The following is a 72,089-nucleotide window of genomic DNA, read 5'->3' on the forward strand; positions in this document are numbered from 1 at the left end:
TGTTGAAAAACCACTTTTCGCACTTGTGTTGGTGCAGGAAACCAATTATGCACTTGTATTAGTGTGGAAAAACCACTTTTTGCACTTGTGTTAGTGTTGAAAAACCACTTTTCGCACTTGTGTTAGTGTTGAAAAACCACTTTTCGCACTTGTGTTAGTGTTGAAAAACCACTTTTCGCACTTGTGTTGGTGCAGGAAACCACTTTTGCACTTGTATTAGTGTGGAAAAACCACTTTTCGCACTTGTGTTAGTGTTGAAAAACCACTTTTCGCACTTGTGTTAGTGTTGAAAAACCACTTTTCGCGCTTGTGTTGGTGCAGGAAACCACTTTTGCACTTGTATTAGTGTGGAAAAACCACTTTTCGCACTTGTGTTAGTGTTGAAAAACCACTTTTCGCACTTGTGTTAGTGTTGAAAACCACTTTTCGCACTTGAGTTAGTGTTGAAAAACCACTTTTCGCACTTGTGTTGGTGCAGGAAACCACTTTTGCACTTGTATTAGTGTGGCAAAAACACTTTTTGCACTTGTGATAGTGTTGAAAAACCACTTTTCGCACTTGTGTTAGTGTTGAAAAACCACTTATCGCACTTGTGTTGGTGCAGGAAATCACTTTTCGCACTTGTGTTAGTGTTGAAAAACCACTTTTCGCACTTGTGTTGGTGCAGGAAACCACTTTTGTACTTGTATTAGTGTGGAAAAAACACTTTTTGCACTTGTGATAGTGTTGAAAAACCACTTTTCGCACTTGTATTAGTGTGGAAAAACCACTTTTCGCACTTGTGTTAGTGTTGAAAAACCACTTTTCGCACTTGTGTTAGTGTTGAAAAACCACTTTTCGCACTTGTGTTAGTGTTGAAAAACCACTTTTCGCACTTGTGTTGGTGCAGGAAACCACTTTTGCACTTGTATTAGTGTGGAAAAAACACTTTTCGCACTTGTGTTAGTGTTGAAAAACCACTTTTCGCAATTGTGTTGGTGCCGGAAACCACTTTTGCACTTGTATTAGTGTGGAAAAAACACTTTTTGCACTTGTGATAGTGTTGAAAAACCACTTTTCGCACTTGTGTTAGTGTTGAAAAACCACTTTTCGCACTTGTGTTGGTGCAGGAAACCACTTTGCACTTGTATTAGTGTGGAAAAACCACTTTTCGCACTTGTGTTAGTGTTGAAAAACCACTTTTCGCACTTGTGTTAGTGTTGAAAAACCACTTTTCGCACTTGTGTTGGTGCAGGAAACCACTTTTGCACTTGTGTTAGTGTTGAAAAACCACTTTTCGCATTTGTGTTAGTGTTGAAAAACCACTTTTCACACTTGTGTTGGTGCAGGAAACCACTTTTGCACTTGTATTAGTGTGGAAAAAACACTTTTTGCACTTGTGATAGTGTTGAAAAACCACTTTTCGCACTTGTGTTAGTGTTGAAAAAACACTTTTCACACTTGTGTTAGTGTTGAAAAACCACTTTTCGCACTTGTGTTGGTGCAGGAAACCACTTTTGCACTTGTATTATTGTGGAAAAAACAATTTTTGCACTTGTGATAGTGTTGAAAAACCACTTTTCGCACTTGTGTTAGTGTTGAAAAACCACTTTTCGCACTTGTGTTGGTGCAGGAAACCACTTTTGCACTTGTATTAGTGTGGAAAAAACACTTTTAGCACTTGTGTTAGTGTTGAAAAACCACTTTTCGCACTTGTGTTAGTGTTGAAAAACCACTTTTCGCACTTGTGTTGGTGCAGGAAACCAGTTTTGCACCTGTATTAGTGTGGAAAAAACACTTTTCGCACTTGTGTTAGTGTTGAAAAACCACTTTTCGCACTTGTGTTAGTGTTGAAAAACCACTTTTCGCACTTGTGTTGGTGCAGGAAACCACTTTTGCACTTGTATTAGTGTGGAAAAAACACTTTTTGCACTTATGATAGTGTTGAAAAACCACTTTTCGCACTTGTGTTAGTGTTGAAAAACCACTTTTCACACTTGTGTTGGTGCAGGAAACCACTTTTGCACTTGTATTAGTGTGGAAAAAACACTTTTTGCACTTGTGATAGTGTTGAAAAACCACTTTTCGCACTTGTGTTAGTGTTGAAAAACCACTTTTCACACCTGTGTTGGTGCAGGAAACCACTTTTGCACTTGTATTAGTGTGGAAAAAACAATTTTTGCACTTGTGATAGTGTTGAAAAACCACTTTTCGCACTTGTGTTAGTGTTGAAAAACCACTTTTTGCACTTGTGTTGGTGCAGGAAACCACTTTTGCACTTGTATTAGTGTGGAAAAACCACTTTTCGCACTTGTGTTAGTGTTGAAAAACTACTTTTCGCACTTGTGTTAGTGTTGAAAACCACTTTTCGCACTTGTGTTAGTGTTGAAAAACCACTTTTCGCACTTGTGTTGGTGCAGGAAACCACTTTTGCACTTGTATTAGTGTGGAAAAACCACTTTTCGCACTTGTGTTAGTGTTGAAAAACCACTTTTCGCACTTGTGTTAGTGTTGAAAAACCAATTTTCGCACTTGTGTTGGTGCAGGAAACCACTTTTGCATTTGTATTAGTGTGGAAAAAAACACTTTTTGCACTTGTGATAGTGTTGAAAAACCACTTTTCGCACTTGTGTTAGTGTTGAAAAAACCACTTTTCGCACTTGTGTTGGTGCAGGAAACCACTTTTGCACTTGTATTAGTGTGGAAAAACCACTTTTCGCACTTGTGTTAGTGTTGAAAAACCACTTTTCGCACTTGTGTTAGTGTTGAAAAACCACTTTTCGCACTTGTGTTGGTGCAGGAAACCACTTTTGCACTTGTATTAGTGTGGAAAAACCACTTTTCGCACTTGTGTTAGTGTTGAACAACCACTTTTCGCACTTGTGTTAGTGTTGAAAAACCACTTTTCGCACTTGTGTTGGTGCAGGAAACCACTTTTGCACTTGTATTAGTGTGGAAAAAACACTTTTTGCACTTGTGATAGTGTTGAAAAACCACTTTTCGCACTTGTGTTAGTGTTGAAAAACCACTTTTCGCACTTGTGTTGGTGCAGGAAACCAATTATGCACTTGTATTAGTGTGGAAAAACCACTTTTCGCACTTGTGTTGGTGCAGGAAACCACTTTTGCACTTGTATTAGTGTGGAAAAACCACTTTTCGCACTTGTGTTAGTGTTGAAAAACCACTTTTCGCACTTGTGTTAGTGTTGAAAACCACTTTTCGCACTTGTGTTAGTGTTGAAAAAACCACTTTTCGCACTTGTGTTGGTGCAGGAAACCACTTTTGCACTTGTATTAGTGTGGAAAAAACACTTTTTGCACTTGTGATAGTGTTGAAAAACCACTTTTCGCACTTGTGTTAGTGTTGAAAAACCACTTTTCGCACTTGTGTTAGTGTTGAAAAACCACTTTTCGCACCTGTGTTGGTGCAGGAAACCACTTTTGCACTTGTATTAGTGTGGAAAAAACAATTTTTGCACTTGTGATAGTGTTGAAAAACCACTTTTCGCACTTGTGTTAGTGTTGAAAAACCACTTTTTGCACTTGTGTTGGTGCAGGAAACCACTTTTGCACTTGTATTAGTGTGGAAAAACCACTTTTCGCACTTGTATTAGTGTTGAAAAACTACTTTTCGCACTTGTGTTAGTGTTGAAAAACCACTTTTCGCACTGTGTTAGTGTTGAAAAACCACTTTTCGCACTTGTGTTGGTGCAGGAAACCACTTTTGCACTTGTATTAGTGTGGAAAAACCACTTTTCGCACTTGTGTTAGTGTTGAAAAACCACTTTTCGCACTTGTGTTAGTGTTGAAAAACCAATTTTCGCACTTGTGTTGGTGCAGGAAACCACTTTTGCATTTGTATTAGTGTGGAAAAAACACTTTTTGCACTTGTGATAGTGTTGAAAAACCACTTTTCGCACTTGTGTGAGTGTTGAAAAACCACTTTTCGCACTTGTGTTGGTGCAGGAAACCACTTTTGCACTTGTATTAGTGTGGAAAAACCACTTTTCGCACTTGTGTTAGTGTTGAAAAACCACTTTTCGCACTTGTGTTAGTGTTGAAAAACCACTTTTCGCACTTGTGTTGGTGCAGGAAACCACTTTTGCACTTGTATTAGTGTGGAAAAAACACTTTTTGCACTTGTGATAGTGTTGAAAAACCACTTTTCGCACTTGTGTTAGTGTTGAAAAACCACTTTTCGCACTTGTGTTGGTGCAGGAAACCAATTATGCACTTGTATTAGTGTGGAAAAACCACTTTTTGCACTTGTGTTAGTGTTGAAAAACCCCTTTTCGCACTTGTGTTAGTGTTGAAAAACCACTTTTCGCACTTGTGTTAGTGTTGAAAAACCACTTTTCGCACTTGTGTTGGTGCAGGAAACCACTTTTGCACTTGTATTAGTGTGGAAAAACCACTTTTCGCACTTGTGTTAGTGTTGAAAAACCACTTTTCGCACTTGTGTTAGTGTTGAAAAACCACTTTTCGCACTTGTGTTGGTGCAGGAAACCACTTTCGCACTTGTATTAGTGTGGAAAACCACTTTTCGCACTTGTGTTAGTGTTGAAAAACCACTTTTCGCACTTGTGTTAGTGTTGAAAACCACTTTTCGCACTTGAGTTAGTGTTGAAAAACCACTTTTCGCACTTGTGTTGGTGCAGGAAACCACTTTTGCACTTGTATTAGTGTGGCAAAAACACTTTTTGCACTTGTGATAGTGTTGAAAAACCACTTTTCGCACTTGTGTTAGTGTTGAAAAACCACTTTTCGCACTTGTGTTAGTGTTGAAAAACCACTTTTCGCACCTGTGTTGGTGCAGGAAACCACTTTTGCACTTGTATTCGTGTGGAAAAAACAATTTTTGCACTTGTGATAGTGTTGAAAAACCACTTTTCGCACTTGTGTTAGTGTTGAAAAACCACTTTTTGCACTTGTGTTGGTGCAGGAAACCACTTTTGCACTTGTATTAGTGTGGAAAAACCACTTTTCGCACTTGTATTAGTGTTGAAAAACTACTTTTTGCACTTGTGTTAGTGTTGAAAAACCACTTTTCGCACTTGTGTTAGTGTTGAAAAACCACTTTTCGCACTTGTGTTGGTGCAGGAAACCACTTTTGCACTTGTATTAGTGTGGAAAAACCACTTTTCGCACTTGTGTTAGTGTTGAAAAACCACTTTTCGCACTTGTGTTAGTGTTGAAAAACCAATTTTCGCACTTGTGTTGGTGCAGGAAACCACTTTTGCATTTGTATTAGTGTGGAAAAAACACTTTTTGCACTTGTAATAGTGTTGAAAAACCACTTTTCGCACTTGTGTTAGTGTTGAAAAACCACTTTTCGCACTTGTGTTGGTGCAGGAAACCACTTTTGCACTTGTATAAGTGTGGAAAAACCACTTTTCGCACTTGTGTTAGTGTTGAAAAACCACTTTTCGCACTTGTGTTAGTGTTGAAAAACCACTTTTCGCACTTGTGTTGGTGCAGTAAACCACTTTTGCACTTGTATTAGTGTGGAAAAACCACTTTTCGCACTTGTGTTAGTGTTGAAAAACCACTTTTCGCACTTGTGTTAGTGTTGAAAAACCACTTTTCGCACTTGTGTTGGTGCAGGAAACCACTTTTGCACTTGTATTAGTGTGGAAAAAACACTTTTTGCACTTGTGATAGTGTTGAAAAACCACTTTTCGCACTTGTGTTAGTGTTGAAAAACCACTTTTCGCACTTGTGTTGGTGCAGGAAACCAATTATGCACTTGTATTAGTGTGGAAAAACCACTTTTTGCACTTGTCTTAGTGTTGAAAAACCACTTTTCGCACTTGTGTTAGTGTTGAAAAACCACTTTTCGCACTTGTGTTGGTGCAGGAAACCACTTTTGCACTTGTATTAGTGTGGAAAAAACACTTTTTGCACTTGTGATAGTGTTGAAAAACCACTTTTCGCACTTGTGTTAGTGTTGAAAAACCACTTTTTGCACTTGTGTTGGTGCAGGAAACCACTTTTGCACTTGTATTAGTGTGGAAAAACCACTTTTCGCACTTGTGTTAGTGTTGAAAAACCACTTTTCGCACTTGTGTTAGTGTTGAAAACAACTTTTCGCACTTGTGTTAGTGTTGAAAAACCACTTTTCGCACTTGTGTAGGTGCAGGAAACCACTTTTGCACTTGTATAAGTGTGGAAAAAACACTTTTTGCACTTTTGTTAGTGTTGAAAAACCACTTTTCGCACTTGTGTTGGTGCAGGAAACCTCTTTTGCACTTGTATTAGTGTGGAAAAAACACTTTTTGCACTTGTGATAGTGTTGAAAAACCACTTTTCGCACTTGTGTTAGTGTTGAAAAACCACTTTTCGCACTTGTGTTGGTGCTGGAAACCACTTTTGCACTTGTATTAGTGTGGAAAAACCACTTTTCGCACTTGTGTTAGTGTTGAAAAACCACTTTTCGCACTTGTGTTAGTGTTGAAAAACCACTTTTCGCACTTGTGTTGGTGCAGGAAACCACTTTTGCACTTGTATTACTGTGGAAAAAACACTTTTCGCACTTGTGTTAGTGTTGAAAAACCACTTTTCGCACTTGTGTTGGTGCAGGAAACCACTTTTGCACTTGTATTACTGTGGAAAAAACACTTTTCGCACTTGTGTTAGTGTTGAAAACCCACTTTTCGCACTCGTGTTGGTGTTGAAAAACCACTTTTCGCACTTGTGTTGGTGCAGGAAACCACTTTTGCACTTGTATTAGTGTGGAAAAAACACTTTTTGCACTTGTGATATTGTTGAAAAACCACTTTTCGCACTTGTGTTAGTGTTGAAAAACCACTTTTCGCACTTGTTTTGGTGCAGGAAACCAATTATGCACTTGTATTAGTGTGGAAAAACCACTTTTCGCACTTGTGTTAGTGTTGAAAAACCACTTTTCGCACTTGTGTTAGTGTTGAAAAACCACTTTTCGCACTTGTGTTGGTGAAGGAAACCACTTTTGCACTTGCATTAGTGTGGAAAAAACACTTTTTGCACTTGTATTAGTGTTGAAAAACCACTTTTCGCACTTGTGTTGGTGTTGAAAAACCACTTTTCGCACTTGTGTTGGTGCAGGAAACCACTTTTGCACTTGTATTAGTGTGGAAAAACCACTTTTCGCACTTGTGTTAGTGTTTTGAAAAACCACTTTTCGCACTTGTGTTAGTGTTGAAAACCACTTTTCGCACTTGTGTTAGTGTTGAAAAACCACTTTTCGCACTTGTGTTGGTGCAGGAAACCACTTTTGCACTTGTATTAGTGTGGAAAAAACACTTTTTGCACTTGTGATAGTGTTGAAAAACCACTTTTCGCACTTGTGTTAGTGTTGAAAAACGACTTTTCGCACTTGTGTTAGTGTTGAAAAACCACTTTTCGCACCTGTGTTGGTGCAGGAAACCACTTTTGCACTTGTATTAGTGTGGAAAAAACAATTTTTGCACTTGTGATAGTGTTGAAAAACCACTTTTCGCACTTGTGTTAGTGTTGAAAAACCACTTTTTGCACTTGTGTTGGTGCAGGAAACCACTTTTGCACTTGTATTAGTGTGGAAAAACCACTTTTCGCACTTGTATTAGTGTTGAAAAACTACTTTTCGCACTTGTGTTAGTGTTGAAAAACCACTTTTCGCACTTGTGTTAGTGTTGAAAAACCACTTTTCGCACTTGTGTTGGTGCAGGAAACCACTTTTGCACTTGTATTAGTGTGGAAAAACCACTTTTCGCACTTGTGTTAGTGTTGAAAAACCACTTTTCGCACTTGTGTTAGTGTTGAAAAACCAATTTTCGCACTTGTGTTGGTGCAGGAAACCACTTTTGCATTTGTATTAGTGTGGAAAAAACACTTTTTGCACTTGTGATAGTGTTGAAAAACCACTTTTCGCACTTGTGTTAGTGTTGATAAACCACTTTTCACACTTGTGTTGGTGCAGGAAACCACTTTTGCACTTGTATTAGTGTGGAAAAACCACTTTTCGCACTTGTGTTAGTGTTGAAAAACCACTTTTCGCACTTGTGTTAGTGTTGAAAAACCACTTTTCGCACTTGTGTTGGTGCAGGAAACCATTTTTGCACTTGTATTAGTGTGGAAAAACCACTTTTCGCACTTGTGTTAGTGTTGAAAAACCACTTTTCGCACTTGTGTTAGTGTTGAAAAACCACTTTTCGCACTTGTGTTGGTGCAGGAAACCACTTTTGCACTTGTATTAGTGTGGAAAAAACACTTTTTGCACTTGTGATAGTGTTGAAAAACCACTTTTCGCACTTGTGTTAGTGTTGAAAAACTACTTTTCGCACTTGTGTTGGTGCAGGAAACCAATTATGCACTTGTATTAGTGTGGAAAAACCACTTTTTGCACTTGTGTTAGTGTTGAAAAACCACTTTTCGCACTTGTGTTAGTGTTGAAAAACCACTTTTCGCACTTGTGTTGGTGCAGGAAACCACTTTTGCACTTGTATTAGTGTGGAAAAAACACTTTTTGCACTTGTGATAGTGTTGAAAAACCACTTTTCGCACTTGTGTTAGTGTTGAAAAACCACTTTTCGCACTTGTGTTGGTGCAGGAAACCACTTTTGCACTTGTATTAGTGTGGAAAAACCACTTTTCGCACTTGTGTTAGTGTTGAAAAACCACTTTTCGCACTTGTGTTAGTGTTGAAAACCACTTTTCGCACTTGTGTTAGTGTTGAAAAACCACTTTTCGCACTTGTGTTGGTGCAGGAAACCACTTTTGCACTTGTATAAGTGTGGAAAAAACACTTTTTGCACTTTTGTTAGTGTTGAAAAACCACTTTTCGCACTTGTGTTGGTGCAGGAAACCTCTTTTGCACTTGTATTAGTGTGGAAAAAACACTTTTTGCACTTGTGATAGTGTTGAAAAACCACTTTTCGCACTTGTGTTAGTGTTGAAAAACCACTTTTCGCACTTGTGTTGGTGCTGGAAACCACTTTTGCACTTGTATTAGTGTGGAAAAACCACTTTTCGCACTTGTGTTAGTGTTGAAAAACCACTTTTCGCACTTGTGTTAGTGTTGAAAAACCACTTTTCGCACTTGTGTTGGTGCAGGAAACCACTTTTGCACTTGTATAACTGTGGAAAAAACACTTTTCGCACTTGTGTTAGTGTTGAAAAACCACTTTTCGCACTTGTGTTGGTGCAGGAAACCACTTTTGCACTTGTATTACTGTGCAAAAAACACTTTTCGCACTTGTGTTAGTGTTGAAAAACCACTTTTCGCACTTGTGTTGGTGCCGGAAACCACTTTTGCACTTGTATTAGTGTGGAAAAACCACTTTTCGCACTTGTGATAGTGTTGAAAAACCACTTTTCACACTTGTGTTAGTGTTGATAAACTACTTTTCGCACTTGTGTTGGTGCAGGAAACCACTTTTGCACTTGTATTAGTGTGGAAAAAACACTTTTTGCACTTGTCATAGTGTTGAAAAACCACTTTTCGCACTTGTGTTAGTGTTGAAAAACCACTTTTCGCACTTATGTTGGTGCAGGAAACCACTTTTGCACTTGTATTAGTGTGGAAAACCACTTTTCGCACTTGTGTTAGTGTTGAAAAACCACTTTTCGCACTTGTGTTAGTGTTGAAAAATCACTTTTAGCACTTGTGTTGGTGCAGGAAACCACTTTTGCACTTGTATTAGTGTGGAAAAAACACTTTTTGCACTTGTGATAGTGTTGAAAAACCACTTTTCGCACTTGTGTTAGTGTTGAAAAACCACTTTTCGCAATTGTGTTGGTGCCGGAAACCACTTTTGCACTTGTATTAGTGTGGAAAAAACACTTTTTGCACTTGTGATAGTGTTGATAAACCACTTTTCGCACTTGGGTTAGTGTTGAAAAACCACTTTTCGCACTTGTGTTGGTGCAGGAAACCACTTTGCACTTGTATTAGTGTGGAAAAACCACTTTTCGCACTTGTGTTAGTGTTGAAAAACCACTTTTCGCACTTGTGTTAGTGTTGAAAAACCACTTTTCGCACTTGTGTTGGTGCAGGAAACCACTTTTGCACTTGTATTAGTGTGGAAAAACCACTTTTTGCCCTTGTGTTAGTGTTGAAAAACCACTTTTCGCATTTGTGTTAGTGTTGAAAAACCACTTTTCGCACTTGTGTTGGTGCAGGAAACCACTTTTGCACTTGTATTAGTGTGGAAAAAACACTTTTTGCACTTGTGATAGTGTTGAAAAACCACTTTTCGCACTTGTGTTAGTGTTGAAAAACCACTTTTCACACTTGTGTTAGTGTTGAAAAACCACTTTTCGCACTTGTGTTGGTGCAGGAAACCACTTTTGCACTTGTATTATTGTGGAAAAAACAATTTTTGCACTTGTGATAGTGTTGAAAAACCACTTTTCGCACTTGTGTTAGTGTTGAAAAACCACTTTTCGCACTTGTGTTGGTGCAGGAAACCACTTTTGCACTTGTATTAGTGTGGAAAAAACACTTTTAGCACTTGTGTTAGTGTTGAAAAACCACTTTTCGCACTTGTGTTAGTGTTGAAAAACCACTTTTCGCACTTGTGTTGGTGCAGGAAACCACTTTTGCACCTGTATTAGTGTGGAAAAAACACTTTTCGCACTTGTGTTAGTGTTGAAAAACCACTTTTCGCACTTGTGTTAGTGTTGAAAAACCACTTTTCGCACTTGTGTTGGTGCAGGAAACCACTTTTGTACTTGTATTAGTGTGGAAAAAACACTTTTTGCACTTGTGATAGTGTTGAAAAACCACTTTTCGCACTTGTGTTAGTGTTGAAAAACCACTTATCGCACTTGTGTTGGTGCAGGAAATCACTTTTCGCACTTGTGTTAGTGTTGAAAAACCACTTTTCGCACTTGTGTTGGTGCAGGAAACCACTTTTGTACTTGTATTAGTGTGGAAAAAACACTTTTTGCACTTGTGATAGTGTTGAAAAACCACTTTTCGCACTTGTATTAGTGTGGAAAAACCACTTTTCGCACTTGTGTTAGTGTTGAAAAACCACTTTTCGCACTTGTGTTAGTGTTGAAAAACCACTTTTCGCACTTGTGTTAGTGTTGAAAAACCACTTTTCGCACTTGTGTTGGTGCAGGAAACCACTTTTGCACTTGTATTAGTGTGGAAAAAACACTTTTTGCACTTGTGATAGTGTTGAAAAACCACTTTTCGCACTTGTGTTAGTGTTGAAAAACTACTTTTCGCACTTGTGTTGGTGCAGGAAACCAATTATGCACTTGTATTAGTGTGGAAAAACCACTTTTTGCACTTGTGTTAGTGTTGAAAAACCACTTTTCGCACTTGTGTTAGTGTTGAAAAACCACTTTTCGCACTTGTGTTGGTGCAGGAAACCACTTTTGCACTTGTATTAGTGTGGAAAAAACACTTTTTGCACTTGTGATAGTGTTGAAAAACCACTTTTCGCACTTGTGTTAGTGTTGAAAAACCACTTTTCGCACTTGTGTTGGTGCAGGAAACCACTTTTGCACTTGTATTAGTGTGGAAAAACCACTTTTCGCACTTGTTTTAGTGTTGAAAAACCACTTTTCGCACTTGTGTTAGTGTTGAAAACCACTTTTCGCACTTGTGTTAGTGTTGAAAAACCACTTTTCGCACTTGTGTTGGTGCAGGAAACCACTTTTGCACTTGTATAAGTGTGGAAAAAACACTTTTTGCACTTTTGTTAGTGTGGAAAAACCACTTTTCGCACTTGTGTTGGTGCAGGAAACCTCTTTTGCACTTGTATTAGTGTGGAAAAAACACTTTTTGCACTTGTGATAGTGTTGAAAAACCACTTTTCGCACTTGTGTTAGTGTTGAAAAACCACTTTTCGCACTTGTGTTGGTGCTGGAAACCACTTTTGCACTTGTATTAGTGTGGAAAAACCACTTTTCGCACTTGTGTTAGTGTTGAAAAACCACTTTTCGCACTTGTGTTAGTGTTGAAAAACCACTTTTCGCACTTGTGTTGGTGCAGGAAACCACTTTTGCACTTGTATAACTGTGGAAAAAACACTTTTCGCACTTGTGTTAGTGTTGAAAAACCACTTTTCGCACTTGTGTTGGTGCAGGAAACCACTTTTGCACTTGTATTACTGTGGAAAAAACACTTTTCGCACTTGTGTTAGTGTTGAAAAACCACTTTTCGCACTTGTGTTGGTGCCGGAAACCACTTTTGCACTTGTATTAGTGTGGAAAAACCACTTTTCGCACTTGTGATAGTGTTGAAAAACCACTTTTCACACTTGTGTTAGTGTTGATAAACTACTTTTCGCACTTGTGTTGGTGCAGGAAACCACTTTTGCACTTGTATTAGTGTGGAAAAACCACTTTTTGAACTTGTGTTAGTGTTGAAAAACCACTTTTCGCACTTGTGTTAGTGTTGAAAAACCACTTTTCGCGCTTGTGTTGGTGCAGGAAACTACTTTTGCACTTGTATTAGTGTGGAAAAAACACTTTTTGCACTTGTGATAGTGTTGAAAAACCACTTTTCGCACTTGTGTTAGTGTTGAAAAACCACTTTTCGCACTTATGTTGGTGCAGGAAACCACTTTTGCACTTGTATTAGTGTGGAAAACCACTTTTCGCACTTGTGTTAGTGTTGAAAAACCACTTTTCGCACTTGTGTTAGTGTTGAAAAACCAATTTTCGCACTTGTGTTGGTGCAGGAAACCACTTTTGCATTTGTATTAGTGTGGAAAAAACACTTTTTGCACTTGTGATAGTGTTGAAAAACCACTTTTCGCACTTGTGTTAGTGTTGATAAACCACTTTTCACACTTGTGTTGGTGCAGGAAACCACTTTTGCACTTGTATTAGTGTGGAAAAACCACTTTTCGCACTTGTGTTAGTGTTGAAAAACCACTTTTCGCACTTGTGTTAGTGTTGAAAAACCACTTTTCGCACTTGTGTTGGTGCAGGAAACCATTTTTGCACTTGTATTAGTGTGGAAAAACCACTTTTCGCACTTGTGTTAGTGTTGAAAAACCACTTTTCGCACTTGTGTTAGTGTTGAAAAACCACTTTTCGCACTTGTGTTGGTGCAGGAAACCACTTTTGCACTTGTATTAGTGTGGAAAAAACACTTTTTGCACTTGTGATAGTGTTGAAAAACCACTTTTCGCACTTGTGTTAGTGTTGAAAAACTACTTTTCGCACTTGTGTTGGTGCAGGAAACCAATTATGCACTTGTATTAGTGTGGAAAAACCACTTTTTGCACTTGTGTTAGTGTTGAAAAACCACTTTTCGCACTTGTGTTAGTGTTGAAAAACCACTTTTCGCACTTGTGTTGGTGCAGGAAACCACTTTTGCACTTGTATTAGTGTGGAAAAAACACTTTTTGCACTTGTGATAGTGTTGAAAAACCACTTTTCGCACTTGTGTTAGTGTTGAAAAACCACTTTTCGCACTTGTGTTGGTGCAGGAAACCACTTTTGCACTTGTATTAGTGTGGAAAAACCACTTTTCGCACTTGTGTTAGTGTTGAAAAACCACTTTTCGCACTTGTGTTAGTGTTGAAAACCACTTTTCGCACTTGTGTTAGTGTTGAAAAACCACTTTTCGCACTTGTGTTGGTGCAGGAAACCACTTTTGCACTTGTATAAGTGTGGAAAAAACACTTTTTGCACTTTTGTTAGTGTTGAAAAACCACTTTTCGCACTTGTGTTGGTGCAGGAAACCTCTTTTGCACTTGTATTAGTGTGGAAAAAACACTTTTTGCACTTGTGATAGTGTTGAAAAACCACTTTTCGCACTTGTGTTAGTGTTGAAAAACCACTTTTCGCACTTGTGTTGGTGCTGGAAACCACTTTTGCACTTGTATTAGTGTGGAAAAACCACTTTTCGCACTTGTGTTAGTGTTGAAAAACCACTTTTCGCACTTGTGTTAGTGTTGAAAAACCACTTTTCGCACTTGTGTTGGTGCAGGAAACCACTTTTGCACTTGTATAACTGTGGAAAAAACACTTTTCGCACTTGTGTTAGTGTTGAAAAACCACTTTTCGCACTTGTGTTGGTGCAGGAAACCACTTTTGCACTTGTATTACTGTGCAAAAAACACTTTTCGCACTTGTGTTAGTGTTGAAAAACCACTTTTCGCACTTGTGTTGGTGCCGGAAACCACTTTTGCACTTGTATTAGTGTGGAAAAACCACTTTTCGCACTTGTGATAGTGTTGAAAAACCACTTTTCACACTTGTGTTAGTGTTGATAAACTACTTTTCGCACTTGTGTTGGTGCAGGAAACCACTTTTGCACTTGTATTAGTGTGGAAAAACCACTTTTTGAACTTGTGTTAGTGTTGAAAAACCACTTTTCGCACTTGTGTTAGTGTTGAAAAACCACTTTTCGCGCTTGTGTTGGTGCAGGAAACTACTTTTGCACTTGTATTAGTGTGGAAAAAACACTTTTTGCACTTGTCATAGTGTTGAAAAACCACTTTTCGCACTTGTGTTAGTGTTGAAAAACCACTTTTCGCACTTATGTTGGTGCAGGAAACCACTTTTGCACTTGTATTAGTGTGGAAAACCACTTTTCGCACTTGTGTTAGTGTTGAAAAACCACTTTTCGCACTTGTGTTAGTGTTGAAAAATCACTTTTAGCACTTGTGTTGGTGCAGGAAACCACTTTTGCACTTGTATTAGTGTGGAAAAAACACTTTTTGCACTTGTGATAGTGTTGAAAAACCACTTTTCGCACTTGTGTTAGTGTTGAAAAACCACTTTTCGCAATTGTGTTGGTGCCGGAAACCACTTTTGCACTTGTATTAGTGTGGAAAAAACACTTTTTGCACTTGTGATAGTGTTGATAAACCACTTTTCGCACTTGGGTTAGTGTTGAAAAACCACTTTTCGCACTTGTGTTGGTGCAGGAAACCACTTTGCACTTGTATTAGTGTGGAAAAACCACTTTTCGCACTTGTGTTAGTGTTGAAAAACCACTTTTCGCACTTGTGTTAGTGTTGAAAAACCACTTTTCGCACTTGTGTTGGTGCAGGAAACCACTTTTGCACTTGTATTAGTGTGGAAAAACCACTTTTTGCCCTTGTGTTAGTGTTGAAAAACCACTTTTCGCATTTGTGTTAGTGTTGAAAAACCACTTTTCGCACTTGTGTTGGTGCAGGAAACCACTTTTGCACTTGTATTAGTGTGGAAAAAACACTTTTTGCACTTGTGATAGTGTTGAAAAACCACTTTTCGCACTTGTGTTAGTGTTGAAAAACCACTTTTCACACTTGTGTTAGTGTTGAAAAACCACTTTTCGCACTTGTGTTGGTGCAGGAAACCACTTTTGCACTTGTATTATTGTGGAAAAAACAATTTTTGCACTTGTGATAGTGTTGAAAAACCACTTTTCGCACTTGTGTTAGTGTTGAAAAACCACTTTTCGCACTTGTGTTGGTGCAGGAAACCACTTTTGCACTTGTATTAGTGTGGAAAAAACACTTTTAGCACTTGTGTTAGTGTTGAAAAACCACTTTTCGCACTTGTGTTAGTGTTGAAAAACCACTTTTCGCACTTGTGTTGGTGCAGGAAACCACTTTTGCACCTGTATTAGTGTGGAAAAAACACTTTTCGCACTTGTGTTAGTGTTGAAAAACCACTTTTCGCACTTGTGTTAGTGTTGAAAAACCACTTTTCGCACTTGTGTTGGTGCAGGAAACCACTTTTGTACTTGTATTAGTGTGGAAAAAACACTTTTTGCACTTGTGATAGTGTTGAAAAACCACTTTTCGCACTTGTGTTAGTGTTGAAAAACCACTTATCGCACTTGTGTTGGTGCAGGAAATCACTTTTCGCACTTGTGTTAGTGTTGAAAAACCACTTTTCGCACTTGTGTTGGTGCAGGAAACCACTTTTGTACTTGTATTAGTGTGGAAAAAACACTTTTTGCACTTGTGATAGTGTTGAAAAACCACTTTTCGCACTTGTATTAGTGTGGAAAAACCACTTTTCGCACTTGTGTTAGTGTTGAAAAACCACTTTTCGCACTTGTGTTAGTGTTGAAAAACCACTTTTCGCACTTGTGTTAGTGTTGAAAAACCACTTTTCGCACTTGTGTTGGTGCAGGAAACCACTTTTGCACTTGTATTAGTGTGGAAAAAACACTTTTTGCACTTGTGATAGTGTTGAAAAACCACTTTTCGCACTTGTGTTAGTGTTGAAAAACTACTTTTCGCACTTGTGTTGGTGCAGGAAACCAATTATGCACTTGTATTAGTGTGGAAAAACCACTTTTTGCACTTGTGTTAGTGTTGAAAAACCACTTTTCGCACTTGTGTTAGTGTTGAAAAACCACTTTTCGCACTTGTGTTGGTGCAGGAAACCACTTTTGCACTTGTATTAGTGTGGAAAAAACACTTTTTGCACTTGTGATAGTGTTGAAAAACCACTTTTCGCACTTGTGTTAGTGTTGAAAAACCACTTTTCGCACTTGTGTTGGTGCAGGAAACCACTTTTGCACTTGTATTAGTGTGGAAAAACCACTTTTCGCACTTGTTTTAGTGTTGAAAAACCACTTTTCGCACTTGTGTTAGTGTTGAAAACCACTTTTCGCACTTGTGTTAGTGTTGAAAAACCACTTTTCGCACTTGTGTTGGTGCAGGAAACCACTTTTGCACTTGTATAAGTGTGGAAAAAACACTTTTTGCACTTTTGTTAGTGTGGAAAAACCACTTTTCGCACTTGTGTTGGTGCAGGAAACCTCTTTTGCACTTGTATTAGTGTGGAAAAAACACTTTTTGCACTTGTGATAGTGTTGAAAAACCACTTTTCGCACTTGTGTTAGTGTTGAAAAACCACTTTTCGCACTTGTGTTGGTGCTGGAAACCACTTTTGCACTTGTATTAGTGTGGAAAAACCACTTTTCGCACTTGTGTTAGTGTTGAAAAACCACTTTTCGCACTTGTGTTAGTGTTGAAAAACCACTTTTCGCACTTGTGTTGGTGCAGGAAACCACTTTTGCACTTGTATAACTGTGGAAAAAACACTTTTCGCACTTGTGTTAGTGTTGAAAAACCACTTTTCGCACTTGTGTTGGTGCAGGAAACCACTTTTGCACTTGTATTACTGTGGAAAAAACACTTTTCGCACTTGTGTTAGTGTTGAAAAACCACTTTTCGCACTTGTGTTGGTGCCGGAAACCACTTTTGCACTTGTATTAGTGTGGAAAAACCACTTTTCGCACTTGTGATAGTGTTGAAAAACCACTTTTCACACTTGTGTTAGTGTTGATAAACTACTTTTCGCACTTGTGTTGGTGCAGGAAACCACTTTTGCACTTGTATTAGTGTGGAAAAACCACTTTTTGAACTTGTGTTAGTGTTGAAAAACCACTTTTCGCACTTGTGTTAGTGTTGAAAAACCACTTTTCGCGCTTGTGTTGGTGCAGGAAACTACTTTTGCACTTGTATTAGTGTGGAAAAAACACTTTTTGCACTTGTGATAGTGTTGAAAAACCACTTTTCGCACTTGTGTTAGTGTTGAAAAACCACTTTTCGCACTTATGTTGGTGCAGGAAACCACTTTTGCACTTGTATTAGTGTGGAAAACCACTTTTCGCACTTGTGTTAGTGTTGAAAAACCACTTTTCGCACTTGTGTTAGTGTTGAAAAATCACTTTTAGCACTTGTGTTGGTGCAGGAAACCACTTTTGCACTTGTATTAGTGTGGAAAAAACACTTTTTGCACTTGTGATAGTGTTGAAAAACCACTTTTCGCACTTGTGTTAGTGTTGAAAAACCACTTTTCGCACTTGTGTTGGTGCAGGAAACCACTTTTGCATTTGTATTACTGTGGAAAAAACACTTTTCGCACTTGTGTTAGTGTTGAAAAACCACTTTTCGCACTTGTGTTGGTGCCGGAAACCACTTTTGCACTTGTATTAGTGTGGAAAAACCACTTTTCGCACTTGTGATAGTGTTGAAAAACCACTTTTCACACTTGTGTTAGTGTTGATAAACTACTTTTCGCACTTGTGTTGGTGCAGGAAACCACTTTTGCACTTGTATTAGTGTGGAAAAACCACTTTTTGCCCTTGTGTTAGTGTTGAAAAACCACTTTTCGCACTTGTGTTAGTGTTGAAAAACCACTTTTCGCAATTGTGTTGGTGCCGGAAACCACTTTTGCACTTGTATTAGAGTGGAAAAAACACTTTTTGCACTTGTGATAGTGTTGAAAAACCACTTTTCGCACTTGGGTTAGTGTTGAAAAACCACTTTTTGCACTTGTGTTGGTTGGTGCAGGAAACCACTTTGCACTTGTATTAGTGTGGAAAAACCACTTTTCGCACTTGTGTTAGTGTTGAAAAACCACTTTTCGCACTTGTGTTAGTGTTGAAAAACCACTTTTCGCACTTGTGTTGGTGCAGGAAACCACTTTTGCACTTGTATTAGTGTGGAAAAACCACTTTTTGCCCTTGTGTTAGTGTTGAAAAACCACTTTTCGCATTTGTGTTAGTGTTGAAAAACCACTTTTCGCACTTGTGTTGGTGCAGGAAACCACTTTTGCACTTGTATTAGTGTGGAAAAAACACTTTTTGCACTTGTGATAGTGTTGAAAAACCACTTTTCGCACTTGTGTTAGTGTTGAAAAACCACTTTTCACACTTGTGTTAGTGTTGAAAAACCACTTTTCGCACTTGTGTTGGTGCAGGAAACCACTTTTGCACTTGTATTATTGTGGAAAAAACAATTTTTGCACTTGTGATAGTGTTGAAAAACCACTTTTCGCACTTGTGTTAGTGTTGAAAAACCACTTTTCGCACTTGTGTTGGTGCAGGAAACCACTTTTGCACTTGTATTAGTGTGGAAAAAACACTTTTAGCACTTGTGTTAGTGTTGAAAAACCACTTTTCGCACTTGTGTTAGTGTTGAAAAACCACTTTTCGCACTTGTGTTGGTGCAGGAAACCACTTTTGCACCTGTATTAGTGTGGAAAAAACACTTTTCGCACTTGTGTTAGTGTTGAAAAACCACTTTTCGCACTTGTGTTAGTGTTGAAAAACCACTTTTCGCACTTGTGTTGGTGCAGGAAACCACTTTTGTACTTGTATTAGTGTGGAAAAAACACTTTTTGCACTTGTGATAGTGTTGAAAAACCACTTTTCCACTTGTGTTAGTGTTGAAAAACCACTTATCGCACTTGTGTTGGTGCAGGAAATCACTTTTCGCACTTGTGTTAGTGTTGAAAAACCACTTTTCGCACTTGTGTTGGTGCAGGAAACCACTTTTGTACTTGTATTAGTGTGGAAAAAACACTTTTTGCACTTGTGATAGTGTTGAAAAACCACTTTTCGCACTTGTATTAGTGTGGAAAAACCACTTTTCGCACTTGTGTTAGTGTTGAAAAACCACTTTTCGCACTTGTGTTAGTGTTGAAAAACCACTTTTCGCACTTGTGTTAGTGTTGAAAAACCACTTTTCGCACTTGTGTTGGTGCAGGAAACCACTTTTGAACTTGTATTAGTGTGGAAAAAACACTTTTCGCACTTGTGTTAGTGTTGAAATACCACTTTTCGCACTTGTGTTAGTGTTGAAAAACACTTTTCGCACTTGTGTTGGTGCAGGAAACCACTTTTGCACTTGTATTAGTGTGGGAAAAACACTTTTTGCACTTGTGATAGTGTTGAAAAACCACTTTTCGCACTTGTGTTAGTGTTGAAAAACCACTTTTTGCACTTGTGTTGGTGCAGGAAACCACTTTTGCACTTGTATTAGTTTGGAAAAACCACTTTTCGCTCTTGTGTTAGTGTTGAAAAACCACTTTTCGCACTTGTGTTAGTGTTGAAAAACCACTTTTCGCACTTGTGTTGGTGCAGGAAACCACTTTTGCACTTGTATTAGTGTGGAAAAAACACTTTTCGCACTTGTGTTAGTGTTGAAAAACCACTTTTCACACTTGTGTTGGTGCAGGAAACCACTTTTGCACTTGTATTAGTGTGGAAAAAACACTTTTTGCACTTGTGATAGTGTTGAAAAACCACTTTTCGCACTTGTGTTAGTGTTGAAAAACCACTTTTCGCACTTGTGTTAGTGTTGAAAAACCACTTTTCGCACCTGTGTTGGTGCAGGAAACCACTTTTGCACTTGTATTAGTGTGGAAAAAACAATTTTTGCACTTGTGATAGTGTTGAAAAGCCACTTTTCGCACTTGTGTTAGTGTTGAAAAACCACTTTTTGCACTTGTGTTGGTGCAGGAAACCACTTTTGCACTTGTATTACTGTGGAAAAACCACTTTTCGCACTTGTGTTAGTGTTGAAAAACTACTTTTCGCACTTGTGTTAGTGTTGAAAAACCACTTTTCGCACTTGTGTTAGTGTTGAAAAACCACTTTTCGCACTTGTGTTAGTGTTGAAAAACCACTTTTCGCACTTGTGTTAGTGTTGAAAAACCAATTTTCGCACTTGTGTTGGTGCAGGAAACCACTTTTGCATTTGTATTAGTGTGGAAAAAACACTTTTTGCACTTGTGATAGTGTTGAAAAACCACTTTTCGCACTTGTGTTAGTGTTGAAAAACCACTTTTCGCACTTGTGTCGGTGCAGGAAACCACTTTTGCGCTTGTATTAGTGTGGAAAAACCACTTTTCGCACTTGTGTTAGTGTTGAAAAACCACTTTTCGCACTTGTGTTAGTGTTGAAAAACCACTTTTCGCACTTGTGTTGGTGCAGGAAACCACTTTTGCACTTGTATTAGTGTGGAAAAACCACTTTTTGCACTTGTGATAGTGTTGAAAAACCACTTTTCGCACTTGTGTGTGTTGAAAAACCACTTTTCGCACTTGTGTTGGTGCAGGAAACCACTTTTGCACTTGTATTAGTGTGGAAAAACCAGTTTTCGCACTTGTGTTAGTGATGAAAAACCACTTTTCGCACTTGTGTTAGTGTTGAAAAACCACTTTTCGCACTTGTGTTGGTGCAGGAAACCACTTTTGCACTTGTATTAGTGTGGAAAAAACACTTTTTGCACTTGTGATAGTGTTGAAAAACCACTTTTCGCACTTGTGTTAGTGTTGAAAAACCACTTTTCGCACTTGTGTTGGTGCAGGAAACTAATTATGCACTTGTATTAGTGTGGAAAAACCACTTTTCGCACTTGTGTTAGTGTTGAAAAACCACTTTTCGCACTTGTGTTAGTGTTGAAACACCACTTTTCGCACTTGTGTTGGTGCAGGAAACCACTTTTGCACTTGTATTAGTGTGGAAAAAACACTTTTTGCACTTGTGATAGTGTTGAAAAACCACTTTTCGCAATTGTGTTAGTGTTGAAAAACCACTTTTCGCACTTGTGTTGGTGCAGGAAACCACTTTTGCACTTGTATTAGTGTGGAAAAACCACTTTTCGCACTTGTGTTAGTGTGGAAAAACCACTTTTTGCACTTGTGATAGTGTTGAAAAACCACTTTTCGCACTTGTGTGTGTTGAAAAACCACTTTTCGCACTTGTGTTGGTGCAGGAAACCACTTTTGCACTTGTATTAGTGTGGAAAAACCAGTTTTCGCACTTGTGTTAGTGATGAAAAACCACTTTTCGCACTTGTGTTAGTGTTGAAAAACCACTTTTCGCACTTGTGTTGGTGCAGGAAACCACTTTTGCACTTGTATTAGTGTGGAAAAAACACTTTTTGCACTTGTGATAGTGTTGAAAAACCACTTTTCGCACTTGTGTTAGTGTTGAAAAACCACTTTTCGCACTTGTGTTGGTGCAGGAAACTAATTATGCACTTGTATTAGTGTGGAAAAACCACTTTTCGCACTTGTGTTAGTGTTGAAAAACCACTTTTCGCACTTGTGTTAGTGTTGAAACACCACTTTTCGCACTTGTGTTGGTGCAGGAAACCACTTTTGCACTTGTATTAGTGTGGAAAAAACACTTTTTGCACTTGTGATAGTGTTGAAAAACCACTTTTCGCAATTGTGTTAGTGTTGAAAAACCACTTTTCGCACTTGTGTTGGTGCAGGAAACCACTTTTGCACTTGTATTAGTGTGGAAAAACCACTTTTCGCACTTGTGTTAGTGTTGAAAAACCACTTTTCGCACTTGTGTTAGTGTTGAAAACCACTTTTCGCACATGTGTTAGTGTTGAAAAACCACTTTTCGCACTTGTGTTGGTGCAGGAAACCACTTTTGCACTTGTATAAGTGTGGAAAAAACACTTTTCGCACTTTTGTTAGTGTTGAAAAACCACTTTTCGCACTTGTGTTGATGCAGGAAACCTCTTTTGCACTTGTATTAGTGTGGAAAAAACACTTTTTGCACTTGTGATAGTGTTGAAAAACCACTTTTCGCACTTGTGTTAGTGTTGAAAAACCACTTTTCGCACTTGTGTTGGTGCAGGAAACCACTTTTGCACTTGTATTAGTGTGGAAAAACCACTTTTCGCACTTGTGTTAGTGTTGAAAAACCACTTTTCGCATTTGTGTTAGTGTTGAAAAACCACTTTTCGCACTTGTGTTGGTGCAGGAAACCACTTTTGCACTTGTATTACTGTGGCAAAAACACTTTTTGCACTTGTGATAGTGTTGAAAAACCACTTTTTGCACTTGTGTTAGTGTTGAAAAACCACTTTTCGCACTTGTGTTAGTGTTGAAAAACCACTTTTCGCACTTGTGTTGGTGCAGAAAACCACTTTTGCACTTGTATTAGTGTGGAAAAACCACTTTTCGCACTTGTGTTAGTGTTGAAAAACCACTTTTCGCATTTGCGTTAGTGTTGAAAAACCACTTTTCGCACTTGTGTTGGTGCAGGAAACCACTTTTGCATTTGTATTAGTGTGGAAAAACCACTTTTCGCACTTGTGTTAGTGTTGAAAAACCACTTTTCGCACTTGTGTTAGTGTTGAAAAACCACTTTTCGCGCTTGTGTTGGTGCAGGAAACTACTTTTGCACTTGTATTAGTGTGGAAAAAACACTTTTTGCACTTGTGATAGTGTTGAAAAACCACTTTTCGCACTTGTGTTAGTGTTGAAAAACCACTTTTCGCACTTATGTTGGTGCAGGAAACCACTTTTGCACTTGTATTAGTGTGGAAAAACCACTTTTCGCACTTGTGTTAGTGTTGAAAAACCACTTTTCGCACTTGTGTTAGTGTTGAAAAATCACTTTTAGCACTTGTGTTGGTGCAGGAAACCACTTTTGCACTTGTATTAGTGTGGAAAAAACACTTTTTGCACTTGTGATAGTGTTCAAAAACCACTTTTCGCACTTGTGTTAGTGTTGAAAAACCACTTTTCGCAATTGTGTTGGTGCCGGAAACCACTTTTGCACTTGTATTAGTGTGGAAAAAACACTTTTTGCACTTGTGATAGTGTTGAAAAACCACTTTTCGCACTTGGGTTAGTGTTGAAAAACCACTTTTCGCACTTGTGTTGGTGCAGGAAACCACTTTGCACTTGTATTAGTGTGGAAAAACCACTTTTCGCACTTGTGTTAGTGTTGAAAAACCACTTTTCGCACTTGTGTTAGTGTTGAAAAACCACTTTTCGCACTTGTGTTGGTGCAGGAAACCACTTTTGCACTTGTATTAGTGTGGAAAAACCACTTTTTGCCCTTGTGTTAGTGTTGAAAAAACACTTTTCGCATTTGTGTTAGTGTTGAAAAACCACTTTTCGCACTTGTGTTGGTGCAGGAAACCACTTTTGCACTTGTATTAGTGTGGAAAAAACACTTTTCGCACTTGTATTAGTGTTGAAAAACCACTTTTCGCACTTGTGTTAGTGTTGAAAAACCACTTTTCGCACTTGTGTTAGTGTTGAAAAACCACTTTTCACACTTGTGTTAGTGTTGAAAAACCACTTTTCGCACTTGTGTTGGTGCAGGAAACCACTTTTGCACTTGTATTATTGTGGAAAAAACAATTTTTGCACTTGTGATAGTGTTGAAAAACCACTTTTCGCACGTGTGTTAGTGTTGAAAAACCACTTTTCGCACTTGTGTTGGTGCAGGAAACCACTTTTGCACTTGTATTAGTGTGGAAAAAACACTTTTAGCACTTGTGTTAGTGTTGAAAAACCACTTTTCGCACTTGTGTTAGTGTTGAAAAACCACTTTTCGCACTTGTGTTGGTGCAGGAAACCACTTTTGCACCTGTATTAGTGTGGAAAAAACACTTTTCGCACTTGTGTTAGTGTTGAAAAACCACTTTTCGCACTTGTGTTAGTGTTGAAAAACCACTTTTCGCACTTGTGTTGGTGCAGGAAACCACTTTTGTACTTGTATTAGTGTGGAAAAAACACTTTTTGCACTTGTGATAGTGTTGAAAAACCACATTTCGCACTTGTGTTAGTGTTGAAAAACCACTTATCGCACTTGTGTTGGTGCAGGAAATCACTTTTCGCACTTGTGTTAGTGTTGAAAAACCACTTTTCGCACTTGTGATAGTGTTGAAAAACCACTTTTCGCACTTGTATTAGTGTGGAAAAACCACTTTTCGCACTTGTGTTAGTGTTGAAAAACCACTTTTCGCACTTGTGTTAGTGTTGAAAAACCACTTTTCGCACTTGTGTTAGTGTTGAAAAACCACTTTTCGCACTTGTGTTGGTGCAGGAAACCACTTTTGCACTTGTATTAGTGTGGAAAAACCACTTTTCGCACTTGTGTTAGTGTTGAAAAACCACTTTTCGCACTTGTGTTAGTGTTGAAAAACCACTTTTCGCACTTGTGTTGGTGCAGGAAACCACTTTTGCACTTGTATTAGTGTGGAAAAAACACTTTTTGCACTTGTGATAGTGTTGAAAAACCACTTTTCACACTTGTGTTGGTGCAGGAAACCACTTTTGCACTTGTATTAGTGTGGAAAAAACACTTTTTGCACTTGTGATAGTGTTGAAAAACCACTTTTCGCACTTGTGTTAGTGTTGAAAAACCACTTTTCGCACTTGTGTTAGTGTTGAAAAACCACTTTTCGCACCTGTGTTGGTGCAGGAAACCACTTTTGCACTTGTATTAGTGTGGAAAAAACAATTTTTGCACTTGTGATAGTGTTGAAAAACCACTTTTCGCACTTGTGTTAGTGTTGAAAAACCACTTTTTGCACTTGTGTTGGTGCAGGAAACCACTTTTGCACTTGTATTAGTGTGGAAAAACCACTTTTTGCACTTGTGTTAGTGTTGAAAAACTACTTTTCGCACTTGTGTTAGTGTTGAAAAACCACTTTTCGCACTTGTGTTAGTGTTGAAAAACCACTTTTCGCACTTGTGTTAGTGTTGAAAAACCACTTTTCGCACTTGTGTTAGTGTTGAAAAACCAATTTTCGCACTTGTGATAGTGCAGGAAACCACTTTTGCATTTGTATTAGTGTGGAAAAAACACTTTTTGCACTTGTGATAGTGTTGAAAAACCACTTTTCGCACTTGTGTTAGTGTTGAAAAACCACTTTTCGCACTTGTGTTGGTGCAGGAAACCACTTTTGCACTTGTATTAGTGTGGAAAAACCACTTTTCGCACTTGTGTTAGTGTTGAAAAACCACTTTTCGCACTTGTGTTAGTGTTGAAAAACCACTTTTCGCACTTGTGTTAGTGTTGAAAAACCACTTTTCTCACTTGTGTTGGTGCAGGAAACCACTTTTGCACTTGTATCAGTGTGGAAAAAACACTTTTTGCACTTGTGATAGTGTTGAAAAACCACTTTTCGCACTTGTGTTAGTGTTGAAAAACCACTTTTCGCACTTGTGTTGGTGCAGGAAACTAATTATGCACTTGTATTAGTGTGGAAAAACCACTTTTCGCACTTGTGTTAGTGTTGAAAAACCACTTTTCGCACCTGTGTTAGTGTTGAAACACCACTTTTCGCACTTGTGTTGGTGCAGGAAACCACTTTTGCACTTGTATTAGTGTGGAAAAAACACTTTTTGCACTTGTGATAGTGTTGAAAAACCACTTTTCGCAATTGTGTTAGTGTTGAAAAACCACTTTTCGCACTTGTGTTGGTGCAGGAAACCACTTTTGCACTTGTATTAGTGTGGAAAAACCACTTTTCGCACTTGTGTTAGTGTTGAAAAACCACTTTTCGCACTTGTGTTAGTGTTGAAAACCACTTTTCGCACATGTGTTAGTGTTGAAAAACCACTTTTCGCACTTGTGTTGGTGCAGGAAACCACTTTTGCACTTGTATAAGTGTGGAAAAAACACTTTTCGCACTTTTGTTAGTGTTGAAAAACCACTTTTCGCACTTGTGTTGATGCAGGAAACCTCTTTTGCACTTGTATTAGTGTGGAAAAAACACTTTTTGCACTTGTGATAGTGTTGAAAAACCACTTTTCGCACTTGTGTTAGTGTTGAAAAACCACTTTTCGCACTTGTGTTGGTGCAGGAAACCACTTTTGCACTTGTATTAGTGTGGAAAAACCACTTTTCGCACTTGTGTTAGTGTTGAAAAACCACTTTTCGCATTTGTGTTCGTGTTGAAAAACCACTTTTCGCACTTGTGTTGGTGCAGGAAACCACTTTTGCACTTGTATTACTGTGGCAAAAACACTTTTTGCACTTGTGATAGTGTTGAAAAACCACTTTTTGCACTTGTGTTAGTGTTGAAAAACCACTTTTCGCACTTGTGTTAGTGTTGAAAAACCACTTTTCGCACTTGTGTTGGTGCAGAAAACCACTTTTGCACTTGTATTAGTGTGGAAAAACCACTTTTCGCACTTGTGTTAGTGTTGAAAAACCACTTTTCGCATTTGTGTTAGTGTTGAAAAACCACTTTTCGCACTTGTGTTGGTGCAGGAAACCACTTTTGCATTTGTATTAGTGTGGAAAAACCACTTTTCGCACTTGTGTTAGTGTTGAAAAACCACTTTTCGCACCTGTGTTGGTGCAGGAAACCACTTTTGCACTTGTATTAGTGTGGAAAAAACAATTTTTGCACTTGTGATAGTGTTGAAAAGCCACTTTTCGCACTTGTGTTAGTGTTGAAAAACCACTTTTTGCACTTGTGTTGGTGCAGGAAACCACTTTTGCACTTGTATTACTGTGGAAAAACCACTTTTCGCACTTGTGTTAGTGTTGAAAAACTACTTTTCGCACTTGTGTTAGTGTTGAAAAACCACTTTTCGCACTTGTGTTAGTGTTGAAAAACCACTTTTCGCACTTGTGTTAGTGTTGAAAAACCACTTTTCGCACTTGTGTTAGTGTTGAAAAAACAATTTTCGCACTTGTGTTGGTGCAGGAAACCACTTTTGCATTTGTATTAGTGTGGAAAAAACACTTTTTGCACTTGTGATAGTGTTGAAAAACCACTTTTCGCACTTGTGTTAGTGTTGAAAAACCACTTTTCGCACTTGTGTCGGTGCAGGAAACCACTTTTGCGCTTGTATTAGTGTGGAAAAACCACTTTTCGCACTTGTGTTAGTGTTGAAAAACCACTTTTCGCACTTGTGTTAGTGTTGAAAAACCACTTTTCGCACTTGTGTTGGTGCAGGAAACCACTTTTGCACTTGTATTAGTGTGGAAAAACCACTTTTTGCACTTGTGATAGTGTTGAAAAACCACTTTTCGCACTTGTGTGTGTTGAAAAACCACTTTTCGCACTTGTGTTGGTGCAGGAAACCACTTTTGCACTTGTATTAGTGTGGAAAAACCAGTTTTCGCACTTGTGTTAGTGATGAAAAACCACTTTTCGCACTTGTGTTAGTGTTGAAAAACCACTTTTCGCACTTGTGTTGGTGCAGGAAACCACTTTTGCACTTGTATTAGTGTGGAAAAAACACTTTTTGCACTTGTGATAGTGTTGAAAAACCACTTTTCGCACTTGTGTTAGTGTTGAAAAACCACTTTTCGCACTTGTGTTGGTGCAGGAAACTAATTATGCACTTGTATTAGTGTGGAAAAACCACTTTTCGCACTTGTGTTAGTGTTGAAAAACCACTTTTCGCACCTGTGTTAGTGTTGAAACACCACTTTTCGCACTTGTGTTGGTGCAGGAAACCACTTTTGCACTTGTATTAGTGTGGAAAAAACACTTTTTGCACTTGTGATAGTGTTGAAAAACCACTTTTCGCAATTGTGTTAGTGTTGAAAAACCACTTTTCGCACTTGTGTTGGTGCAGGAAACCACTTTTGCACTTGTATTAGTGTGGAAAAACCACTTTTCGCACTTGTGTTAGTGTTGAAAAACCACTTTTCGCACTTGTGTTAGTGTTGAAAACCACTTTTCGCACATGTGTTAGTGTTGAAAAACCACTTTTCGCACTTGTGTTGGTGCAGGAAACCACTTTTGCACTTGTATAAGTGTGGAAAAAACACTTTTCGCACTTTTGTTAGTGTTGAAAAACCACTTTTCGCACTTGTGTTGATGCAGGAAACCTCTTTTGCACTTGTATTAGTGTGGAAAAAACACTTTTTGCACTTGTGATAGTGTTGAAAAACCACTTTTCGCACTTGTGTTAGTGTTGAAAAACCACTTTTCGCACTTGTGTTGGTGCAGGAAACCACTTTTGCACTTGTATTAGTGTGGAAAAACCACTTTTCGCACTTGTGTTAGTGTTGAAAAACCACTTTTCGCATTTGTGTTAGTGTTGAAAAACCACTTTTCGCACTTGTGTTGGTGCAGGAAACCACTTTTGCACTTGTATTACTGTGGCAAAAACACTTTTTGCACTTGTGATAGTGTTGAAAAACCACTTTTTGCACTTGTGTTAGTGTTGAAAAACCACTTTTCGCACTTGTGTTAGTGTTGAAAAACCACTTTTCGCACTTGTGTTGGTGCAGAAAACCACTTTTGCACTTGTATTAGTGTGGAAAAACCACTTTTCGCACTTGTGTTAGTGTTGAAAAACCACTTTTCGCATTTGCGTTAGTGTTGAAAAACCACTTTTCGCACTTGTGTTGGTGCAGGAAACCACTTTTGCATTTGTATTAGTGTGGAAAAACCACTTTTCGCACTTGTGTTAGTGTTGAAAAACCACTTTTCGCACTTGTGTTAGTGTTGAAAAACCACTTTTCGCGCTTGTGTTGGTGCAGGAAACTACTTTTGCACTTGTATTAGTGTGGAAAAAACACTTTTTGCACTTGTGATAGTGTTGAAAAACCACTTTTCGCACTTGTGTTAGTGTTGAAAAACCACTTTTCGCACTTATGTTGGTGCAGGAAACCACTTTTGCACTTGTATTAGTGTGGAAAAACCACTTTTCGCACTTGTGTTAGTGTTGAAAAACCACTTTTCGCACTTGTGTTAGTGTTGAAAAATCACTTTTAGCACTTGTGTTGGTGCAGGAAACCACTTTTGCACTTGTATTAGTGTGGAAAAAACACTTTTTGCACTTGTGATAGTGTTCAAAAACCACTTTTCGCACTTGTGTTAGTGTTGAAAAACCACTTTTCGCAATTGTGTTGGTGCCGGAAACCACTTTTGCACTTGTATTAGTGTGGAAAAAACACTTTTTGCACTTGTGATAGTGTTGAAAAACCACTTTTCGCACTTGGGTTAGTGTTGAAAAACCACTTTTCGCACTTGTGTTGGTGCAGGAAACCACTTTGCACTTGTATTAGTGTGGAAAAACCACTTTTCGCACTTGTGTTAGTGTTGAAAAACCACTTTTCGCACTTGTGTTAGTGTTGAAAAACCACTTTTCGCACTTGTGTTGGTGCAGGAAACCACTTTTGCACTTGTATTAGTGTGGAAAAACCACTTTTTGCCCTTGTGTTAGTGTTGAAAAAACACTTTTCGCATTTGTGTTAGTGTTGAAAAACCACTTTTCGCACTTGTGTTGGTGCAGGAAACCACTTTTGCACTTGTATTAGTGTGGAAAAAACACTTTTCGCACTTGTATTAGTGTTGAAAAACCACTTTTCGCACTTGTGTTAGTGTTGAAAAACCACTTTTCGCACTTGTGTTAGTGTTGAAAAACCACTTTTCACACTTGTGTTAGTGTTGAAAAACCACTTTTCGCACTTGTGTTGGTGCAGGAAACCACTTTTGCACTTGTATTATTGTGGAAAAAACAATTTTTGCACTTGTGATAGTGTTGAAAAACCACTTTTCGCACGTGTGTTAGTGTTGAAAAACCACTTTTCGCACTTGTGTTGGTGCAGGAAACCACTTTTGCACTTGTATTAGTGTGGAAAAAACACTTTTAGCACTTGTGTTAGTGTTGAAAAACCACTTTTCGCACTTGTGTTAGTGTTGAAAAACCACTTTTCGCACTTGTGTTGGTGCAGGAAACCACTTTTGCACCTGTATTAGTGTGGAAAAAACACTTTTCGCACTTGTGTTAGTGTTGAAAAACCACTTTTCGCACTTGTGTTAGTGTTGAAAAACCACTTTTCGCACTTGTGTTGGTGCAGGAAACCACTTTTGTACTTGTATTAGTGTGGAAAAAACACTTTTTGCACTTGTGATAGTGTTGAAAAACCACATTTCGCACTTGTGTTAGTGTTGAAAAACCACTTATCGCACTTGTGTTGGTGCAGGAAATCACTTTTCGCACTTGTGTTAGTGTTGAAAAACCACTTTTCGCACTTGTGATAGTGTTGAAAAACCACTTTTCGCACTTGTATTGGTGTGGAAAAACCACTTTTCGCACTTGTGTTAGTGTTGAAAAACCACTTTTCGCACTTGTGTTAGTGTTGAAAAACCACTTTTCGCACTTGTGTTAGTGTTGAAAAACCACTTTTCGCACTTGTGTTGGTGCAGGAAACCACTTTTGCACTTGTATTAGTGTGGAAAAACCACTTTTCGCACTTGTGTTAGTGTTGAAAAACCACTTTTCGCACTTGTGTTAGTGTTGAAAAACCACTTTTCGCACTTGTGTTGGTGCAGGAAACCACTTTTGCACTTGTATTAGTGTGGAAAAAACACTTTTTGCACTTGTGATAGTGTTGAAAAACCACTTTTCACACTTGTGTTGGTGCAGGAAACCACTTTTGCACTTGTATTAGTGTGGAAAAAACACTTTTTGCACTTGTGATAGTGTTGAAAAACCACTTTTCGCACTTGTGTTAGTGTTGAAAAACCACTTTTCGCACTTGTGTTAGTGTTGAAAAACCACTTTTCGCACCTGTGTTGGTGCAGGAAACCACTTTTGCACTTGTATTAGTGTGGAAAAAACAATTTTTGCACTTGTGATAGTGTTGAAAAACCACTTTTCGCACTTGTGTTAGTGTTGAAAAACCACTTTTTGCACTTGTGTTGGTGCAGGAAACCACTTTTGCACTTGTATTAGTGTGGAAAAACCACTTTTTGCACTTGTGTTAGTGTTGAAAAACTACTTTTCGCACTTGTGTTAGTGTTGAAAAACCACTTTTCGCACTTGTGTTAGTGTTGAAAAACCACTTTTCGCACTTGTGTTAGTGTTGAAAAACCACTTTTCGCACTTGTGTTAGTGTTGAAAAACCAATTTTCGCACTTGTGATAGTGCAGGAAACCACTTTTGCATTTGTATTAGTGTGGAAAAAACACTTTTTGCACTTGTGATAGTGTTGAAAAACCACTTTTCGCACTTGTGTTAGTGTTGAAAAACCACTTTTCGCACTTGTGTTGGTGCAGGAAACCACTTTTGCACTTGTATTAGTGTGGAAAAACCACTTTTCGCACTTGTGTTAGTGTTGAAAAACCACTTTTCGCACTTGTGTTAGTGTTGAAAAACCACTTTTCGCACTTGTGTTAGTGTTGAAAAACCACTTTTCGCACTTGTGTTGGTGCAGGAAACCACTTTTGCACTTGTATCAGTGTGGAAAAAACACTTTTTGCACTTGTGATAGTGTTGAAAAACCACTTTTCGCACTTGTGTTAGTGTTGAAAAACCACTTTTCGCACTTGTGTTAGTGTTGAAAAACCACTTTTCGCACTTGTGTTAGTGTTGAAAAACCACTTTTCGCACTTGTGTTGGTGCAGGAAACCACTTTTGCACTTGTATTAGTGTGGAAAAACCACTTTTCGCACTTGTGTTAGTGTTGAAAAACCACTTTTCGCACTTGTGTTAGTGTTGAAAAACCACTTTTCGCACTTGTGTTGGTGCAGGAAACCACTTTTGCACTTGTATTAGTGTGGAAAAAACACTTTTTGCACTTGTGATAGTGTTGAAAAACCACTTTTCACACTTGTGTTGGTGCAGGAAACCACTTTTGCACTTGTATTAGTGTGGAAAAAACACTTTTTGCACTTGTGATAGTGTTGAAAAACCACTTTTCGCACTTGTGTTAGTGTTGAAAAACCACTTTTCGCACTTGTGTTAGTGTTGAAAAACCACTTTTCGCACCTGTGTTGGTGCAGGAAACCACTTTTGCACTTGTATTAGTGTGGAAAAAACAATTTTTGCACTTGTGATAGTGTTGAAAAACCACTTTTCGCACTTGTGTTAGTGTTGAAAAACCACTTTTTGCACTTGTGTTGGTGCAGGAAACCACTTTTGCACTTGTATTAGTGTGGAAAAACCACTTTTTGCACTTGTGTTAGTGTTGAAAAACTACTTTTCGCACTTGTGTTAGTGTTGAAAAACCACTTTTCGCACTTGTGTTAGTGTTGAAAAACCACTTTTCGCACTTGTGTTAGTGTTGAAAAACCACTTTTCGCACTTGTGTTAGTGTTGAAAAACCAATTTTCGCACTTGTGATAGTGCAGGAAACCACTTTTGCATTTGTATTAGTGTGGAAAAAACACTTTTTGCACTTGTGATAGTGTTGAAAAACCACTTTTCGCACTTGTGTTAGTGTTGAAAAACCACTTTTCGCACTTGTGTTGGTGCAGGAAACCACTTTTGCACTTGTATTAGTGTGGAAAAACCACTTTTCGCACTTGTGTTAGTGTTGAAAAACCACTTTTCGCACTTGTGTTAGTGTTGAAAAACCACTTTTCGCACTTGTGTTAGTGTTGAAAAACCACTTTTCGCACTTGTGTTGGTGCAGGAAACCACTTTTGCACTTGTATCAGTGTGGAAAAAACACTTTTTGCACTTGTGATAGTGTTGAAAAACCACTTTTCGCACTTGTGTTAGTGTTGAAAAACCACTTTTCGCACTTGTGTTGGTGCAGGAAACTAATTATGCACTTGTATTAGTGTGGAAAAACCACTTTTCGCACTTGTGTTAGTGTTGAAAAACCACTTTTCGCACCTGTGTTAGTGTTGAAACACCACTTTTCGCACTTGTGTTGGTGCAGGAAACCACTTTTGCACTTGTATTAGTGTGGAAAAAACACTTTTTGCACTTGTGATAGTGTTGAAAAACCACTTTTCGCAATTGTGTTAGTGTTGAAAAACCACTTTTCGCACTTGTGTTGGTGCAGGAAACCACTTCTGCACTTGTATTAGTGTGGAAAAACCACTTTTCGCACTTGTGTTAGTGTTGAAAAACCACTTTTCGCACTTGTGTTAGTGTTGAAAACCACTTTTCGCACATGTGTTAGTGTTGAAAAACCACTTTTCGCACTTGTGTTGGTGCAGGAAACCACTTTTGCACTTGTATAAGTGTGGAAAAAACACTTTTCGCACTTTTGTTAGTGTTGAAAAACCACTTTTCGCACTTGTGTTGATGCAGGAAACCTCTTTTGCACTTGTATTAGTGTGGAAAAAACACTTTTTGCACTTGTGATAGTGTTGAAAAACCACTTTTCGCACTTGTGTTAGTGTTGAAAAACCACTTTTCGCACTTGTGTTGGTGCAGGAAACCACTTTTGCACTTGTATTAGTGTGGAAAAACCACTTTTCGCACTTGTGTTAGTGTTGAAAAACCACTTTTCGCATTTGTGTTCGTGTTGAAAAACCACTTTTCGCACTTGTGTTGGTGCAGGAAACCACTTTTGCACTTGTATTACTGTGGCAAAAACACTTTTTGCACTTGTGATAGTGTTGAAAAACCACTTTTTGCACTTGTGTTAGTGTTGAAAAACCACTTTTCGCACTTGTGTTAGTGTTGAAAAACCACTTTTCGCACTTGTGTTGGTGCAGAAAACCACTTTTGCACTTGTATTAGTGTGGAAAAACCACTTTTCGCACTTGTGTTAGTGTTGAAAAACCACTTTTCGCATTTGTGTTAGTGTTGAAAAACCACTTTTCGCACTTGTGTTGGTGCAGGAAACCACTTTTGCATTTGTATTAGTGTGGAAAAACCACTTTTCGCACTTGTGTTAGTGTTGAAAAACCACTTTTCGCACTTGTGTTAGTGTTGAAAAACCACTTTTCGCGCTTGTGTTGGTGCAGGAAACTACTTTTGCACTTGTATTAGTGTGGAAAAAACACTTTTTGCACTTGTGATAGTGTTGAAAAACCACTTTTCGCACTTGTGTTAGTGTTGAAAAACCACTTTTCGCACTTATGTTGGTGCAGGAAACCACTTTTGCACTTGTATTAGTGTGGAAAAACCACTTTTCGCACTTGTGTTAGTGTTGAAAAACCACTTTTCGCACTTGTGTTAGTGTTGAAAAATCACTTTTAGCACTTGTGTTGGTGCAGGAAACCACTTTTGCACTTGTATTAGTGTGGAAAAAACACTTTTTGCACTTGTGATAGTGTTCAAAAACCACTTTTCGCACTTGTGTTAGTGTTGAAAAACCACTTTTCGCAATTGTGTTGGTGCCGGAAACCACTTTTGCACTTGTATTAGTGTGGAAAAAACACTTTTTGCACTTGTGATAGTGTTGAAAAACCACTTTTCGCACTTGGGTTAGTGTTGAAAAACCACTTTTCGCACTTGTGTTGGTGCAGGAAACCACTTTGCACTTGTATTAGTGTGGAAAAACCACTTTTCGCACTTGTGTTAGTGTTGAAAAACCACTTTTCGCACTTGTGTTAGTGTTGAAAAACCACTTTTCGCACTTGTGTTGGTGCAGGAAACCACTTTTGCACTTGTATTAGTGTGGAAAAACCACTTTTTGCCCTTGTGTTAGTGTTGAAAAAACACTTTTCGCATTTGTGTTAGTGTTGAAAAACCACTTTTTGCACTTGTGTTGGTGCAGGAAACCACTTTTGCACTTGTATTAGTGTGGAAAAAACACTTTTCGCACTTGTGTTAGTGTTGAAAAACCACTTTTCGCACTTGTGTTAGTGTTGAAAAACCACTTTTCGCACTTGTGTTAGTGTTGAAAAACCACTTTTCACACTTGTGTTAGTGTTGAAAAACCACTTTTCGCACTTGTGTTGGTGCAGGAAACCACTTTTGCACTTGTATTATTGTGGAAAAAACAATTTTTGCACTTGTGATAGTGTTGAAAAACCACTTTTCGCACTTGTGTTAGTGTTGAAAAACCACTTTTCGCACTTGTGTTGGTGCAGGAAACCACTTTTGCACTTGTATTAGTGTGGAAAAAACACTTTTAGCACTTGTGTTAGTGTTGAAAAACCACTTTTCGCACTTGTGTTAGTGTTGAAAAACCACTTTTCGCACTTGTGTTGGTGCAGGAAACCACTTTTGCACCTGTATTAGTGTGGAAAAAACACTTTTCGCACTTGTGTTAGTGTTGAAAAACCACTTTTCGCACTTGTGTTAGTGTTGAAAAACCACTTTTCGCACTTGTGTTGGTGCAGGAAATCACTTTTCGCACTTGTGTTAGTGTTGAAAAACCACTTTTCGCACTTGTGATAGTGTTGAAAAACCACTTTTCGCACTTGTATTAGTGTGGAAAAACCACTTTTCGCACTTGTGTTAGTGTTGAAAAACCACTTTTCGCACTTGTGTTAGTGTTGAAAAACCACTTTTCGCACTTGTGTTAGTGTTAAAAAACCACTTTTCGCACTTGTGTTGGTGCAGGAAACCACTTTTCGCACTTGTGTTAGTGTTGAAAAACCACTTTTCGCACTTGTGATAGTGTTGAAAAACCACTTTTCGCACTTGTATTAGTGTGGAAAAACCACTTTTCGCACTTGTGTTAGTGTTGAAAAACCACTTTTCGCACTTGTGTTAGTGTTGAAAAACCACTTTTCGCACTTGTGTTAGTGTTAAAAAACCACTTTTCGCACTTGTGTTGGTGCAGGAAACCACTTTTGCACTTGTATTAGTGTGGAAAAACCACTTTTCGCACTTGTGTTAGTGTTGAAAAACCACTTTTCGCACTTGTGTTAGTGTTGAAAAACCACTTTTCGCACTTGTGTTGGTGCAGGAAACCACTTTTGCACTTGTATTAGTGTGGAAAAAACACTTTTTGCACTTGTGATAGTGTTGAAAAACCACTTTTCACACTTGTGATGGTGCAGGAAACCACTTTTGCACTTGTATTAGTGTGGAAAAAACACTTTTTGCACTTGTGATAGTGTTGAAAAACCACTTTTCGCACTTGTGTTAGTGTTGAAAAACCACTTTTCGCACTTGTGTTAGTGTTGAAAAACCACTTTTCGCACCTGTGTTGGTGCAGGAAACCACTTTTGCACTTGTATTAGTGTGGAAAAAACAATTTTTGCACTTGTGATAGTGTTGAAAAACCACTTTTCGCACTTGTGTTAGTGTTGAAAAACCACTTTTTGCACTTGTGTTGGTGCAGGAAACCACTTTTGCACTTGTATTAGTGTGGAAAAACCACTTTTTGCACTTGTGTTAGTGTTGAAAAACTACTTTTCGCACTTGTGTTAGTGTTGAAAAACCACTTTTCGCACTTGTGTTAGTGTTGAAAAACCACTTTTCGCACTTGTGTTAGTGTTGAAAAACCACTTTTCGCACTTGTGTTAGTGTTGAAAAACCAATTTTCGCACTTGTGTTGGTGCAGGAAACCACTTTTGCATTTGTATTAGTGTGGAAAAAACACTTTTTGCACTTGTGATAGTGTTGAAAAACCACTTTTCGCACTTGTGTTAGTGTTGAAAAACCACTTTTCGCACTTGTGTTGGTGCAGGAAACCACTTTTGCACTTGTATTAGTGTGGAAAAACCACTTTTCGCACTTGTGTTAGTGTTGAAAAACCACTTTTCGCACTTGTGTTAGTGTTGAAAAACCACTTTTCGCACTTGTGTTGGTGCAGGAAACCACTTTTGCACTTGTATTAGTGTGGAAAAACCACTTTTTGCACTTGTGATAGTGTTGAAAAACCACTTTTCGCACTTGTGTGTGTTGAAAAACCACTTTTCGCACTTGTGTTGGTGCAGGAAACCACTTTTGCACTTGTATTAGTGTGGAAAAACCACTTTTTGCACTTGTGATAGTGTTGAAAAACCACTTTTCGCACTTGTGTGTGTTGAAAAACCACTTTTCGCACTTGTGTTGGTGCAGGAAACCACTTTTGCACTTGTATTAGTGTGGAAAAACCACTTTTCGCACTTGTGTTAGTGTTGAAAAACCACTTTTCGCACTTGTGTTAGTGTTGAAAAACCACTTTTCGCACTTGTGTTGGTGCAGGAAACCACTTTTGCACTTGTATTAGTGTGGAAAAAACAATTTTTGCACTTGTGATAATGTTGAAAAACCACTTTTCGCACTTGTGTTAGTGTTGAAAAACCACTTTTCGCACTTGTGTTGGTGCAGGAAACCAATTATGCACTTGTATTAGTGTGGAGAAACCACTTTTCGCACTTGTGTTAGTGTTGAAAAACCACTTTTCGCACTTGTGTTGGTGCAGGAAACCACTTTTGCACTTGTATTAGTGTGGAAAAAACACTTTTTGCACTTGTGATAGTGTTGAAAAACCACTTTTCGCAATTGTGTTAGTGTTGAAAAACCACTTTTCGCACTTGTGTTGGTGCAGGAAACCACTTTTGCACTTGTATTAGTGTGGAAAAACCACTTTTCGCACTTGTGTTAGTGTTGAAAAACCACTTTTCGCACTTGTGTTAGTGTTGAAAACCACTTTTCGCACTTGTGTTAGTGTTGAAAAACCACTTTTCGCACTTGTGTTGGTGCAGGAAACCACTTTTGCACTTGTATAAGTGTGGAAAAAACACTTTTCGCACTTTTGTTAGTGTTGAAAAACCACTTTTCGCACTTGTGTTGGTGCAGGAAACCTCTTTTGCACTTGTATTAGTGTGGAAAAAACACTTTTTGCACTTGTGATAGTGTTGAAAAACCACTTTTCGCACTTGTGTTAGTGTTGAAAAACCACTTTTCGCACTTGTGTTGGTGCAGGAAACCACTTTTGCACTTGTATTAGTGTGGAAAAACCACTTTTCGCACTTGTGTTAGTGTTGAAAAACCACTTTTCGCATTTGTGTTAGTGTTTAAAAACCACTTTTCGCACTTGTGTTGGTGCAGGAAACCACTTTTGCACTTGTATTACTGTGGAAAAAACACTTTTTGCACTTGTGATAGTGTTGAAAAACCACTTTTTGCACTTGTGTTAGTGTTGAAAAACCACTTTTCGCACTTGTGTTAGTGTTGAAAAACCACTTTTCGCACTTGTGTTGGTGCAGGAAACCACTTTTGCACTTGTATTAGTGTGGAAAAACCACTTTTCGCACTTGTGTTAGTGTTGAAAAACCACTTTTCGCATTTGTGTTAGTGTTGAAAAACCACTTTTTGCACTTGTGTTGGTGCAGGAAACCACTTTTGCACTTGTATTAGTGTGGAAAAACCACTTTTCGCACTTGTGTTAGTGTTGAAAAACCACTTTTCGCACTTGTGTTAGTGTTGAAAAATCACTTTTCGCGCTTGTGTTGGTGCAGGAAACTACTTTTGCACTTGTATTAGTGTGGAAAAAACACTTTTTGCACTTGTGATAGTGTTGAAAAACCACTTTTCGCACTTGTGTTAGTGTTGAAAAACCACTTTTCGCACTTGTGTTGGTGCAGGAAACCACTTTTGCACTTGTATTAGTGTGGAAAAGCCACTTTTCGCACTTGTGTTAGTGTTGAAAGACCACTTTTCGCACTTGTGTTAGTGTTGAAAAATCACTTTTAGCACTTGTGTTGGTGCAGGAAACCACTTTTGCACTTGTATTAGTGTGGAAAAAACACTTTTTGCACTTGTGATAGTGTTGAAAAACCACTTTTCGCACTTGTGTTAGTGTTGAAAAACCACTTTTCGCACTTGTGTTGGTGCAGGAAACCACTTTTGCACTTGTATTAGTGGGGAAAAACCACTTTTCGCACTTGTGTTAGTGTTGAAAAACCACTTTTCGCACTTGTGTTGGTGCAGGAAACCACTTTTGCACTTGTATTAGTGTGGAAAAACCACTTTTTGCCCCTGTGTTAGTGTTGAAAAACCACTTTTCGCACTTGTGTTAGTGTTGAAAAACCACTTTTCGCACTTGTGTTGGTGCAGGAAACCACTTTTGCACTTGTATTAGTGTGGAAAAAACACTTTTTGCACTTGTGATAGTGTTGAAAAACCACTTTTCGCACTTGTGTTAGTGTTGAAAAACCACTTTTCACACTTGTGTTAGTGTTGAAAAACCACTTTTCGCACTTGTGTTGGTGCAGGAAACCACTTTTGCACTTGTATTATTGTGGAAAAAACAATTTTTGCACTTGTGATAATGTTGAAAAACCACTTTTCGCACTTGTGTTAGTGTTGAAAAAACACTTTTCGCACTTGTGTTGGTGCAGGAAACCACTTTTGCACTTGTATTAGTGTGGAAAAACCACTTTTCGCACTTGTGTTAGTGTTGAAAAACTACTTTTCGCACTTGTGTTAGTGTTGAAAAACCACTTTTCGCACTTGTGTTAGTGTTGAAAAACCACTTTTCGCACTTGTGTTAGTGCAGGAAACCACTTTTGCACTTGTATTAGTGTGGAAAAAACACTTTTAGCACTTGTGTTAGTGTTGAAAAACCACTTTTCGCACTTGTGTTGGTGCAGGAAACCACTTTTGCACCTGTATTCGTGTGGAAAAAACACTTTTCGCACTTGTGTTAGTGTTGAAAAACCACTTTTCGCACTTGTGTTAGTGTTGAAAAACCACTTTTCGCACTTGTGTTGGTGCAGGAAACCACTTTTGCACTTGTATTAGTGTGGAAAAAACACTTTTTGCACTTGTGATAGTGTTGAAAAACCACTTTTCGCACTTGTGTTAGTGTTGTAAAACCACTTTTCGCACTTGTGTTGGTGCAGGAAACCACTTTTGCACTTGTATTAGTGTGCAAAAACACTTTTTGCACTTGTGATAGTGTTGAAAAACCACTTTTCGCACTTGTGTTAGTGTTACAAAACCACTTTTCACACCTGTGTTTGCGTTGAAAACCACTTTTCACAATTATGTTGGTGTTGTAAAACCAATTTCTGCACCTGCGCTCGTGAACAAAACAACTCTTCGCCCTCATGTTGGTGTTGAAAAACACTTTTCGCACTTGTGTTAGTGCTGCCAAACCACTTTCTGCACATGTTCTGGCATTCAAAACTACTTATCACACTTGTGTTGTTGTTGCAAAACTACTTTTTGCACTTGTGTTAGTGTTCCCAAACCACGTATCGCACTTGTGTTAGTGTTGCAAAACCACTTATCGCACTTGTGTTAGTGTGTGCAAAACTAATTTTCGCACTTGTGTTAGCGTTGAAAACCACTTTTCACACGTGTTAGTGTTGAAAACCACTTTCCGCACCTGCGCTCGTGTTGCAAACAACTTATTGCACTTGTGTTGGTGTTGCAAAACCACTTTTCGCACTTGTGTTAGTGTTGCAAAACCACTTTTGGCACTTGTGTTGACGTTGAAAACCACTTATCGCATGTGTGTTGGTGTTGAAAACCACTTTCTGCACCTGCGCTCATGTTGCAAAACAACTTATCGCACTTGTGTTATTGTTGGAAAACCACTTTTCGCACTTGTGTTAGTGTTGAAAAACCACTTTTCGCACTTGTGTTGGTGCAGGAAACCACTTTTCGCACTTGTATTAGTGTGGAAAAACCACTTTTCGCACTCGTGTTAGTGTTGCAAAACAACTCTTCGCCCTCATTTTGGTGTTGAAAAACACTTTTTGCACTTGTGCTCGTGTTAAAAACAACTTATCGCCTTTGTGTTAGTGTTGGAAAACCACTTTTCGCATGTGTGTTGGTGTTGAAAACCACTTTCTGCACCTGAACTCATGTTGCAAAACAACTTATCGCACTTGTGTTGGTGTTGCCAAACCACTTTCCGCAATTGTGCTTGCATTGAAAACCAATTTCCGCACCTGCCCACGTGTTGCAAAACAACTCTTCGCCCTCATTTTGGTGTTGAAAAACACTTTTTGCACTTGCGCTCGTGTTAAAAACAACTTATCGCCTTTGTGTTAGTGTTGGAAAACCACTTTTCGCACTTGTGTTGGTGTTGAAAAACACTTTTCGCACTTGTGTTGGTGTTGGAAACCACTTATCGCACTTGTGTTTGTGCTGCAAAACCACTTTCTGCACTTGTATTAGTGTTGAAAAACCATTTTCCGCACTCGTGCTAGTGTTGATAACCACTTTTCCCACTGGTGTTAGTGTTGCCAAACCACTTTCCGCACTTGTGCTGGCGTTGAAAACCACTTTTCGCACTTCTGCTCATGTTGAAAACCACTTTTTGCGCTCCTGTTACTGTTCAAAGCCACTTTTCGCACTTGTGTTAGTGTTGCAAAACCACTTTTCGCACTTGTGTTGGTGCAGGAAATCACTTTTGCACTTGTATTAGTGTGGAAAAACCACTTTTCGCTCTTGTGTTAGTGTTGAAAAACCACTTTTCGCACTTGTGTTAGTGTTGAAAAACCACTTTTCGCACTTGTGTTGGTGCAGGAAACCACTTTTGCACTTGTATTAGTGTGGAAAAAACACTTTTTGCACTTGTGATAGTGTTGAAAAACCACTTTTCGCACTTGTGTTAGTGTTGAAAAACCACTTTTCGCGCTTGTGTAGGTGCAGGAAACCACTTTTGCACTTGTATTCGTGTGGAAAAAACACTTTTTGCACTTGTGATAGTGTTGAAAAACCACTTTTCGCACTTGTGTTGGTGCAGGAAAACCTCTTTTACACTTGTATTAGTGTGGAAAAAACACTTTTTGCACTTGTGATAGTGTTGAAAAACCACATTTCGCACTTGTGTTAGTGTTGAAAAACCACTTTTCGCACTTGTGTTGGTGCAGGAAACCACTTTTGCACTTGTATTAGTGTGGAAAAACCACTTTTTGCACTTGTGTTAGTGTTGAAAAACTACTTTTCGCACTTGTGTTAGTGTTGAAAAACCACTTTTCGCACTTGTGTTAGTGTTGAAAAACCACTTTTCGCACTTGTGTTAGTGTTGAAAAACCACTTTTCGCACTTGTGTTAGTGTTGAAAAACCAATTTTCGCACTTGTGTTGGTGCAGGAAACCACTTTTGCATTTGTATTAGTGTGGAAAAAACACTTTTTGCACTTGTGATAGTGTTGAAAAACCACTTTTCGCACTTGTGTTAGTGTTGAAAAACCACTTTTCGCACTTGTGTTGGTGCAGGAAACCACTTTTGCACTTGTATTAGTGTGGAAAAACCACTTTTCGCACTTGTGTTAGTGTTGAAAAACCACTTTTCGCACTTGTGTTAGTGTTGAAAAACCACTTTTCGCACTTGTGTTGGTGCAGGAAACCACTTTTGCACTTGTATTAGTGTGGAAAAACCACTTTTTGCACTTGTGATAGTGTTGAAAAACCACTTTTCGCACTTGTGTGTGTTGAAAAACCACTTTTCGCACTTGTGTTGGTGCAGGAAACCACTTTTGCACTTGTATTAGTGTGGAAAAACCACTTTTTGCACTTGTGATAGTGTTGAAAAACCACTTTTCGCACTTGTGTGTGTTGAAAAACCACTTTTCGCACTTGTGTTGGTGCAGGAAACCACTTTTGCACTTGTATTAGTGTGGAAAAACCACTTTTCGCACTTGTGTTAGTGTTGAAAAACCACTTTTCGCACTTGTGTTAGTGTTGAAAAACCACTTTTCGCACTTGTGTTGGTGCAGGAAACCACTTTTGCACTTGTATTAGTGTGGAAAAAACAATTTTTGCACTTGTGATAATGTTGAAAAACCACTTTTCGCACTTGTGTTAGTGTTGAAAAACCACTTTTCGCACTTGTGTTGGTGCAGGAAACCAATTATGCACTTGTATTAGTGTGGAGAAACCACTTTTCGCACTTGTGTTAGTGTTGAAAAACCACTTTTCGCACTTGTGTTGGTGCAGGAAACCACTTTTGCACTTGTATTAGTGTGGAAAAAACACTTTTTGCACTTGTGATAGTGTTGAAAAACCACTTTTCGCAATTGTGTTAGTGTTGAAAAACCACTTTTCGCACTTGTGTTGGTGCAGGAAACCACTTTTGCACTTGTATTAGTGTGGAAAAACCACTTTTCGCACTTGTGTTAGTGTTGAAAAACCACTTTTCGCACTTGTGTTAGTGTTGAAAACCACTTTTCGCACTTGTGTTAGTGTTGAAAAACCACTTTTCGCACTTGTGTTGGTGCAGGAAACCACTTTTGCACATGTATAAGTGTGGAAAAAACACTTTTCGCACTTTTGTTAGTGTTGAAAAACCACTTTTCGCACTTGTGTTGGTGCAGGAAACCTCTTTTGCACTTGTATTAGTGTGGAAAAAACACTTTTTGCACTTGTGATAGTGTTGAAAAACCACTTTTCGCACTTGTGTTAGTGTTGAAAAACCACTTTTCGCACTTGTGTTGGTGCAGGAAACCACTTTTGCACTTGTATTAGTGTGGAAAAACCACTTTTCGCACTTGTGTTAGTGTTGAAAAACCACTTTTCGCATTTGTGTTAGTGTTTAAAAACCACTTTTCGCACTTGTGTTGGTGCAGGAAACCACTTTTGCACTTGTATTACTGTGGAAAAAAACACTTTTTGCACTTGTGATAGTGTTGAAAAACCACTTTTTGCACTTGTGTTAGTGTTGAAAAACCACTTTTCGCACTTGTGTTAGTGTTGAAAAACCACTTTTCGCACTTGTGTTGGTGCAGGAAACCACTTTTGCACTTGTATTAGTGTGGAAAAACCACTTTTCGCACTTGTGTTAGTGTTGAAAAACCACTTTTCGCATTTGTGTTAGTGTTGAAAAACCACTTTTTGCACTTGTGTTGGTGCAGGAAACCACTTTTGCACTTGTATTAGTGTGGAAAAACCACTTTTCGCACTTGTGTTAGTGTTGAAAAACCACTTTTCGCACTTGTGTTAGTGTTGAAAAATCACTTTTCGCGCTTGTGTTGGTGCAGGAAACTACTTTTGCACTTGTAATAGTGTGGAAAAAACACTTTTTGCACTTGTGATAGTGTTGAAAAACCACTTTTCGCACTTGTGTTAGTGTTGAAAAACCACTTTTCGCACTTGTGTTGGTGCAGGAAACCACTTTTGCACTTGTATTAGTGTGGAAAAGCCACTTTTCGCACTTGTGTTAGTGTTGAAAGACCACTTTTCGCACTTGTGTTAGTGTTGAAAAATCACTTTTAGCACTTGTGTTGGTGCAGGAAACCACTTTTGCACTTGTATTAGTGTGGAAAAAACACTTTTTGCACTTGTGATAGTGTTGAAAAACCACTTTTCGCACTTGTGTTAGTGTTGAAAAACCACTTTTCGCACTTGTGTTGGTGCAGGAAACCACTTTTGCACTTGTATTAGTGGGGAAAAACCACTTTTCGCACTTGTGTTAGTGTTGAAAAACCACTTTTCGCACTTGTGTTGGTGCAGGAAACCACTTTTGCACTTGTATTAGTGTGGAAAAACCACTTTTTGCCCCTGTGTTAGTGTTGAAAAACCACTTTTCGCACTTGTGTTAGTGTTGAAAAACCACTTTTCGCACTTGTGTTGGTGCAGGAAACCACTTTTGCACTTGTATTAGTGTGGAAAAAACACTTTTTGCACTTGTGATAGTGTTGAAAAACCACTTTTCGCACTTGTGTTAGTGTTGAAAAACCACTTTTCACACTTGTGTTAGTGTTGAAAAACCACTTTTCGCACTTGTGTTGGTGCAGGAAACCACTTTTGCACTTGTATTATTGTGGAAAAAACAATTTTTGCACTTGTGATAATGTTGAAAAACCACTTTTCGCACTTGTGTTAGTGTTGAAAAAACACTTTTCGCACTTGTGTTGGTGCAGGAAACCACTTTTGCACTTGTATTAGTGTGGAAAAACCACTTTTCGCACTTGTGTTAGTGTTGAAAAACTACTTTTCGCACTTGTGTTAGTGTTGAAAAACCACTTTTCGCACTTGTGTTAGTGTTGAAAAACCACTTTTCGCACTTGTGTTAGTGCAGGAAACCACTTTTGCACTTGTATTAGTGTGGAAAAAACACTTTTAGCACTTGTGTTAGTGTTGAAAAACCACTTTTCGCACTTGTGTTGGTGCAGGAAACCACTTTTGCACCTGTATTCGTGTGGAAAAAACACTTTTCGCACTTGTGTTAGTGTTGAAAAACCACTTTTCGCACTTGTGTTAGTGTTGAAAAACCACTTTTCGCACTTGTGTTGGTGCAGGAAACCACTTTTGCACTTGTATTAGTGTGGAAAAAACACTTTTTGCACTTGTGATAGTGTTGAAAAACCACTTTTCGCACTTGTGTTAGTGTTGTAAAACCACTTTTCGCACTTGTGTTGGTGCAGGAAACCACTTTTGCACTTGTATTAGTGTGCAAAAACACTTTTTGCACTTGTGATAGTGTTGAAAAACCACTTTTCGCACTTGTGTTAGTGTTACAAAACCACTTTTCACACCTGTGTTTGCGTTGAAAACCACTTTTCACAATTATGTTGGTGTTGTAAAACCAATTTCTGCACCTGCGCTCGTGAACAAAACAACTCTTCGCCCTCATGTTGGTGTTGAAAAACACTTTTCGCACTTGTGTTAGTGCTGCCAAACCACTTTCTGCACATGTTCTGGCATTCAAAACTACTTATCACACTTGTGTTGTTGTTGCAAAACTACTTTTTGCACTTGTGTTAGTGTTCCCAAACCACGTATCGCACTTGTGTTAGTGTTGCAAAACCACTTATCGCACTTGTGTTAGTGTGTGCAAAACTAATTTTCGCACTTGTGTTAGCGTTGAAAACCACTTTTCACACGTGTTAGTGTTGAAAACCACTTTCCGCACCTGCGCTCGTGTTGCAAACAACTTATTGCACTTGTGTTGGTGTTGCAAAACCACTTTTCGCACTTGTGTTAGTGTTGCAAAACCACTTTTGGCACTTGTGTTGACGTTGAAAACCACTTATCGCATGTGTGTTGGTGTTGAAAACCACTTTCTGCACCTGCGCTCATGTTGCAAAACAACTTATCGCACTTGTGTTATTGTTGGAAAACCACTTTTCGCACTTGTGTTAGTGTTGAAAAACCACTTTTCGCACTTGTGTTGGTGCAGGAAACCACTTTTCGCACTTGTATTAGTGTGGAAAAACCACTTTTCGCACTCGTGTTAGTGTTGCAAAACAACTCTTCGCCCTCATTTTGGTGTTGAAAAACACTTTTTGCACTTGTGCTCGTGTTAAAAACAACTTATCGCCTTTGTGTTAGTGTTGGAAAACCACTTTTCGCATGTGTGTTGGTGTTGAAAACCACTTTCTGCACCTGAACTCATGTTGCAAAACAACTTATCGCACTTGTGTTGGTGTTGCCAAACCACTTTCCGCAATTGTGCTTGCATTGAAAACCAATTTCCGCACCTGCCCACGTGTTGCAAAACAACTCTTCGCCCTCATTTTGGTGTTGAAAAACACTTTTTGCACTTGCGCTCGTGTTAAAAACAACTTATCGCCTTTGTGTTAGTGTTGGAAAACCACTTTTCGCACTTGTGTTGGTGTTGAAAAACACTTTTCGCACTTGTGTTGGTGTTGGAAACCACTTATCGCACTTGTGTTTGTGCTGCAAAACCACTTTCTGCACTTGTATTAGTGTTGAAAAACCATTTTCCGCACTCGTGCTAGTGTTGATAACCACTTTTCCCACTGGTGTTAGTGTTGCCAAACCACTTTCCGCACTTGTGCTGGCGTTGAAAACCACTTTTCGCACTTCTGCTCATGTTGAAAACCACTTTTTGCGCTCCTGTTACTGTTCAAAGCCACTTTTCGCACTTGTGTTAGTGTTGCAAAACCACTTTTCGCACTTGTGTTGGTGCAGGAAATCACTTTTGCACTTGTATTAGTGTGGAAAAACCACTTTTCGCTCTTGTGTTAGTGTTGAAAAACCACTTTTCGCACTTGTGTTAGTGTTGAAAAACCACTTTTCGCACTTGTGTTGGTGCAGGAAACCACTTTTGCACTTGTATTAGTGTGGAAAAAACACTTTTTGCACTTGTGATAGTGTTGAAAAACCACTTTTCGCACTTGTGTTAGTGTTGAAAAACCACTTTTCGCGCTTGTGTAGGTGCAGGAAACCACTTTTGCACTTGTATTCGTGTGGAAAAAACACTTTTTGCACTTGTGATAGTGTTGAAAAACCACTTTTCGCACTTGTGTTGGTGCAGGAAAACCTCTTTTACACTTGTATTAGTGTGGAAAAAACACTTTTTGCACTTGTGATAGTGTTGAAAAACCACATTTCGCACTTGTGTTAGTGTTGAAAAACCACTTTTCGCACTTGTGTTGGTGCAGGAAACCACTTTTGCACTTGTATTAGTGTGGAAAAACCACTTTTCGCACTTGTGTTAGTGTTGAAAAACTACTTTTCGCACTTGTGTTAGTGTTGAAAAACCACTTTTCGCACTTGTGTTAGTGTTGAAAAACCACTTTTCGCACTTGTGTTGGTGCAGGAAACCACTTTTGCACTTGTAGTAGTGTGGAAAAAACACTTTTAGCACTTGTGTTAGTGTTGAAAAACCACTTTTTGCACTTGTGTTAGTGTTGAAAAACCACTTTTCGCACTTGTGTTGGTGCAGGAAACCACTTTTGCACCTGTATTAGTGTGGAAAAAACACTTTTCGCACTTGTGTTAGTGTTGAAAAACCACTTTTCGCACTTGTGTTAGTGTTGAAAAACCACTTTTCGCACTTGTGTTGGTGCAGGAAACCACTTTTGCACTTGTATTAGTGTGGAAAAAACACTTTTTGCACTTGTGATAGTGTTGAAAAACCACTTTTCGCACTTGTGTTAGTGTTGAAAAACCACTTATCGCACTTGTGTTGGTGCAGGAAATCACTTTTGCACTTGTATTAGTGTGGAAAACCCACTTTTCGCACTTGTGTTAGTGTTGAAAAACCACTTTTCGCACTTGTGTTAGTGTTGAAAAACCACTTTTCGCACTTGTGTTAGTGTTTAAATACCACTTTTCGCACTTGTGTTGGTACAGAAAACCACTTTTGCACTTAATTAGTGTGGAAAAAACACTTTTTGCACTTGTGATAGTGTTGAAAAACCACTTTTCGCACTTGTGTTAGTGTTGAAAAACCACTTTTCGCACTTGTGTTGGTGCAGGAAACCACTTTTGCACCTGTATTCGTGTGGAAAAAACACTTTTCGCACTTGTGTTAGTGTTGAAAAACCACTTTTCGCACTTGTGTTAGTGTTGAAAAACCACTTTTCGCACTTGTGTTGGTGCAGGAAACCACTTTTGCACTTGTATTAGTGTGGAAAAAACACTTTTTGCACTTGTGATAGTGTTGAAAAACCACTTTTCGCACTTGTGTTAGTGTTGAAAAACCACTTATCGAACTTGTGTTGGTGCAGGAAATCACTTTTGCACTTGTATTAGTGTGGAAAAACCACTTTTCGCACTTGTGTTAGTGTTGAAAAACCACTTTTCGCACTTGTGTTAGTGTTGAAAAACCACTTTTCGCACTTGTGTTAGTGTTGAAAAACCACTTTCGCACTTGTGTTGGTGCAGGAAACCACTTTTGCACTTGTATTAGTGTGGAAAAAACACTTTTCGCACTTGTGTTAGTGTTGAAAAACCACTTTTCGCACTTGTGTTAGTGTTGTAAAACCACTTTTCGCACTTGTGTTGGTGCAGGAAACCACTTTTGCACTTGTATTAGTGTGCAAAAACACTTTTTGCACTTGTGATAGTGTTGAAAAACCACTTTTCGCACTTGTGTTAGTGTTGAAAAACCACTTTTCGCACTTGTGTTGGTGCAGGAAACCACTTTTGCACTTGTATTAGTGTGGAAAAACCACTTTTCGCTCTTGTGTTAGTGTTGAAAAACCACTTTTCGCACTTGTGTTAGTGTTGAAAAACCACTTTTCGCACTTGTGTTGGTGCAGGAAACCACTTTTGCACTTGTATTAGTGTGGAAAAAACACTTTTTGCACTTGTGATAGTGTTGAAAAACCACTTTTCGCACTTGTGTTAGTGTTGAAAAACCACTTTTCGCGCTTGTGTAGGTGCAGGAAACCACTTTTGCACTTGTATTCGTGTGGAAAAAACACTTTTTGCACTTGTGATAGTGTTGAAAAACCACTTTTCGCACTTGTGTTGGTGCAGGAAAACCTCTTTTACACTTGTATTAGTGTGGAAAAAACACTTTTTGCACTTGTGATAGTGTTGAAAAACCACATTTCGCACTTGTGTTAGTGTTGAAAAACCACTTTTCGCACTTGTGTTGGTGCAGGAAACCACTTTTGCACTTGTATTAGTGTGGAAAAACCACTTTTCGCACTTGTGTTAGTGTTGAAAAACTACTTTTCGCACGTGTGTTAGTGTTGAAAAACCACTTTTCGCACTTGTGTTAGTGTTGAAAAACCACTTTTCGCACTTGTGTTGGTGCAGGAAACCACTTTTGCACTTGTAGTAGTGTGGAAAAAACACTTTTAGCACTTGTGTTAGTGTTGAAAAACCACTTTTTGCACTTGTGTTAGTGTTGAAAAACCACTTTTCGCACTTGTGTTGGTGCAGGAAACCACTTTTGCACCTGTATTAGTGTGGAAAAAACACTTTTCGCACTTGTGTTAGTGTTGAAAAACCACTTTTCGCACTTGTGTTAGTGTTGAAAAACCACTTTTCGCACTTGTGTTGGTGCAGGAAACCACTTTTGCACTTGTATTAGTGTGGAAAAAACACTTTTTGCACTTGTGATAGTGTTGAAAAACCACTTTTCGCACTTGTGTTAGTGTTGAAAAACCACTTATCGCACTTGTGTTGGTGCAGGAAATCACTTTTGCACTTGTATTAGTGTGGAAAACCCACTTTTCGCACTTGTGTTAGTGTTGAAAAACCACTTTTCGCACTTGTGTTAGTGTTGAAAAACCACTTTTCGCACTTGTGTTAGTGTTTAAATACCACTTTTCGCACTTGTGTTGGTGCAGAAAACCACTTTTGCACTTAATTAGTGTGGAAAAAACACTTTTTGCACTTGTGATAGTGTTGAAAAACCACTTTTCGCACTTGTGTTAGTGTTGAAAAACCACTTTTCGCACTTGTGTTGGTGCAGGAAACCACTTTTGCACCTGTATTCGTGTGGAAAAAACACTTTTCGCACTTGTGTTAGTGTTGAAAAACCACTTTTCGCACTTGTGTTAGTGTTGAAAAACCACTTTTCGCACTTGTGTTGGTGCAGGAAACCACTTTTGCACTTGTATTAGTGTGGAAAAAACACTTTTTGCACTTGTGATAGTGTTGAAAAACCACTTTTCGCACTTGTGTTAGTGTTGAAAAACCACTTATCGAACTTGTGTTGGTGCAGGAAATCACTTTTGCACTTGTATTAGTGTGGAAAAACCACTTTTCGCACTTGTGTTAGTGTTGAAAAACCACTTTTCGCACTTGTGTTAGTGTTGAAAAACCACTTTTCGCACTTGTGTTAGTGTTGAAAAACCACTTTCGCACTTGTGTTGGTGCAGGAAACCACTTTTGCACTTGTATTAGTGTGGAAAAAACACTTTTCGCACTTGTGTTAGTGTTGAAAAACCACTTTTCGCACTTGTGTTAGTGTTGTAAAACCACTTTTCGCACTTGTGTTGGTGCAGGAAACCACTTTTGCACTTGTATTAGTGTGCAAAAACACTTTTTGCACTTGTGATAGTGTAGAAAAACCACTTTTCGCACTTGTGTTAGTGTTGAAAAACCACTTTTCGCACTTGTGTTGGTGCAGGAAACCACTTTTGCACTTGTATTAGTGTGGAAAAACCACTTTTCGCTCTTGTGTTAGTGTTGAAAAACCACTTTTCGCACTTGTGTTGGTGCAGGAAACCACTTTTGCACTTGTATTAGTGTGGAAAAAACACTTTTTGCACTTATGATAGTGTTGAAAAACCACTTTTCGCACTTGTGTTAGTGTTGAAAAACCACTTTTCGCACTTGTGTTGGTGCAGGAAGCCACTTTTGCACCTGTATTAGTGTGGAAAAAACGCTTTTGGCACTTGTGTTAGTGTTGAAAAACCACTTTTCGCACTTGTGTTAGTGTTGAAAAACCACTTTTCGCACTTGTGTTGGTGCAGGAAACCACTTTTGCACTTGTATTAGTGTGGAAAAAACACTTTTTGCACTTGTGATAGTGTTGAAAAACCACTTTTCGCACTTGTGTTAGTGTTGAAAAACCACTTTTCGCACTTGTGTTAGTGTTGAAAACCACTTTTCGCACTTGTGTTAGTGTTGAAAAACCACTTTTCGCACTTGTGTTGGTGCAGGAAACCACTTTTGCACTTGTATAAGTGTGGAAAAAACACTTTTCGCACTTTTGTTAGTGTTGAAAAACCACTTTTCGCACTTGTGTTGGTGCAGGAAACCTCTTTTGCACTTGTATTAGTGTGGAAAAAACACTTTTTGCACTTGTGATAGTGTTGAAAAACCACTTTTCGCACTTGTGTTAGTGTTGAAAAACACTTTTCGCACTTGTGTTGGTGCAGGAAACCACTTTTGCACTTGTATTAGTGTGGAAAAACCACTTTTCGCACTTGTGTTAGTGTTGAAAAACCACTTTTCGCATTTGTGTTAGTGTTGAAAAACCACTTTTCGCACTTGTGTTGGTGCAGGAAACCACTTTTGCACTTGTATTACTGTGGAAAAAACACTTTTTGCACTTGTGATAGTGTTGAAAAACCACTTTTTGCACTTGTGTTAGTGTTGAAATACCACTTTTCGCACTTGTGTTAGTGTTGAAAAACCACTTTTCGCACTTGTGTTGGTGCAGGAAACCACTTTTGCACTTGTATTAGTGTGGAAAAACCACTTTTCGCACTTGTGTTAGTGTTGAAAAACCACTTTTCGCATTTGTGTTAGTGTTGAAAAACCACTTTTTGCACTTGTGTTGGTGCAGGAAACCACTTTTGCACTTGTATTAGTGTGGAAAAACCACTTTTCGCACTTGTGTTAGTGTTGAAAAACCACTTTTCGCACTTGTGTTAGTGTTGAAAAACCACTTTTCGCGCTTGTGTTGGTGCAGGAAACTACTTTTGCACTTGTATTAGTGTGGAAAAAACACTTTTTGCACTTGTGATAGTGTTGAAAAACCACTTTTCGCACTTGTGTTAGTGTTGAAAAACCACTTTTCGCACTTGTGTTGGTGCAGGAAACCACTTTTGCACTTGTATTAGTGTGGAAAAGCCACTTTTCGCACTTGTGTTAGTGTTGAAAGACCACTTTTCGCACTTGTGTTAGTGTTGAAAAATCACTTTTAGCACTTGTGTTGGTGCAGGAAACCACTTTTGCACTTGTATTAGTGTGGAAAAAACACTTTTTGCACTTGTGATAGTGTTGAAAAACCACTTTTCGCACTTGTGTTAGTGTTGAAAAACCACTTTTCGCACTTGTGTTGGTGCAGGAAACCACTTTTGCACTTGTATTAGTGGGGAAAAACCACTTTTCGCACTTGTGTTAGTGTTGAAAAACCACTTTTCGCACTTGTGTTGGTGCAGGAAACCACTTTTGCACTTGTATTAGTGTGGAAAAACCACTTTTTGCCCCTGTGTTAGTGTTGAAAAACCACTTTTCGCACTTGTGTTAGTGTTGAAAAACCACTTTTCGCACTTGTGTTGGTGCAGGAAACCACTTTTGCACTTGTATTAGTGTGGAAAAAACACTTTTTGCACTTGTGATAGTGTTGAAAAACCACTTTTCGCACTTGTGTTAGTGTTGAAAAACCACTTTTCACACTTGTGTTAGTGTTGAAAAACCACTTTTCGCACTTGTGTTGGTGCAGGAAACCACTTTTGCACTTGTATTATTGTGGAAAAAACAATTTTTGCACTTGTGATAATGTTGAAAAACCACTTTTCGCACTTGTGTTAGTGTTGAAAAAACACTTTTCGCACGTGTGTTGGTGCAGGAAACCACTTTTGCACTTGTATTAGTGTGGAAAAACCACTTTTCGCACTTGTGTTAGTGTTGAAAAACTACTTTTCGCACTTGTGTTAGTGTTGAAAAACCACTTTTCGCACTTGTGTTAGTGTTGAAAAACCACTTTTCGCACTTGTGTTAGTGCAGGAAACCACTTTTGCACTTGTATTAGTGTGGAAAAAACACTTTTAGCACTTGTGTTAGTGTTGAAAAACCACTTTTCGCACTTGTGTTAGTGTTGAAAAACCACTTTTCGCACTTGTGTTGGTGCAGGAAACCACTTTTGCACCTGTATTCGTGTGGAAAAAACACTTTTCGCACTTGTGTTAGTGTTGAAAAACCACTTTTCGCACTTGTGTTAGTGTTGAAAAACCACTTTTCGCACTTGTGTTGCTGCAGGAAACCACTTTTGCACTTGTATTAGTGTGGAAAAAACACTTTTTGCACTTGTGATAGTGTTGAAAAACCACTTTTCGCACTTGTGTTAGTGTTGAAAAACCACTTATCGCACTTGTGTTGGTGCAGGAAATCACTTTTGCACTTGTATTAGTGTGGAAAAACCACTTTTCGCACTTGTGTTAGTGTTGAAAAACCACTTTTCGCACTTGTGTTAGTGTTGAAAAACCACTTTTTGCACTTGTGTTAGTGTTGAAAAACCACTTTCGCACTTGTGTTGGTGCAGGAAACCACTTTTGCACTTGTATTAGTGTGGAAAAAACACTTTTCGCACTTGTGTTAGTGTTGAAAAACCACTTTTCACACTTGTGTTAGTGTTGTAAAACCACTTTTCGCACTTGTGTTGGTGCAGGAAACCACTTTTGCACTTGTATTAGTGTGCAAAAACACTTTTTGCACTTGTGATAGTGTTGAAAAACCACTTTTCGCACTTGTGTTAGTGTTACAAAACCACTTTTCACACCTGTGTTTGCGTTGAAAACCACTTTTCACAATTATGTTGGTGTTGTAAAACCAATTTCTGCACCTGCGCTCGTGAACAAAACAACTCTTCGCCCTCATGTTGGTGTTGAAAAACACTTTTCGCACTTGTGTTAGTGCTGCCAAACCACTTTCTGCACATGTTCTGGCATTCAAAACTACTTATCACACTTGTGTTGTTGTTGCAAAACTACTTTTTGCACTTGTGTTAGTGTTCCCAAACCACGTATCGCACTTGTGTTAGTGTTGCAAAACCACTTATCGCACTTGTGTTAGTGTGTGCAAAACTAATTTTCGCACTTGTGTTAGCGTTGAAAACCACTTTTCACACGTGTTAGTGTTGAAAACCACTTTCCGCACCTGCGCTCGTGTTGCAAACAACTTATTGCACTTGTGTTGGTGTTGCAAAACCACTTTTCGCACTTGTGTTAGTGTTGCAAAACCACTTTTGGCACTTGTGTTGACGTTGAAAACCACTTATCGGATGTGTGTTGGTGTTGAAAACCACTTTCTGCACCTGCGCTCATGTTGCAAAACAACTTATCGCACTTGTGTTATTGTTGGGAAACCACTTTTCGCACTTGTGTTAGTGTTGAAAAACCACTTTTCGCACTTGTGTTGGTGCAGGAAACCACTTTTGCACTTGTATTAGTGTGGAAAAACCACTTTTCGCACTCGTGTTAGTGTTGCAAAACAACTCTTCGCCCTCATTTTGGTGTTGAAAAACACTTTTTGCACTTGTGCTCGTGTTAAAAACAACTTATCGCCTTTGTGTTAGTGTTGGAAAACCACTTTTCGCATGTGTGTTGGTGTTGAAAACCACTTTCTGCACCTGAACTCATGTTGCAAAACAACTTATCGCACTTGTGTTGGTGTTGCCAAACCACTTTCCGCAATTGTGCTTGCATTGAAAACCAATTTCCGCACCTGCCCACGTGTTGCAAAACAACTCTTCGCCCTCATTTTGGTGTTGAAAAACACTTTTTGCACTTGCGCTCGTGTTAAAAACAACTTATCGCCTTTGTGTTAGTGTTGGAAAACCACTTTTCGCACTTGTGTTAGTGTTGAAAAACCACTTTTCGCACGTGTGTTGGTGCAGGAAACCACTTTTGCACTTGTATTAGTGTGGAAAAACCACTTTTCGCACTCGTGTTAGTGTTGCAAAACAACTCTTCGCCCTCATTTTGGTGTTGAAAAACACTTTTTGCACTTGTGCTCGTGTTAAAAACAACTTATCGCCTTTGTGTTAGTGTTGGAAAACCACTTTTCGCATGTGTGTTGGTGTTGAAAACCACTTTCTGCACCTGAACTCATGTTGCAAAACAACTTATCGCACTTGTGTTGGTGTTGCCAAACCACTTTCCGCAATTGTGCTTGCATTGAAAACCAATTTCCGCACCTGCCCACGTGTTGCAAAACAACTCTTCGCCCTCATTTTGGTGTTGAAAAACACTTTTTGCACTTGCGCTCGTGTTAAAAACAACTTATCGCCTTTGTGTTAGTGTTGGAAAACCACTTTTCGCACTTGTGTTAGTGTTGAAAAAACACTTTTCGCACGTGTGTTGGTGCAGGAAACCACTTTTGCACTTGTATTAGTGTGGAAAAACCACTTTTCGCACTTGTGTTAGTGTTGAAAAACTACTTTTCGCACTTGTGTTAGTGTTGAAAAACCACTTTTCGCACTTGTGTTAGTGTTGAAAAACCACTTTTCGCACTTGTGTTAGTGCAGGAAACCACTTTTGCACTTGTATTAGTGTGGAAAAAACACTTTTAGCACTTGTGTTAGTGTTGAAAAACCACTTTTCGCACTTGTGTTAGTGTTGAAAAACCACTTTTCGCACTTGTGTTGGTGCAGGAAACCACTTTTGCACCTGTATTCGTGTGGAAAAAACACTTTTCGCACTTGTGTTAGTGTTGAAAAACCACTTTTCGCACTTGTGTTAGTGTTGAAAAACCACTTTTCGCACTTGTGTTGCTGCAGGAAACCACTTTTGCACTTGTATTAGTGTGGAAAAAACACTTTTTGCACTTGTGATAGTGTTGAAAAACCACTTTTCGCACTTGTGTTAGTGTTGAAAAACCACTTATCGCACTTGTGTTGGTGCAGGAAATCACTTTTGCACTTGTATTAGTGTGGAAAAACCACTTTTCGCACTTGTGTTAGTGTTGAAAAACCACTTTTCGCACTTGTGTTAGTGTTGAAAAACCACTTTTTGCACTTGTGTTAGTGTTGAAAAACCACTTTCGCACTTGTGTTGGTGCAGGAAACCACTTTTGCACTTGTATTAGTGTGGAAAAAACACTTTTCGCACTTGTGTTAGTGTTGAAAAACCACTTTTCGCACTTGTGTTAGTGTTGTAAAACCACTTTTCGCACTTGTGTTGGTGCAGGAAACCACTTTTGCACTTGTATTAGTGTGCAAAAACACTTTTTGCACTTGTGATAGTGTTGAAAAACCACTTTTCGCACTTGTGTTAGTGTTACAAAACCACTTTTCACACCTGTGTTTGCGTTGAAAACCACTTTTCACAATTATGTTGGTGTTGTAAAACCAATTTCTGCACCTGCGCTCGTGAACAAAACAACTCTTCGCCCTCATGTTGGTGTTGAAAAACACTTTTCGCACTTGTGTTAGTGCTGCCAAACCACTTTCTGCACATGTTCTGGCATTCAAAACTACTTATCACACTTGTGTTGTTGTTGCAAAACTACTTTTTGCACTTGTGTTAGTGTTCCCAAACCACGTATCGCACTTGTGTTAGTGTTGCAAAACCACTTATCGCACTTGTGTTAGTGTGTGCAAAACTAATTTTCGCACTTGTGTTAGCGTTGAAAACCACTTTTCACACGTGTTAGTGTTGAAAACCACTTTCCGCACCTGCGCTCGTGTTGCAAACAACTTATTGCACTTGTGTTGGTGTTGCAAAACCACTTTTCGCACTTGTGTTAGTGTTGCAAAACCACTTTTGGCACTTGTGTTGACGTTGAAAACCACTTATCGGATGTGTGTTGGTGTTGAAAACCACTTTCTGCACCTGCGCTCATGTTGCAAAACAACTTATCGCACTTGTGTTATTGTTGGGAAACCACTTTTCGCACTTGTGTTAGTGTTGAAAAACCACTTTTCGCACTTGTGTTGGTGCAGGAAACCACTTTTGCACTTGTATTAGTGTGGAAAAACCACTTTTCGCACTCGTGTTAGTGTTGCAAAACAACTCTTCGCCCTCATTTTGGTGTTGAAAAACACTTTTTGCACTTGTGCTCGTGTTAAAAACAACTTATCGCCTTTGTGTTAGTGTTGGAAAACCACTTTTCGCATGTGTGTTGGTGTTGAAAACCACTTTCTGCACCTGAACTCATGTTGCAAAACAACTTATCGCACTTGTGTTGGTGTTGCCAAACCACTTTCCGCAATTGTGCTTGCATTGAAAACCAATTTCCGCACCTGCCCACGTGTTGCAAAACAACTCTTCGCCCTCATTTTGGTGTTGAAAAACACTTTTTGCACTTGCGCTCGTGTTAAAAACAACTTATCGCCTTTGTGTTAGTGTTGGAAAACCACTTTTCGCACTTGTGTTGGTGTTGAAAAACACTTTTCGCACTTGTGTTGGTGTTGAAAACCACTTATCGCAATAGTGTTTGTGCTGCAAAACCACTTTCTGCACTTGTATTAGTGTTGAAAAACCATTTTCCGCACTCGTGCTAGTGTTGATAACCACTTTTCCCACTGGTGTTAGTGTTGCCAAACCACTTTCCGCACTTGTGCTGGCGTTGAAAACCACTTTTCGCACTTCTGCTCATGTTGAAAACCACTTTTTGCGCTCCTGTTACTGTTCAAAGCCACTTTTCGCACTTGTGTTAGTGTTGCAAAACCACTTTTCGCACTTGTGTTGGTGCAGGAAATCACTTTTGCACTTGTATTAGTGTGGAAAAACCACTTTTCGCTCTTGTGTTAGTGTTGAAAAACCACTTTTCGCACTTGTGTTAGTGTTGAAAAACCACTTTTCGCACTTGTGTTGGTGCAGGAAACCACTTTTGCACTTGTATTAGTGTGGAAAAAACACTTTTTGCACTTGTGATAGTGTTGAAAAACCACTTTTCGCACTTGTGTTAGTGTTGAAAAACCACTTTTCGCGCTTGTGTAGGTGCAGGAAACCACTTTTGCACTTGTATTCGTGTGGAAAAAACACTTTTTGCACTTGTGATAGTGTTGAAAAACCACTTTTCGCACTTGTGTTGGTGCAGGAAAACCTCTTTTACACTTGTATTAGTATGGAAAAAACACTTTTTGCACTTGTGATAGTGTTGAAAAACCACATTTCGCACTTGTGTTAGTGTTGAAAAACCACTTTTCGCACTTGTGTTGGTGCAGGAAACCACTTTTGCACTTGCATTAGTGTGGAAAAACCACTTTTCGCACTTGTGTTAGTGTTGAAAAACTACTTTTCGCACTTGTGTTAGTGTTGAAAAACCACTTTTCGCACTTGTGTTAGTGTTGAAAAACCACTTTTCGCACTTGTGTTGGTGCAGGAAACCACTTTTGCACTTGTAGTAGTGTGGAAAAAACACTTTTAGCACTTGTGTTAGTGTTGAAAAACCACTTTTTGCACTTGTGTTAGTGTTGAAAAACCACTTTTCGCACTTGTGTTGGTGCAGGAAACCACTTTTGCACCTGTATTAGTGTGGAAAAAACACTTTTCGCACTTGTGTTAGTGTTGAAAAACCACTTTTCGCACTTGTGTTAGTGTTGAAAAACCACTTTTCGCACTTGTGTTGGTGCAGGAAACCACTTTTGCACTTGTATTAGTGTGGAAAAAACACTTTTTGCACTTGTGATAGTGTTGAAAAACCACTTTTCGCACTTGTGTTAGTGTTGAAAAACCACTTATCGCACTTGTGTTGGTGCAGGAAATCACTTTTGCACTTGTATTAGTGTGGAAAACCCACTTTTCGCACTTGTGTTAGTGTTGAAAAACCACTTTTCGCACTTGTGTTAGTGTTGAAAAACCACTTTTCGCACTTGTGTTAGTGTTTAAATACCACTTTTCGCACTTGTGTTGGTGCAGAAAACCACTTTTGCACTTAATTAGTGTGGAAAAAACACTTTTTGCACTTGTGATAGTGTTGAAAAACCACTTTTCGCACTTGTGTTAGTGTTGAAAAACCACTTTTCGCACTTGTGTTGGTGCAGGAAACCACTTTTGCACCTGTATTCGTGTGGAAAAAACACTTTTCGCACTTGTGTTAGTGTTGAAAAACCACTTTTCGCACTTGTGTTAGTGTTGAAAAACCACTTTTCGCACTTGTGTTGGTGCAGGAAACCACTTTTGCACTTGTATTAGTGTGGAAAAAACACTTTTTGCACTTGTGATAGTGTTGAAAAACCACTTTTCGCACTTGTGTTAGTGTTGAAAAACCACTTATCGCACTTGTGTTGGTGCAGGAAATCACTTTTGCACTTGTATTAGTGTGGAAAAACCACTTTTCGCACTTGTGTTAGTGTTGAAAAACCACTTTTCGCACTTGTGTTAGTGTTGAAAAACCACTTTTCGCACTTGTGTTAGTGTTGAAAAACCACTTTCGCACTTGTGTTGGTGCAGGAAACCACTTTTGCACTTGTATTAGTGTGGAAAAAACACTTTTCGCACTTGTGTTAGTGTTGAAAAACCACTTTTTGCACTTGTGTTAGTGTTGTAAAACCACTTTTCGCACTTGTGTTGGTGCAGGAAACCACTTTTGCACTTGTATTAGTGTGCAAAAAGTGTTTTTGCACTTGTGATAGTGTTGAAAAACCACTTTTCGCACTTGTGTTAGTGTTGAAAAACCACTTTTCGCACTTGTGTTGGTGCAGGAAACCACTTTTGCACTTGTATTAGTGTGGAAAAACCACTTTTCGCTCTTGTGTTAGTGTTGAAAAACCACTTTTCGCACTTGTGTTGGTGCAGGAAACCACTTTTGCACTTGTATTAGTGTGGAAAAAACACTTTTTGCACTTATGATAGTGTTGAAAAACCACTTTTCGCACTTGTGTTAGTGTTGAAAAACCACTTTTCGCACTTGTGTTGGTGCAGGAAGCCACTTTTGCACCTGTATTAGTGTGGAAAAAACGCTTTTGGCACTTGTGTTAGTGTTGAAAAACCACTTTTCGCACTTGTGTTAGTGTTGAAAAACCACTTTTCGCACTTGTGTTGGTGCAGGAAACCACTTTTGCACTTGTATTAGTGTGGAAAAAACACTTTTTGCACTTGTGATAGTGTTGAAAAACCACTTTTCGCACTTGTGTTAGTGTTGAAAAACCACTTATCGCACTTGTGTTGGTGCAGGAAATCACTTTTGCACTTGTATTAGTGTGGAAAAACCACTTTTCGCACTTGTGTTAGTGTTGAAAAACCACTTTTCGCACTTGTGTTAGTGTTGAAAAACCACTTTTCGCACTTGTGTTAGTGTTGAAAAACCACTTTTCGCACTTGTGTTGGTGCAGGAAAACCACTTTTGCACTTGTATTAGTGTGGAAAAAACACTTTTCGCACTTGTGTTAGTGTTGAAAAACCACTTTTCGCACTTGTGTTAGTGTTGAAAAACCACTTTTCGCACTTGTGTTGGTGCAGGAAACCACTTTTGCACTTGTATTATTGTGCAAAAACACTTTTTACACTTGTGATAGTGTTGAAAAACCACTTTTCGCACTTGTGTTAGTGTTGAAAAACCACTTTTCGCACTTGTCTTGGTGCAGGAAACCACTTTTGCACTTGTATTAGTGTGGAAAAAACACTTTTTGCACTTGTGATAGTGTTGAAAAACCACTTTTCGCACTTGTGTTAGTGTTGAAAAACCACTTTTCGCGCTTGTGTAGGTGCAGGAAACCACTTTTGCACTTGTATTCGTGTGGAAAAAACACTTTTTGCACTTGTGATAGTGTTGAAAAACCACTTTTCGCACTTGTGTTGGTGCAGGAAAACCTCTTTTACACTTGTATTAGTGTGGAAAAAACACTTTTTGCACTTGTGATAGTGTTGAAAAACCACATTTCGCACTTGTGTTAGTGTTGAAAAACCACTTTTCGCACTTGTGTTGGTGCAGGAAACCACTTTTGCACTTGTATTAGTGTGGAAAAACCACTTTTCGCACTTGTGTTAGTGTTGAAAAACTACTTTTCGCACTTGTGTTAGTGTTGAAAAACCACTTTTCGCACTTGTGTTAGTGTTGAAAAACCACTTTTCGCACTTGTGTTGGTGCAGGAAACCACTTTTGCACTTGTAGTAGTGTGGAAAAAACACTTTTAGCACTTGTGTTAGTGTTGAAAAACCACTTTTTGCACTTGTGTTAGTGTTGAAAAACCACTTTTCGCACTTGTGTTGGTGCAGGAAACCACTTTTGCACCTGTATTAGTGTGGAAAAAACACTTTTCGCACTTGTGTTAGTGTTGAAAAACCACTTTTCGCACTTGTGTTAGTGTTGAAAAACCACTTTTCGCACTTGTGTTGGTGCAGGAAACCACTTTTGCACTTGTATTAGTGTGGAAAAAACACTTTTTGCACTTGTGATAGTGTTGAAAAACCACTTTTCGCACTTGTGTTAGTGTTGAAAAACCACTTATCGCACTTGTGTTGGTGCAGGAAATCACTTTTGCACTTGTATTAGTGTGGAAAACCCACTTTTCGCACTTGTGTTAGTGTTGAAAAACCACTTTTCGCACTTGTGTTAGTGTTGAAAAACCACTTTTCGCACTTGTGTTAGTGTTTAAATACCACTTTTCGCACTTGTGTTGGTGCAGAAAACCACTTTTGCACTTAATTAGTGTGGAAAAAACACTTTTTGCACTTGTGATAATGTTGAAAAACCACTTTTCGCACTTGTGTTAGTGTTGAAAAACCACTTTTCGCACTTGTGTTGGTGCAGGAAACCAATTATGCACTTGTATTAGTGTGGAGGAACCACTTTTCGCACTTGTGTTAGTGTTGAAAAACCACTTTTCGCACTTGTGTTGGTGCAGGAAACCACTTTTGCACTTGTATTAGTGTGGAAAAAACACTTTTTGCACTTGTGATAGTGTTGAAAAACCACTTTTCGCAATTGTGTTAGTGTTGAAAAACCACTTTTCGCACTTGTGTTGGTGCAGGAAACCACTTTTGCACTTGTATTAGTGTGGAAAAACCACTTTTCGCACTTGTGTTAGTGTTGAAAAACCACTTTTCGCACTTGTGTTAGTGTTGAAAACCACTTTTGGCACTTGTGTTAGTGTTGAAAAACCACTTTTCGCACTTGTGTTGGTGCAGGAAACCACTTTTGCACTTGTATAAGTGTGGAAAAAACACTTTTCGCACTTTTGTTAGTGTTGAAAAACCACTTTTCGCACTTGTGTTGGTGCAGGAAACCTCTTTTGCACTTGTATTAGTGTGGAAAAAACACTTTTTACACTTGTGATAGTGTTGAAAAACCACTTTTCGCACTTGTGTTAGTGTTGAAAAACCACTTTTCGCACTTGTGTTGGTGCAGGAAACCACTTTTGCACTTGTATTAGTGTGGAAAAACCACTTTTCGCACTTGTGTTAGTGTTGAAAAACCACTTTTCGCATTTGTGTTAGTGTTGAAAAACCACTTTTCGCACTTGTGTTGGTGCAGGAAACCACTTTTGCACTTGTATGACTGTGGAAAAAACACTTTTTGCACTTGTGATAGTGTTGAAAAACCACTTTTTGCACTTGTGTTAGTGTTGAAAAACCACTTTTCGCACTTGTGTTAGTGTTGAAAAACCACTTTTCGCACTTGTGTTGGTGCAGGAAACCACTTTTGCACTTGTATTAGTGTGGAAAAACCACTTTTCGCACTTGTGTTAGTGTTGAAAAACCACTTTTCGCATTTGTGTTAGTGTTGAAAAACCACTTTTTGCACTTGTGTTGGTGCAGGAAACCACTTTTGCACTTGTATTAGTGTGGAAAAACCACTTTTCGCACTTGTGTTAGTGTTGAAAAACCACTTTTCGCACTTGTGTTAGTGTTGAAAAACCACTTTTCGCGCTTGTGTTGGTGCAGGAAACTACTTTTGCACTTGTATTAGTGTGGAAAAAACACTTTTTGCACTTGTGATAGTGTTGAAAAACCACTTTTCGCACTTGTGTTAGTGTTGAAAAACCACTTTTCGCACTTGTGTTGGTGCAGGAAACCACTTTTGCACCTGTATTAGTGTGGAAAAAACACTTTTCGCACTTGTGTTAGTGTTGAAAAACCACTTTTCGCACTTGTGTTAGTGTTGACAAACCACTTTTCGCACTTGTGTTGGTGCAGGAAACCACTTTTGCACTTGTATTAGTGTGGAAAAAACACTTTTTGCACTTGTGATAGTGTTGAAAAACCACTTTTCGCACTTGTGTTAGTGTTGAAAAACCACTTATCGCACTTGTGTTGGTGCAGGAAATCACTTTTGCACTTGTATTAGTGTGGAAAACCCACTTTTCGCACTTGTGTTAGTGTTGAAAAACCACTTTTCGCACTTGTGTTAGTGTTGAAAAACCACTTTTCGCACTTGTGTTAGTGTTTAAATACCACTTTTCGCACTTGTGTTGGTGCAGAAAACCACTTTTGCACTTAATTAGTGTGGAAAAAACACTTTTTGCACTTGTGATAGTGTTGAAAAACCACTTTTCGCACTTGTGTTAGTGTTGAAAACCACTTTTCGCACTTGTGTTGGTGCAGGAAACCACTTTTGCACCTGTATTTGTGTGGAAAAAACACTTTTCGCACTTGTGTTAGTGTTGAAAAACCACTTTTCGCACTTGTGTTAGTGTTGAAAAACCACTTTTCGCACTTGTGTTGGTGCAGGAAACCACTTTTGCACTTGTATTAGTGTGGAAAAAACACTTTTTGCACTTGTGATAGTGTTGAAAAACCACTTTTCGCACTTGTGTTAGTGTTGAAAAACCACTTATCGCACTTGTGTTGGTGCAGGAAATCACTTTTGCACTTGTATTAGTGTGGAAAAACCACTTTTCGCACTTGTGTTAGTGTTGAAAAACCACTTTTCGCACTTGTGTTAGTGTTGAAAAACCACTTTTCGCACTTGTGTTAGTGTTGAAAAACCACTTTCGCACTTGTGTTGGTGCAGGAAACCACTTTTGCACTTGTATTAGTGTGGAAAAAACACTTTTCGCACTTGTGTTAGTGTTGAAAAACCACTTTTCGCACTTGTGTTAGTGTTGTAAAACCACTTTTCGCACTTGTGTTGGTGCAGGAAACCACTTTTGCACTTGTATTAGTGTGGAAAAAACACTTTTTGCACTTGTGATAGTGTTGAAAAACCACTTTTCGCACTTGTGTTAGTGTTGAAAAACCACTTATCGCACTTGTGTTGGTGCAGGAAATCACTTTTGCACTTGTATTAGTGTGGAAAAACCACTTTTCGCACTTGTGTTAGTGTTGAAAAACCACTTTTCGCACTTGTGTTAGTGTTGAAAAACCACTTTTCGCACTTGTGTTAGTGTTGAAAAACCACTTTTCGCACTTGTGTTGGTGCAGGAAAACCACTTTTGCACTTGTATTAGTGTGGAAAAAACACTTTTCGCACTTGTGTTAGTGTTGAAAAACCACTTTTCGCACTTGTGTTAGTGTTGAAAAACCACTTTTCGCACTTGTGTTGGTGCAGGAAACCACTTTTGCACTTGTATTATTGTGCAAAAACACTTTTTACACTTGTGATAGTGTTGAAAAACCACTTTTCGCACTTGTGTTAGTGTTGAAAAACCACTTTTCGCACTTGTCTTGGTGCAGGAAACCACTTTTGCACTTGTATTAGTGTGGAAAAAACACTTTTTGCACTTGTGATAGTGTTGAAAAACCACTTTTCGCACTTGTGTTAGTGTTGAAAAACCACTTTTCGCGCTTGTGTAGGTGCAGGAAACCACTTTTGCACTTGTATTCGTGTGGAAAAAACACTTTTTGCACTTGTGATAGTGTTGAAAAACCACTTTTCGCACTTGTGTTGGTGCAGGAAAACCTCTTTTACACTTGTATTAGTGTGGAAAAAACACTTTTTGCACTTGTGATAGTGTTGAAAAACCACATTTCGCACTTGTGTTAGTGTTGAAAAACCACTTTTCGCACTTGTGTTGGTGCAGGAAACCACTTTTGCACTTGTATTAGTGTGGAAAAACCACTTTTCGCACTTGTGTTAGTGTTGAAAAACTACTTTTCGCACTTGTGTTAGTGTTGAAAAACCACTTTTCGCACTTGTGTTAGTGTTGAAAAACCACTTTTCGCACTTGTGTTGGTGCAGGAAACCACTTTTGCACTTGTAGTAGTGTGGAAAAAACACTTTTAGCACTTGTGTTAGTGTTGAAAAACCACTTTTTGCACTTGTGTTAGTGTTGAAAAACCACTTTTCGCACTTGTGTTGGTGCAGGAAACCACTTTTGCACCTGTATTAGTGTGGAAAAAACACTTTTCGCACTTGTGTTAGTGTTGAAAAACCACTTTTCGCACTTGTGTTAGTGTTGAAAAACCACTTTTCGCACTTGTGTTGGTGCAGGAAACCACTTTTGCACTTGTATTAGTGTGGAAAAAACACTTTTTGCACTTGTGATAGTGTTGAAAAACCACTTTTCGCACTTGTGTTAGTGTTGAAAAACCACTTATCGCACTTGTGTTGGTGCAGGAAATCACTTTTGCACTTGTATTAGTGTGGAAAACCCACTTTTCGCACTTGTGTTAGTGTTGAAAAACCACTTTTCGCACTTGTGTTAGTGTTGAAAAACCACTTTTCGCACTTGTGTTAGTGTTTAAATACCACTTTTCGCACTTGTGTTGGTGCAGAAAACCACTTTTGCACTTAATTAGTGTGGAAAAAACACTTTTTGCACTTGTGATAATGTTGAAAAACCACTTTTCGCACTTGTGTTAGTGTTGAAAAACCACTTTTCGCACTTGTGTTGGTGCAGGAAACCAATTATGCACTTGTATTAGTGTGGAGGAACCACTTTTCGCACTTGTGTTAGTGTTGAAAAACCACTTTTCGCACTTGTGTTGGTGCAGGAAACCACTTTTGCACTTGTATTAGTGTGGAAAAAACACTTTTTGCACTTGTGATAGTGTTGAAAAACCACTTTTCGCAATTGTGTTAGTGTTGAAAAACCACTTTTCGCACTTGTGTTGGTGCAGGAAACCACTTTTGCACTTGTATTAGTGTGGAAAAACCACTTTTCGCACTTGTGTTAGTGTTGAAAAACCACTTTTCGCACTTGTGTTAGTGTTGAAAACCACTTTTGGCACTTGTGTTAGTGTTGAAAAACCACTTTTCGCACTTGTGTTGGTGCAGGAAACCACTTTTGCACTTGTATAAGTGTGGAAAAAACACTTTTCGCACTTTTGTTAGTGTTGAAAAACCACTTTTCGCACTTGTGTTGGTGCAGGAAACCTCTTTTGCACTTGTATTAGTGTGGAAAAAACACTTTTTACACTTGTGATAGTGTTGAAAAACCACTTTTCGCACTTGTGTTAGTGTTGAAAAACCACTTTTCGCACTTGTGTTGGTGCAGGAAACCACTTTTGCACTTGTATTAGTGTGGAAAAACCACTTTTCGCACTTGTGTTAGTGTTGAAAAACCACTTTTCGCATTTGTGTTAGTGTTGAAAAACCACTTTTCGCACTTGTGTTGGTGCAGGAAACCACTTTTGCACTTGTATGACTGTGGAAAAAACACTTTTTGCACTTGTGATAGTGTTGAAAAACCACTTTTTGCACTTGTGTTAGTGTTGAAAAACCACTTTTCGCACTTGTGTTAGTGTTGAAAAACCACTTTTCGCACTTGTGTTGGTGCAGGAAACCACTTTTGCACTTGTATTAGTGTGGAAAAACCACTTTTCGCACTTGTGTTAGTGTTGAAAAACCACTTTTCGCATTTGTGTTAGTGTTGAAAAACCACTTTTTGCACTTGTGTTGGTGCAGGAAACCACTTTTGCACTTGTATTAGTGTGGAAAAACCACTTTTCGCACTTGTGTTAGTGTTGAAAAACCACTTTTCGCACTTGTGTTAGTGTTGAAAAACCACTTTTCGCGCTTGTGTTGGTGCAGGAAACTACTTTTGCACTTGTATTAGTGTGGAAAAAACACTTTTTGCACTTGTGATAGTGTTGAAAAACCACTTTTCGCACTTGTGTTAGTGTTGAAAAACCACTTTTCGCACTTGTGTTGGTGCAGGAAACCACTTTTGCACTTGTATTAGTGTGGAAAAGCCACTTTTCGCACTTGTGTTAGTGTTGAAAGACCACTTTTCGCACTTGTGTTAGTGTTGAAAAATCACTTTTTGCACTTGTGATAGTGTTGAAAAACCACTTTTCGCACTTGTGTTAGTGTTGAAAAACCACTTTTCGCACTTGTGTTGGTGCAGGAAACCACTTTTGCACTTGTATTAGTGGGGAAAAACCACTTTTCGCACTTGTGTTAGTGTTGAAAAACCACTTTTCGCACTTGTGTTGGTGCAGGAAACCACTTTTGCACTTGTATTAGTGTGGAAAAACCACTTTTTGCCCCTGTGTTAGTGTTGAAAAACCACTTTTCGCACTTGTGTTAGTGTTGAAAAACCACTTTTCGCACTTGTGTTGGTGCAGGAAACCACTTTTGCACTTGTATTAGTGTGGAAAAAACACTTTTTGCACTTGTGATAGTGTTGAAAAACCACTTTTCGCACTTGTGTTAGTGTTGAAAAACCACTTTTCACACTTGTGTTAGTGTTGAAAAACCACTTTTCGCACTTGTGTTGGTGCAGGAAACCACTTTTGCACTTGTATTATTGTGGAAAAAAACAATTTTTGCACTTGTGATAATGTTGAAAAACCACTTTTCGCACTTGTGTTAGTGTTGAAAAAACACTTTTCGCACTTGTGTTGGTGCAGGAAACCACTTTTGCACTTGTATTAGTGTGGAAAAACCACTTTTCGCACTTGTGTTAGTGTTGAAAAACTACTTTTCGCACTTGTGTTAGTGTTGAAAAACCACTTTTCGCACTTGTGTTAGTGTTGAAAAACCACTTTTCGCACTTGTGTTAGTGCAGGAAACCACTTTTGCACTTGTATTAGTGTGGAAAAAACACTTTTAGCACTTGTGTTAGTGTTAAAAACCACTTTTCGCACTTGTGTTAGTGTTGAAAAACCACTTTTCGCACTTGTGTTGGTGCAGGAAACCACTTTTGCACCTGTATTCGTGTGGAAAAAACACTTTTCGCACTTGTGTTAGTGTTGAAAAACCACTTTTCGCACTTGTGTTAGTGTTGAAAAACCACTTTTCGCACTTGTGTTGGTGCAGGAAACCACTTTTGCACTTGTATTAGTGTGGAAAAAACACTTTTTGCACTTGTGATAGTGTTGAAAAACCACTTTTCGCACTTGTGTTAGTGTTGAAAAACCACTTATCGCACTTGTGTTGGTGCAGGAAATCACTTTTGCACTTGTATTAGTGTGGAAAAACCACTTTTCGCACTTGTGTTAGTGTTGAAAAACCACTTTTCGCACTTGTGTTAGTGTTGAAAAACCACTTTTTGCACTTGTGTTAGTGTTGAAAAACCACTTTCGCACTTGTGTTGGTGCAGGAAACCACTTTTGCACTTGTATTAGTGTGGAAAAAACACTTTTCGCACTTGTGTTAGTGTTGAAAAACCACTTTTCGCACTTGTGTTAGTGTTGTAAAACCACTTTTCGCACTTGTGTTGGTGCAGGAAACCACTTTTGCACTTGTATTAGTGTGCAAAAACACTTTTTGCACTTGTGATAGTGTTGAAAAACCACTTTTCGCACTTGTGTTAGTGTTACAAAACCACTTTTCACACCTGTGTTTGCGTTGAAAACCACTTTTCACAATTATGTTGGTGTTGTAAAACCAATTTCTGCACCTGCGCTCGTGAACAAAACAACTCTTCGCCCTCATGTTGGTGTTGAAAAACACTTTTCGCACTTGTGTTAGTGCTGCCAAACCACTTTCTGCACATGTTCTGGCATTCAAAACTACTTATCACACTTGTGTTGTTGTTGCAAAACTACTTTTTGCACTTGTGTTAGTGTTCCCAAACCACGTATCGCACTTGTGTTAGTGTTGCAAAACCACTTATCGCACTTGTGTTAGTGTGTGCAAAACTAATTTTCGCACTTGTGTTAGCGTTGAAAACCACTTTTCACACGTGTTAGTGTTGAAAACCACTTTCCGCACCTGCGCTCGTGTTGCAAACAACTTATTGCACTTGTGTTGGTGTTGCAAAACCACTTTTCGCACTTGTGTTAGTGTTGCAAAACCACTTTTGGCACTTGTGTTGATGTTGAAAACCACTTATCGCATGTGTGTTGGTGTTGAAAACCACTTTCTGCACCTGCGCTCATGTTGCAAAACAACTTATCGCACTTGTGTTATTGTTGGAAAACCACTTTCCGCACTTGTGTTAGTGTTGAAAAACCACTTTTCGCACTTGTGTTGGTGCAGGAAACCACTTTTGCACTTGTATTAGTGTGGAAAAACCACTTTTCGCACTCGTGTTAGTGTTGCAAAACAACTCTTCGCCCTCATTTTGGTGTTGAAAAACACTTTTTGCACTTGTGCTCGTGTTAAAAACAACTTATCGCCTTTGTGTTAGTGTTGGAAAACCACTTTTCGCATGTGTGTTGGTGTTGAAAACCACTTTCTGCACCTGAACTCATGTTGCAAAACAACTTATCGCACTTGTGTTGGTGTTGCCAAACCACTTTCCGCAATTGTGCTTGCATTGAAAACCAATTTCCGCACCTGCCCACGTGTTGCAAAACAACTCTTCGCCCTCATTTTGGTGTTGAAAAACACTTTTTGCACTTGCGCTCGTGTTAAAAACAACTTATCGCCTTTGTGTTAGTGTTGGAAAACCACTTTTCGCACTTGTGTTGGTGTTGAAAAACACTTTTCGCACTTGTGTTGGTGTTGAAAACCACTTATCGCACTTGTGTTTGTGCTGCAAAACCACTTTCTGCACTTGTATTAGTGTTGAAAAACCATTTTCCGCACTCGTGCTAGTGTTGATAACCACTTTTCCCACTGGTGTTAGTGTTGCCAAACCACTTTCCGCACTTGTGCTGGCGTTGAAAACCACTTTTCGCACTTCTGCTCATGTTGAAAACCAATTTTTGCGCTCCTGTTACTGTTCAAAGCCACTTTTCGCACTTGTGTTAGTGTTGCAAAACCACTTTTCGCACTTGTGTTGGTGCAGGAAATCACTTTTGCACTTGTATTAGTGTGGAAAAACCACTTTTCGCTCTTGTGTTAGTGTTGAAAAACCACTTTTCGCACTTGTGTTAGTGTTGAAAAACCACTTTTTGCACTTGTGTTGGTGCAGGAAACCACTTTTGCACTTGTATTAGTGTGGAAAAAACACTTTTTGCACTTGTGATAGTGTTGAAAAACCACTTTTCGCACTTGTGTTAGTGTTGAAAAACCACTTTTCGCGCTTGTGTAGGTGCAGGAAACCACTTTTGCACTTGTATTCGTGTGGAAAAAACACTTTTTGCACTTGTGATAGTGTTGAAAAACCACTTTTCGCACTTGTGTTGGTGCAGGAAAACCTCTTTTACACTTGTATTAGTGTGGAAAAAACACTTTTTGCACTTGTGATAGTGTTGAAAAACCACATTTCGCACTTGTGTTAGTGTTGAAAAACCACTTTTCGCACTTGTGTTGGTGCAGGAAACCACTTTTGCACTTGTATTAGTGTGGAAAAACCACTTTTCGCACTTGTGTTAGTGTTGAAAAACTACTTTTCGCACTTGTGTTAGTGTTGAAAAACCACTTTTCGCACTTGTGTTAGTGTTGAAAAACCACTTTTCGCACTTGTGTTGGTGCAGGAAACCACTTTTGCACTTGTAGTAGTGTGGAAAAAACACTTTTAGCACTTGTGTTAGTGTTGAAAAACCACTTTTTGCACTTGTGTTAGTGTTGAAAAACCACTTTTCGCACTTGTGTTGGTGCAGGAAACCACTTTTGCACCTGTATTAGTGTGGAAAAAACACTTTTCGCACTTGTGTTAGTGTTGAAAAACCACTTTTCGCACTTGTGTTAGTGTTGAAAAACCACTTTTCGCACTTGTGTTGGTGCAGGAAACCACTTTTGCACTTGTATTAGTGTGGAAAAAATACTTTTTGCACTTGTGATAGTGTTGAAAAACCACTTTTCGCACTTGTGTTAGTGTTGAAAAACCACTTATCGCACTTGTGTTGGTGCAGGAAATCACTTTTGCACTTGTATTAGTGTGGAAAACCCACTTTTCGCACTTGTGTTAGTGTTGAAAAACCACTTTTCGCACTTGTGTTAGTGTTGAAAAACCACTTTTCGCACTTGTGTTAGTGTTTAAATACCACTTTTCGCACTTGTGTTGGTGCAGAAAACCACTTTTGCACTTAATTAGTGTGGAAAAAACACTTTTTGCACTTGTGATAGTGTTGAAAAACCACTTTTCGCACTTGTGTTAGTGTTGAAAAACCACTTTTCGCACTTGTGTTGGTGCAGGAAACCACTTTTGCACCTGTATTCGTGTGGAAAAAACACTTTTCGCACTTGTGTTAGTGTTGAAAAACCACTTTTCGCACTTGTGTTAGTGTTGAAAAACCACTTTTCGCACTTGTGTTGGTGCAGGAAACCACTTTTGCACTTGTATTAGTGTGGAAAAACCACTTTTCGCACTTGTGTTAGTGTTGTAAAACCACTTTTCGCACTTGTGTTAGTGTTGAAAAACCACTTTTCGCACTTGTGTTAGTGTTGAAAAACCACTTTTCGCACTTGTGTTGGTGCAGGAAACCACTTTTGCACTTGTATTAGTGTGGAAAAAACACTTTTTGCACTTGTGATAGTGTTGAAAAACCACTTTTCGCACTTGTGTTAGTGTTGAAAAACCACTTTTCGCACTTGTGTTGGTGCAGGAAACCACTTTTGCACTTGTATTAGTGTGGAAAAACCACTTTTCGCTCTTGTGTTAGTGTTGAAAAACCACTTTTCGCACTTGTGTTGGTGCAGGAAACCACTTTTGCACTTGTATTAGTGTGGAAAAAACACTTTTTGCACTTATGATAGTGTTGAAAAACCACTTTTCGCACTTGTGTTAGTGTTGAAAAACCACTTTTCGCACTTGTGTTGGTGCAGGAAGCCACTTTTGCACCTGTATTAGTGTGGAAAAAACGCTTTTGGCACTTGTGTTAGTGTTGAAAAACCACTTTTCGCACTTGTGTTAGTG

Source organism: Myxine glutinosa, chromosome 14, assembly GCF_964187855.1.
Source record: "Myxine glutinosa chromosome 14, kmMyxGlut1.1, whole genome shotgun sequence".
NCBI lineage: Eukaryota > Metazoa > Chordata > Myxini > Myxiniformes > Myxinidae > Myxine > Myxine glutinosa.